General features: G+C 38.5%; 1 protein-coding gene across 1 annotated transcript; it reads right to left on the reverse strand.

The window, feature by feature from the left end:
- Positions 1-23779: 23779 nt before the first annotated feature.
- On the reverse strand, positions 23780-57351 carry LOC149789771 (uncharacterized). The gene is made up of 3 exons (XM_089973118.1): positions 55639-57351; positions 45828-46594; positions 23780-27519 (listed from the first exon to the last, which is right to left on the reverse strand). The coding sequence occupies exons 1-3, from the start codon at positions 56940-56942 to the stop codon at positions 26489-26491; spliced, it is 3102 nt and encodes a 1033-aa protein (XP_089829244.1). The 5' UTR covers positions 56943-57351; the 3' UTR covers positions 23780-26488.
- Positions 57352-72089: the final 14738 nt, after the last annotated feature.

The following is a 72089-nucleotide window of genomic DNA, read 5'->3' on the forward strand; positions in this document are numbered from 1 at the left end:
TTCTTCGTCTTTGTCTTGGGATTCTTCTTCCACGGTCTCCTCACATTTCACGTCCAAAGTTTCTCCACTAGGTAAAGAGGGATAACAGTCTTCCATGGCTTCTAATTATCTAGAATGACTTCTCTTAAACTGTTGATTTCTATGGTATTGTCAAATTCTGCATACAGGAGGACGTTCACTGTGTCAGGTATAGGATCAGTAAACTGAAGTTACACACGAATCTGGCCGGATTTTATAGGGTGGAAATGTCCCTCGTCGCTGCCTTGGTCTGGAGTGAAATCAAACGCCCACAAACCGTAGCCTCCTGTATAATCCTCGTACGATATGCCGTGACTGGTGTTGGTTCCTAACTGTCCGGTGGCTTCGTACAGGGACAAGTACGACCTCAGGTAATTCCTGTCACCAAACTTAGGCTCAAACGGTCGGGTACACAGTGTCTTGCCATCGCGACTGACTTCGATCTTGGCTACGTTGTAATGATGAAACAGGAAAGGATTTTCGTTGTGGACTCCGTTGAAGGCTGAATTCTTGACGATACCAAGGATCAAACGCTTGGGTAACTGACCTTGGAACAGATGATCTTCGATCATGGATTGCTGTGCAGCAGGAATGATGAACGTTTTACTTCCATGCGTCGTATGGGATACTTGGCGGTCGTTCTGCTCAACGTTTGGCTGATGTCGTTTCCCACTTTGGGTAACACTTCCACGCGTCGCACGTAGAGCCTGGCTTCTTGAATAATGGTTTTGTACTCGTTAGCATGGGCCAACAAATGGAAAGCGGTACTGCTACGATTCAGTCTCAGGCGAATATCCACTCCGTTCAGTAAATACTTTTCTTCTAACCACATGTCCAAATGCAAACGATCCATCAGTTCTAAACTACGTCCTTGCAGAATTTTATTTCTACGTGTGTTAAACCCCACATTGTGAGGATCGTCATCTGCTGTGAGGGCTGTATCGTTAAACGTGTTATCACCCGCTGTGTCAGGTTTCCATACCACGCAAGCATCCAGATGAGTATTCTTGGCTTCTTTTCCGTAAGTCAAGAGATTTTCCAGGTAGGCACGATACGGGTAAGTATCCATGCTGCTGCTGACCAGTTTGTTATTCAAGTACAAGTCCACTTCGCTGAACAAGGAATGCATGAAATTGTTGACGGGCGCTACCCTATCATTGGCTCCAGGATTGGTGTTGTCCGTTTTGATCCCTTTGACTTTCAAATACAGGTAACTGCTATTCAGATCGATGTAATCTTCGGGCTGACCTTTGATGTCAAACTCGATGGGAGCAGTATCCGTCAAAGAGGAGACGGGATGAACTTCCACTCACTGGGATTCTTGCATCGTCATCATGGTGGGTGGCATGGCAAACAGATCCAGTTCCGACTTGGAACAAGCGCAAGACTCTCGGTGCATCATTTTTTCTCTGTGTCTCAATATTTTAATAATCGAAAACGTCTAAGTCTCGAACGGTTCTTCTTTTCTTTGTCTTTCTAGCTTTAGAAGTCTGAAGTCTGGTGAAAGGGTGTTTTCTTCGTCGTCTCTTTCTGCCTTGACCTTGCTGAATGCCTGACTCGGTAGCGTGCAGGGCATTTATAGGTGTTTCTCGTCGACCCAAAAGGTCTTTACCCGTTTGCAGCAAGACATTTTTGCCTGCCCTCAAGAAAGCTTCTTTGTGGTTTTGTTTGTCGATGATGACATTTTGGAGAAATTCTTTGCCTTGTGTCAGTGCCGCATCTTTCAAGGCGTGCAATCCTCGTGTCACCATCGGTTTCAACACGAGAGCAACCGAACGAAAGGCCGATTTTAACATATCTCCTAACCCGTGTCCTCGCTGTCGAGCAACCCCTCGGTACTGGATAAATGACTTACTAATCGTGAGAGAACTCTTTTCGAAAATGGAGTTTCACCGTGACTTTCCCTTTGGTGAATGAAATATTTTGTCCCAGATCTCCTTTTATAACAATGTTGACCGTGTCCAAATAAGACTTGCTGACGGGCAAATAGTGAGGATGTACAAATTCGCGGTGGACGTGATAAGTGTTTCCACCTTCCTCGTCAACGGTCGAGGCGGAATCCACTTTGAAAGGAATGACACGCAGTAACGGTACGGAGGTGTGTCCCACCACGTTGTAATCCACCACATCGGAGTACACAAACATCAAATTCAGTCCTTGGTTCAGTGCTACCGGGGAACGAAATAACTTGCTAAAAGACTCGTTGTCGTAAATGATTGGTAATTCGTTTTTCTTGATCATGGTCATTCTCATGTCCATGTCTCCGCCCAACATGTCAAACAATTCAGGACAAAATAAAATGGACACGATTTTACCCCGTCAAATTTCATCAGGAAGCGACGAGCTGCTTTGTGGTACTCCATGGTGACACTTTTTTTGACACTTTCCAAAACTTTCAGAAACACGACATTAAATCTGGAGGTAATGGTGCTGACCAAATGTTGACCACTATAATAATAGCCTGGGGGAATGAACAAGTGGCAGGACCACTTTTGAGTTTTGTCATCATAGGTTTTGTGATCATATTTGACATGGGTATTCAAGTACTTTTGCATTGGCTCGTCATGAACTTCCACCGTAAAAAAGTTTTGATTAGGAAGGACATTGAGGACTTGGGTCGGGTGAATGATTTCCACTAAAGCCACTTTCCAATGGGCTTCGTGATCTAATGGGATGGCCTGAGGTAATTTGGCAGTGTAACAGCACAACGTGTTCTTGGGAAACACCTCCATGTAACTGTCACTGGGTAAGGTTAAGTAAAATTGGTTGTTATTGCTCATAATTCCAGAGTTCTGTGGCTGTCCGAGGGGTTACTGGACGTCAAAGGTGTGTCTCCGCCCAAAATGGGGTTATTGTTGTTATTGGAGTGGTGACTGGCACTGGCACTGGACACAAGGTTCCCGTTGTTCCCGTTTGAGGTGAATTTCAGGGAGGGATTAGGAAGCAGGTAACCGATGCAACTGCTCAATAAAATGGTCCACAATTGTTTGTCTCCTTGTTGCAAACTCAAATTGGCAATGGCTGCCCCGATGACACAATACACCACGAAGATTTGGCAGAAAAAGACGATTTGCGTTTTAGGCACACGTTCTCCACACCACACCCACAAGGGTTGTTTCTGTAAATTTTGCAGAGAAGAACTGGGTGAAAGAGTGGTCGACGTAGCTGCGTCTGTGTGAAAGGGCATGATGGTCACGTCTTTTTATAGTCGATGACTTGCGAAGCGTCGATCCAAGAATCAAAACTGGGCGGATATCCTTTCCAACGTACTTTGACTTCTTTGACACTTCGTTTCCCCACTTTACGGGTTCTGCGTTCGAGAAAGCTTTCGATGTCGTACACGTCGTCTTCTTTTTTGGTGACACGTTGTAACTAGGGCAAATAAAACGTTCCTTTGAGCACTTTTCCCTTCATGTTTTCCAATTTATAGACGGCATGATGACGACCATGCACTCGTCCAGTGACACGAAACAATTCGGTGGTCCAGTTAGGTAAGTAACCTTTGTCGAAAGTGCGTTTGGTTTTGCCAATGCGTACCCAATCTCCTACGTCCAACACTCCACTTTTCTTGGGGACAGTCCTCGTCGGGGACGCACCAAACAGGCGCTCAAGCACCAACACTTCGTTGTCGGAAGTCACCTCTTGCGGGGCACGTCCAATGCTTCGATGGTAAGATTGGTTGTACGCTTGCACCAGGTGTGGTAAGATGTCGATGTACTTCAGAGTGTGGTGATGCGTAAAATATTTCCACATGCGTTCTTTCAAAGTGCGTTGAAAACGTTCCACGATGCTGGCTTTGTTTTCAGGATTCTCGGTGGTAAAAAAATGAATGTCACGTTTCTTTAATTCTTTTTGGAAAGCTTGGTTCAGAAATTCGGTGCCTTTGTCCGTTTGCCATCGAAGAGGGTGACGACCGCTTTGTTTCAACACCCGTTGCAGGGCTCGCACTAACTCGCTGCTCGATTTGGAAGTCAAGGGCACGACCCAGGCATGTTTGGAAAAGACGTCGATGACATAAAACAAACATTTGTACCCGCGATTGTAGCTGGCCAAATGAGAGACATCGGCTTAATCGGTTTGCCATTGATGACCGATGCCTTCCACTCGGGTGCGACTGCTGGGAAACTTGCGTCGAATGGGTTTGTGTAAAGTGTAGGTAGCTTGTTCTTGTAACCATCGTTGCACTTGAGGTAACCGGAGACTTTTCAGTCGAGTTTTGGCAGCACGATACAATTTTTGAACTCCTGAGTAACCTGCAGGATGGGAGGGATCGTAGTAAATGCTAGCTAAGACTTTTTCCATTTGTTGGTTTGTGTGTTAATAAGGCACCCACTCTTGGAAGATGCTATTCTTTTTCTCTTGGGGTACTTTCTTGGATTGTAATGCTTTGCGTGTGCGGCCGGCAATAGGTGTCGAGGAGGAGGAGGAGGATGTCTGAACAGGGGATATTTTTTCTTGTTTCACTTCTGTCTTCACCTTCTTTTTCTCTTCTGATGAAGAAGGGGTGGTCATCATCTTTTTAATCCATCCAATTCTGGAGGTACGTGGTGTTGTTAAATTGCGTACTTTTTCTGGTGGAGGTTGAAACCCTTCTTCTTCTTCTCCTTTTTCTGTCTTGGTCACTGGTAGTGGTGGTAGTGGTACTGGTGATGGTGCTGGACTTTTCATCAAGGTCTTAAAATCTTTCAGAGTGGGTAGAGCTGGTTCGTCTAAAGCTTTCTGGTGAAAGAGTTGCAGTCGTTGCAAGAGTTGACCGTACTTTTGCGATTTTTCTGTTTCGGACAAATCTTGGCGATATATCAAGGACTGCAATTCGTGTTGTAACTGGGACATCTCGTTCAAATGGGGATTGGGAGGTAAATGCGGGATGCGTTGTTCTTGCCAACGATGGTATTCCTTCCATCGTTTGTAAGGCACTAAAGCTAGTTTTCGTCCTTCCATGGGATGTCAGGGGTCGATTCTGAGATCTTGGGACTTCAGAGGGTCTTTTTATCTTGCTCCCGCCAGTCCTTCCAACACGGTTCCCAAGACTCCTTTCAGCAATGGGGTAAAATTCCTCCACGTTGGACCAACATCTTCTTTTTTTGACGAAGGGGAATTTTCTTTTCAACCATTTGGCGAAGAACGTGACGATGTTTGCCTAAGCATTGTTTCTGGTGTTTGGACAAAGGGATCGTGCCTTTCAAGACGTTCAAACAACATTCGCACACGGTATCGATGACCTCTTTGGAGGCTGATTGGATGAGTTTTTTTTCGTAGGGGTGGAGAAGCTTTGGACAGGACAGATAACATGTCCCCATGTTTGACTAAACGAGGAGGCAGTCCTTTCCTTTTCTTTCCTTGGGTTTTAGAAGAGGGGTGTTTTCTGGAGGGTGACATCTTTGAGTCTTCAGCACAAAAACACTGATACCCCTATTTTGTCTTAGGCATTTTTTTACACTGGAACGCGTCGCCACTGATTGTCTTTACGTCGTATCAACTTCAGGACGGGCATGACACGTCGTGCAGGGGTACGCAACGGACTAAATCGAGCCAGTTCTTGCTTGGACAAATCCAGTAAACTTTGTAACATGCCCGATCTCTCTTGGACTTTGATTTTGGGAGAAGGTACTTTGTGAGCAGCGACCACTGCCGCTGAATTGGAGGGTCCTGCCACTGGGGAAGTTCTTGGGGTCATCAACGGAGACGTTCTTGGTGTGATCAACGTCTCCAAGTACTTTTCAGTTCTTGGTGTCATCAACGGAGAAGTGACTGAACCTGAGACTACCGGAGACGCGGTCACCGTCGTGACATGTCGTGGTTTGCGAGTGTAAGGTTGCGTCCTGGTTGAAGTGACTCTCTTGCGACTAGTTTTCTTCTGTGGGCTTTCCTTTTTCTGGGGACTTTTTCTCTGTTTCTTTTTCTGGGGGCTTTTCTTTTTGCGGGGTGGTGTCTGGTAAGAGGAGGGTCCCACCACTGGAGAAGTTCTTGGAGACACGTTTCTCCTTGGGGACGTGGTCTTGCCACCGTGGCTCTTTTTCTTCTTCTTCGAGCTTCGTTTGACTTCTTTTTTCTTGGGGAGAACTATGGGAGCATTAGGATCCCATTTTACGAGGGAGCGAATGATGACACCTCCTAGAGTACCGCTCCCTCCAGGTTTCAAAATGATTTGCTTTTTGGTTTATGTGCCAATGCGGGGATCGGTCAGATGGGTCAAAGCTACTTTGTTCTATCAAAAAAGCGTTTGGTTTGATGAGGAATCTGAATAATGCCTTGCAGTAATTGACGTGCTGTCACCGTAAACCATCGTAAGACTTCTCTGAGACTGGCTTCTAAGACACGAGGACGTACTTGTGGATTTTGTTCGCGACTGATACCATACAAGGCACGATTCAATTTGACGGGAAGATGAGACTAAGGGACGTCATGTTGACACTGTGTGAGACAGACTAAAAGTGTCCGAGGCTTTTATAGATCTTTTGGGGTTAAGTTGAGGACGGAGACGTGTACAGGACAGGCCCTCCGTCTTGACACCAGTGGTGAATAAAATGGGTACGAAATCACAAATAATCGGGGGTAGTAGGTTTCAAATCGACGAGTAAATAGGCGTGTGGAGTTTGAGTGGCATCGTCGTACACCTGAGTGAGCCAAGGCGTTCCTAACTGTTTGGCTAAGACTTGTACTTGTGACTTATCTCAAGGGCTTTTAAACAAGACTTCGTAGTGAGCACTGAGACTGACGGTACGATGAGCTTTACTTTGTTGAAACAAATTTTGAGTAATGTAAATGACACTGGCCTTACGATGATGCCCTTTGCGCGTAAACCACAGTATAATTTCTTCTTCGTCTTTAACTAACATGTCGAAAATGACCAAATGGGTTTGATGGGGGTCAGACACGATTCCGTCGTCTTCGTTAGGAATGCCTTTCACAAACAGGATGGAATCACCTAGACTTTCTCGCTAGATGCTGTACGCCGATTGCCACTCTTTGTAACACCACACGATTTGTTGAGGTGGACAATCGATCAAATGATGTTTATGCTCGATCAAACGTTTGCCAAAATCGGTTTTGCCTGAGCCGCTAGGTCCAGCAATGAGCATGTTAAAGGGACGGGGAAGATACAAAGCCTCCCAACTGGCGCGATCTAAGTGTTCGTCGATGACTTTGAAAGTGGAGGAAGAGGGAGCAGAGATAGTAGAGGTAGCCATACTTTGTATATCTTTTCAGGACACGTTTATTGATATTTTAAAAATTAACACGAAATACATAAATACATAAAAGCCAAAGGCTTAAGTACAACAATAAAATGCACATGAAACCGATCAAAGTGGAATATAAATAAGTTTCTGTACAACATGTTTTGGGTAATGTTCTGACAAGTTCCACAGAGAGTAATGTTACACAAGTGTCCTCCCAAAAGAGCCTTTCAGGAATGTCCATGACAGTCCTGTCCTTGGTGACGGGTTCTTCTGGTTATCTCACCAACATAGGTTGAAAAGTGACTTTTTTCTTTGGACATTGAAAGGAAAATCACAAATCTCGAGCGTACTGGACCACTTCTCGGGTTCAAGCCTCAAAACCCCATTGTTTCCAGGCATGTACATCTGTCCAATGGGGATGTAAGTCACAAGCTACACACACATCGTCATACACGTCTCGGTAGCTAAAATTTGACGAATCTCTTTTTCCAGTAGAGTTCGAGAAGTATCCAGATGAAACCGCAAGGCTTTGAGCAAAATGAGTCTCTCCTGACCATTTAAGACCATTTGGATGGTAAGTACTGTTCGTAAAGAGTCCACAAGGAATCGGCTGGTAAACGAAATCCCAGAAAAAAAGTCACTAAGACACACACCACTTGTCGACCCAAATTCAACGGATGAAGTTGTCGTACTAAGTGTTGGTAATCTTCCACGGTTTGAATAGTGTCATTGAGTTCCTTCCATGGAATCTGTTGAATCATTTTTGATAACAATCGTGGCATGACATCCTGTTTTTATACTCTTTTGTTTTGGAAGCAGTAAATGTACTTTCTACCCAGAGATCTTCGTTGTCCAGTTGGAATCTAAATCTTGCAAACTGTAGCCTACAGTTCAGAGTTCGTTCAGACGTTTCCTCTTCCACTAACCAGAAACTGCGTAAAAGATTTTTGTAATCCTTTAACTCTTCTTTCTCAGTTCGTTGCAGTAGGTGAATCTCGAAGTAACTAAAATCACGAACATATTGATCATTCGCGACCTCGAAGTGTTCAACAAGGTCTGACCACTCGAACATTTTCTCATGAATCAGTCCTCTTATAGCATTCAGGTACCAGTGGTTCAAACACCGGTGACGTAACAGATGCAATGGTTCTTTACGTTTGACTTGTATTTTGACCAACTCTCGGTACATGCGTTCTCTCAATTCCACAGGCAAGCCACGAATGTTCTCTTGTAAAGTATCAATGAATAGGTCATACTAAAACTCTTTTTTTGTTGTCGGTGACAATAAGTGTACTGTCTGGTCAGAGATGGTTTTACTCTAGTAGCGAATCTAAATAGTTCAGTCACATCACAGTTCGTTCAGAAGTTTCCTCTTTCACTAAGGTGACATTCTGTAAAAGATTTTGGTAATCCTTTAACTCTTCATCCTCTGAAAGTTGTTGCAGTAAGTCTACCTGGTAGCACATATAATCATCAATAACAAACCAATCCTTTGAGCCAAGGGGTAGTTGATGAATGTCTGACCAATGAAACACTTTCAACTGAATCAGTCCTTTTATAGGATTCAGGTACCAGTGGCTTGAAGACCGGTAACGAAACGGATGCAATTGTTTTTTACGTTTAAATTGTTAGGTGTCAAAAAACGTGTGGGTGATATCATCGATGCAAGTCCATTTCGCATAAAAGCACCATGAAAATGATTGATTTTATCATCGTCATTAGACTTGGAGTGGTTAATGAACGCGTGGCCTTCCATGTAATCGAAGACCTATGCATGATGGTATTCGACTACTTGTTCCAGGTATTCTGTTCCAGCAGACACTATTGGCGCTACTTTTGAAACCGCTAGAAATACTGCTGCTAAACAAACTCTGGAATAATGGAATAAATTGAAATTACATTACCTCTGATTGTGATAATTTTAATATCACTGAAGAGTAAGTTAGTTTGGCTGCATATAATTGATTCAATTGTGTTTGGGTTAACCACAGTGGATCAATTCCATTTAATTTTGTTGGGTGAAGTTTTTATCTGACCCTACTATTGTGTTTATTGTGCGTTTTTCTTCTCCAATCTGGATTTTAACTGCTTAACGTGAAACAAATTTATAGTGTGAAACATACCACAATCAGAAACAAATTGTCCCCATAAAATGAAATGCCCAGTCTCATACAGTACAGGTGCACACAGAACTGAAGTAGTTGATAGTTGTGTGAATGTATAATCAGTGAGTGTCATAACTACTGTTTAAGGACCAAACACATTGTTCGCTTTTAAGACAGTTTGCTTTTGTTTATTTGTTTATGCTTTATAAACAGAAGCAGCTCATATCAGGACTTTAATTGCCGATACATCAGATGATTCATTTTCAGGCTTAAACAGTAGGATAAATTTACACCGTTCAAGAGAAGGTCGACAAAGTGGGTATCTCATCAAGTCAGCTCACAAGTTTTCTAAATATGCAATATATACAACAAGACTTTTAAAATTAATTTGTATTGTGCATATATATGATCTAGATAAGGACCAATGAATAGTGACATGATATTTGACTGTTAATCGCTCATGATGTCTCAGACTTTCTATTGGTGGTCTTCATTGATTGGCTGTTCAAATGTCAGTAAATAATGCCGATCAGTCGTTCCAGGGTGGAGATACAACTAGTGTGCTGGCCAAGACGCGGTGGTAATTTGATAGCCAAAAAGCCAGTTTTGCAGAAACCCATGCTATAGTACAATGTGTAACGACCAAAGCTGAGAGAATTAAGTGAAACTCACAAAACTAACATTAAATATAAAACACACACCTTTTTCAGGAACAAAAGGTCTATTTCAAACGGGGATTGGGAATCTGCGCCACAAAAGAAGTATTAGGCGCAGATGCCACAGGTAATGTTACATGGGGCTACACGAAGTGAACAGGCCGATGGAGGATCTCGAGTAAATGCGCAGCAAATGAAAACTCTTACAAACGACAAAAGGGTAAAACAAAACAAACACACTATTAAACAAACGGTGAAATTTCTCTTAATAATAACAATGCACAGACAAACAGGTACAAAAATGGAAATGGGTTGTTACCCGAACTTTGTATACTCTTTGTTTCAATTTTCGGCACGTTCGTCCAGATAATGTATTTATTTAGGAAATTATACTGGGGCTCTACACAAATGTATAGGGATGCAAGAAACATACGAAATAAAGAACATTCAGCTCTATATATGGGATAGGCCTTATGCCCTCAATTATATGTCATGAGGAAAGGTATACATTATATGCAAACACACAAGATACAAGCAACAGGTTTTCGTTTGTATTTTATTTTTGATTGATAATATGAATCTCTCATAACCAAGTTTAATTTTATTTTTAAATCACAAAGGAAACAAAAGCAAAAAGAAAGAAGAAGCAAAAATGCAGAAAGTAAAATATATTTACAAAATATACACATTTACAATTATAAAACATGGGGAAGAATTTGGAATAATAGCAATCCTTACAAGAATATATATGGCATGCACACATTATAACATGATACATATAGCAAATACAGGACTGCAGAAGATCTCTGGCTGTCACTGAATTGTATAAATCATTTTATTTATTAAATATGTGTACTCGGGGTACGTTTATATTTTTGTGTACAACTATGCCCGATGGTGATTTATGTATATTGTACAGCATTTCGAAATAGTGAGTTCGGTTCATCATATGCCGCACGTGCGAAGTGCTTTCATTGGTTAAAACCGAATGATTCCAGCGCACAGACGATGTATGGCGACTTCGTCTGTGCATAAATGCCTCACCGTAAGATTAATTATTTACATTACGGAATGTCTTGTCAGTGAGCGTTCTACTTTAAGGACTGAGGTATGTGAATTATCAATTTCTTGTGCATAAGTTATAACTATTGAACTACCACGTTTATTTTTCTATGTTTGCTATGTAGCTTCGGTTTACGTAATATAATGCAAGTATTTTATATTCTTGTTTGTGACTTAGCAATGGATTTATATTATCAATATAAAGCTGCATTTTTAAGAAACGTTTAGTACCGAAGGATCTTTGTTGGGCACGGTTCGGTTTACTTCTGAACCTGTTTGATGTTTTTTAATTATTGTGCCGATAATGTAATTTGTTTAACTTACCGTACATAATGTCATTATGTTTTATTTTATATGCCCGTGGCATGCATAGTACAAGATGTTAGTTGTATTTTCAGCTGACTTGCAGAGTGACTCGAGTGAGAGTTATCGGAGTGATCGGAGTCGATGTGGTACCAGCTGCGGAGCTGACCATAGAGGTCGATCACAGAAGTTGTGAAGCTGAAACATAGCAGACGTAGAGCTGAATAAACAGTGTTACCAGTCGAGTAGCAGGTGATCTGGCGTGACTGACCGAGATTGGTGGGCGCCGATTGCTTGATTGACCAACCTGGACTACTGACGGCTTGATTGACCAGTGTAACTGGTGGCCGAGTATGCTGGTGACGGAGTGTATAACTCCATGCATGTAATCTTTAAGCCGTAGGCTAATTTTTTTTTTTTTTTGGGGGGGGGGAGTTGTAAAACCCAGTGTGGTTTTGGAACTGTAATGATAATTTGTATATATGTCCCTTTTGTTTACATAATTTCACTATTTGAGTTATTACATTTTTTACTATACGAGTAAAATACCACAGTTTTACTATTTTAGTAAAACGCATCATTCTTTTCGTTGTGAAATCATTGTGAATCATTCACCCCTTGTCCTTGAACTGTATGAAGGTCATTTGATTGTATTTTTATTATTAAGTCCGTGCATTTTATGTGGATTGATCCAATATTTGGATCATATACACGCACATATTAATCATAATTTATTGCTCATTCAAGTCGTTCATCATTAAACATTGTATTTGTATCACCAATAAAAGTTGTCAAAGTCCGAAATCCCACCCGGTTATCTTGTTACACTAGCAAAGATCAAAAGGAAAAATAGTTGGACGGAAACCAGCCCAAGCCTCTGGCTGATAGTACAATACCCTGAACACAGAGGAACCAGCCCGGGTAAATCAACAAACACAAGTAGGGAATAAACCCCGACTGCAAAAACACATCTAAATAATGCTTTCTTTCCAAATTCTATTTTTAAATAAGTACACAAAACCAAATACTTTATGGGAAAACACATTTAAGATGGTGCTTTATTGCTCCATCGGAGTGAAAGTTGAGATCGAGTTCCTCACCATGACGCATGAGGTTCCGAAAATAAGCACGACTGTACTTTATACAACTTGAGATTTTTTATCTTTGTTTTCACCATAAAACAATTAACAAATACAAGTTGTTGTTGCTATAGGGGTTACCGCCATGTTTTCAACACAAGATAGGCTATACATGGCAGCCAGTATAAATGTTGGAGGAAGTATTAGGTAAGAACCACGGACCCACGAACAGCTACCGGCAAACTTTCTAAAATACCCACATTGGACGAACCAGAGACTCGACCCTACGCATATAGAAGTGAGATGGCAATGTTCCGTAATGGTGAGCGCTTTAGGCCACTCGAGGCCACTTTATATAAGTAAATACAGTAAAATATGTACCCTGTAGATGAGTGTGTGACACATTGTGTGTGTGTGTGTGTGTGTGTGTGTGTGATTTGGATTTATAACATAGCTTTAACAATTGTTCAGTCATATCGCTACGATGTCTGCAGTGTGGCAGTTTATAGTGATGTCTAGCACTGGAGCATCATGCTGCAGACATGAAGCATGATGTCCCACCCAGTCACATTATCCTAACACCAGGCCAACCATTCCTAACACTAACCTCTTAATGCTTAACACCAAGTGAGGCAGCTGTTAGTACCATTTTTGTAAGTCTTCGGTATGACTTGGCCGGGGATTAAACCCACGACCTCCCGCATCCGAGGTGGACACTTTAACCACTAGGCCAGCGGAGCTGTTTCCCTGTAGATGAAAGAGTTCGAAATGCAGGTATAGTCAGAAGTGTACAAACATTAACGTTATAATGATAGATAAATGGGTTAGTAGAAAAAGGGTTTGGAAAGAGATATGAGAGAGAGAGAGAGAGAGAGAGAGAGAGAGGGAGATTTTTGGAAAAAGTCCTTGAAATGCAAACATGAGCGAACAACAAAAGAACTCTGTTAATTTAATTTTAATCATCGTTTAATACAATCATTTTTCTTTATCAACATTTCCACTTAAAATCAAACGAAAACTTATTTTTATCGATTGTATTTTTTGTCAAGCAGTGTGCATTAATTTTCTGCAATTATCACATCAATATCACAACATAAATACCACTTGAGGGTGGCATCAAGGTGGCAAAGTCCATGAGAGTAAGATTAAAATGTAACTGACAAGATAAAATATAAATATTTATATGTTATTTGTATAACTGCTTTTAATAGAAAGTATCTGAATTATCACATACGCATGGTTAAGTGTGACTGACATTGACTACAAAATGGAAATTACATACTACACATCGTAGACAAAATGTTACGTGTCAGTTCATACTAAGAAGGAATGTAATTAATATAAACACTAAATAAAGGTGATTACATATTGTGATGAGACTTCAAAAAATGCAGAATATAAAGCATTACAAACTACATATGACCCCATTTCGTAAAACAGCTTCCACTGAGCTACAGTAGATTTTTATATATTTTAACCGGTGAGCCCACGTTAAATAAAAAAATAATGTTGAATCTCACTCTTTCACAATTCGTTTTCTTTTACATGCCAATGGACAAGTAACTTGAGCTTACCCAAGCCAAAGCTGATTCAGACAAATTAATTTGTAAATGTCTGAACATGTAAACTCGGATGAGACAGTTTTTCATATAACTTCACAATCTAACAATTGTTTTCCAGTGTGAAACTTCTACATATACCAGACATTTTATCATAAACTTCATGCTTTAATTTCTGGCTGCAGTTTATATCTTCATACGTACCTTATAGTTCCCACTGTGACAAACCAACAGATCGCATATTTAACGCTTACATTTTTTTTTCTACATTGCGTTTCCACTGTGACTAAACGTTTCTGCATATACTTCATACTTAAATACTTACATCACTTCATGTTTAATCATTTTTCTCTAACATAGGTCTCATAATCAACCTAGATATCCACTCTGATTCGATCACATATATCACATTTCTACATATTTCCATAGGCAAACACGTATGCACTTTGAGTGATCCATTACAACTCAGAATGATTTGAACACATACTTCACACTTCAATGATTTCTGCCTGCTTATATTCTTATGTCCTTCCTCAGACATCCACTCCTGAAGACCCTATGATCACATAATACTTAATTGCCTGAGAGTAATTCTTGTATGACATACTTTACAAACAAATGGTTTTTCTCCAGTATGTATCATCATGTGCTCTTTTAGATTTCCCCTGAGAGTAAATCGTCTGACATACGTCACACTCAATGATTGTTCTCCATTAGTTCAACCCTCATTAAACATTTTATCACACACTTTACACTTCAATGACTTATCTCAAGCATGCACCCTTCTGTGCGGTTTAAAATCCCCACTTATACAAAACATTTTACCACACACTTCACTCTTATATGGTCTTTCTCCAGTATTTTTCTCCATGAACAATCTTAAATCTCCACTCTGATTAGGGTTTCCCCGAGTGGTCTAAAGTGCTCTCCGTTACGGATCGAGTCTTGGATTCAGCCAATATGGGTATGTGAGAAAGCTTGCCAGTAGCTTCTCGTGGGTCGATGGTTCTTTCAGGGGTTTTCCCGGGTTCTTCTTCCACCATTAATACTGGCTGCCATGTATGTGCTGAAAAATGGCGTTAAATCCTACAACAACGACTCCAGTATGAATCATCCGTGTGCACTATCAGATTTCCACTGCAAGGAAACCTTTCATCACAAACTTCCAACTTGAATGGTTTCTCTTGGGTCCTACTAAACATAGAGAAGCCTAATGAAGCCACACAAAGCCTGACATTCATGCAAAGTCAAGAATGTAGAGGTATATTTATATTGTAAATGACGACTTATAAATAAATGTCAAACAAATCACATTTAAAATGTTTAATTTGAAAAATGTAGACAGATAATTGAGCTACCAAACAAATGTTTACAAACACTTCACTTATATGGTTCTTCCTCAGTATGAATTCTCATGTACCACTTTAAATTTCCACTCCGATTAAACATTTTATCAGACAATTCACACTTATATGGTTTTTCTCTAGTGCGAATCGTTATGTGCAGTTCTAAATTTCCACCGTTATTAAACATTTTATCACACACTTCACACTGAAACTGTTTTTCTCTAGAATGCATCCTCATGTGTAGTTTGAAATGTTCTCTTTGATTAAGCATTTTATCACATACTTCACACTTATGTTACTTTTTCCAGGATGAATCCTAATGTGCCGTATCAAATTTCCACTATTACTAAATGTTGTATCACACACTTCACACTTAAATGGTTTTACTCCAGTATCTAGCAGTCTGTGCTTCTGTAGCATTCCATGTACATCAAATACATGTTTCACTATTATGTGTCCCCATGCGCACTTTCTGCTTTTACTTTAACTAAAAGCACTTATCTGTGTATAGGCTGAGTGGACTCAAACTTGGAATAGGCCTGAGTAATGATCCTACTAAACACCCCAAAGTCGGAAATAATTTGTTTATTTGTGTTTTATTTTGTACATGTTCACTTAATTTTGATAATATTATAATTAAAAGTTTAAAAGGGATGTCTTGATGTTGATTGAAAGTAAAATTGGTACATATGCAACCTTAGCTGTCTCCCTTTATTACGCATTGTGATAAATACCAACAATTGTTAATAAACATACATTAACTAGTTTTTTATTATTGAGATATGACAGCATTATACTGCATAAATATAATATAATTATGTAATAAAACAATGGTAGATATAGCATGACAATAATGCAACCCAGCATACGACAAAAGCAGACTTAATGTGACAAATCCAGATTTAATAAATTTTATTAAAAAATACCTTAAGAGACAAATAATTATATATATTGAACAAACCGCCATCACGTGATACTCGTCTGTCAACCCGTTTATCCTACGATGGACCCTCATTAATTGCTTTAAATCATCACTCCTTGGCTCTCCACACTACATTGTGCTCTAGACTAAACGAACTGGGACTACATTCATCATTACCTAAATGTAAACAGAAGCGAAAAAGAAACGTTGTTTCAAAACTGGCCGGCGTAGAAGAGGAAGAAGAATTCCAGTTATCTCCCTTATTTCGGCTCAACAATTTAAAAAAATAATTCGACCGTTAATTTAGATAACCTAATTAAAATCCCTATTAATTCGTCAACCTTTGTGGCAACTATCCAGGAGATACCTCTGCATATTGTATTATTCAATGCCCAGTCAGTAGGACCACCAGAAAAACGCACATTAATAGTTAATTTTATCAACGACCAGAATATTGACATATTTTTTTCAGACAGAAACATGGCCAAAAACATCAGGCGATGAGCCCAGGTGTGCGGATCTAACTCCCACTGGTTACTCCATCAAGTCGTTCCCCCATTAATTCTCGCGGAGGTGGAATTGCTGTCATCACAAAGAACTCCAGGATAAAACGTCTTAACCATACGACAACATTCAATTTCGACCACACGTCGTTTGAACTAGTCCAAACCACACTCACACTCAGGTCAGTCCATTTTCTCTGCCTATACTGCCCTCTTCCTAGTAGAAAAAACAAGCCGGCTGACTCTCTTTTTTTTGGGGGGGGGGGACACTAGACAGGTCCTCCCAGTTCCAGAAAAAAAGGAAAAGTTGTTATGTATTCTGTATACCCCAAAGGTGTGTATGTTTGTTTTATTTATAATAGAATTTTGATCAGAAATTTTAATTTTTTTTTTTTTAAATTGACGGGGTATTTAATCCTTAGTGTTATCTAAAGGTTTGTTTATCCGACCCTGGGTTAAAACCCCGGTGTCGAAATCCATTCCCTTGTTTGTTTGGTGATCTTTGCCATATATCTCTAAGTCCCGTGTGTGCTATATGTGGATGCTATATGTATGTGTGCTATATGTTTCTATGTTGGGACGGCTTCTGTAGTCAACTTCCCCAGTTGTCTTCTCGTATACTATTATGCTAATAAAAATTTTCTCCCATTCATTATTTAGATTGAATTTTTGAGATTTGATAGAGAAACGGTGTGCTATTGTGGTTTTTATAAAGGAAACTCATTGTTTTAAGAGAGTGGTCATATGTGTCGTTTTCTCTCTATTTTTGTTTCCGAATGAAAGGGTTTGTCCGGTGAAGGCTCCACATTTTTCTTTAATTTCTTAATATTTCACTTTTAGCGGAGTGTACTCTCTATATTATTTATAGAAAGTGTAATTTGAAAGTCCAAAAAGTTTTTATCTTGTATATTTAGTATAGGTTATGTTAGTATTGTTAATTTTGTTACTTCTCTAAATGGTATTGTTTTCCCATGTTTCTGTTCTGTTTGTCCATTTCCTCTTCATAGGGTTTTCTGTCACTATTTCGCAGGCCTGTTCGCGTAGCGCCTTGTGACTTAGCCCTACGACGTCTATGCAACATACTTCTCCCACGCAGAGGTTCCTTGTATCCCTTACTTAAACTGTTGAAGACAAAAAAAATAGAGGATGAAAAGCAAAGTTTTTTTAAGAATTGGAAATTGAATCCAACTAAAAGACTAAAGGTGAGTGTAATGGGGGGGGGGGGGCATTGTCCCTGGTGGGTGTCCCGCCAAATTTGGTTTTCGTTATCTAGGGGTTGACCGCCCTCGATATTATTGCCCGGTTCAAGTAAATATAAATATAAGTGGTGATACTTATATGTGAAATAGAAAGAGATCTGAGCAGGTATATAGAACAAACCAACACGAGTCCCCGTACATGTAAACAAACAATTTAACCAATTACATAAAAACACTGTGAAAAATTCATTACATCAGGAATATACTCTGCTTTTAGAAATTTAACTTTCACCGAAATACAAAGAAAACGCAAATAGATTTAAATAAAATAGCCGATCTGTTTACTGATAGATTTAGTTCATAGGATTGAGTGAACAATCGAAGTCAACGTCTTGTACGATTGCATAACCTGTTCGTCCTCAGTTGTTCTGCTGCCACTGTAGCTGTTCAGACGCTTGGATCTCAGGACGATACTTTCCACCATCCGTCTCAGGATACTCTCAGAATACGTTTCAGAAATTAATACGTCGCAGGTTTGCGTCAGAGGATTATACGTCTCAGGATAATACGTCTCAGGAGCTATTTTCCCCCTTTTAAATAAATATAAATAGAGACAACCTAAATTTCCCGTGATTTATGAAACAGTTAATTCTTCATTATTCTCCCTCGTTATCAGATTTTACTATCAGTGCTAAACAGACGCTAAGGCTATCAATCGACTCCACATGTTCGATAATGACCCTAGTTAGTCAAATGGCCAATTCGTTACGTCTTGACCTTACACATTAACACATACGCGAGACCTGGGGTTCTGAGCCAGCCTCAATTTACACAGCGAATAAATAAGATACATCACATCAATCAATTACTAAATCATTTCAGTCGATACACACTTATTCTTAATCATACGTGAAATCTTCTAATCTTCGTAATCAAATTAACTAATGTAATGTATTAAATTCTTAGAACATAATTCTTATGTAAACAAGACGACAAATTCAAACAATTCGTCAAACTTATCTATAAAAGATTAATGTACGACTTCCTATGCGTAAACTCAACACAGTTATACTTCATACAGCAAATTATTACACGAATGTAGAAAAAAGATTCATGCAACTACAAGTAAATAACTTCAGCAAAGCATTATATATGGTATCAACAAATTACATGGAATTGTCACTCTACCTTTGCTTTCAACGTTCCTCCCTCTAATCGGCAAATTAGTTCGTCGGTTCTTTTCGACAAAAGTCCCCTTTGGACAACAGTTCTTTTACGAGGAATTTCTTGCAAATCCCAAGGAGTCCTATTTTTGGGTTTTCTCTTACAGGAAAAGCTTAGACTGATTAAAATTTCCGATGTGGCAATTTTAAAAACCTAGAAAAATGTTGTGTGGGAAACACGCCCCTTATTTAACGTAACCAGTCAGAATCAAATATCTCTGCCGCCTTTTTCCAGAGGCGGCCAAGTCAGGGTCAGCTTGACCTGATAGTTTGAGTAACAGAGTTTCTGCGATTTCTCAACTGTGACAGCTTTACCATTAAAAAAATGAAATTTTCTTGTCCCTAATAGTCCGCCTGGCTGCTGTATAAGCAAATGCTTAATTAGGAACAATATTCTCCCTCTAAAGGACATTACCGTACACGGTAGTATGGCGATATAATACGTGCCTGTCTCAATAAATCTAATTAATGATTATCTGGTCTCAGCTAATGTATTCTTGTTAGATCACCAGAAATTTGCCACCTCACAGCGAGTATGGTCAGACGTGTTTCTTTTTTTTTTAATATTAAGCTTGTTAAATGTATGTTAAGCTTCAAGGAAAGATTGGGCATGCGATGGGGGCAGGGTCTCGGCTCGCATATGAGTTACCGCTGATCGGTTTTACCATAGACCCCTCCCCCTACATAATCGCAGAAATAGTGTTAGAAAGCTGTTGATAAGTATATTCAGACATTGCTTTATTTTGGTAGATCTGTATTGTTTATCTTATTTGGAAATCTTTATCACTTGTCCACAAGATATCATTGTTGCTATTATGTAGTCTATTATTTTTAAAACAGTTTTTGGAGCAGTTTCCGAATTTCCTGAGCTATGGAAATTCCATAGGTGGCAACCTGATTATTATTGGAGATTTCAACTTTCACTTTGACTGTCCCGGAAACCCAAATACATCAAAACTCATAGATTCAATTAATGCTTTCAACCTCAAACAGTCAGTTAACCAACCCACCCATAAACATGGTCACATTTTAGACAGGATTCTTCAAAGACCTGATGAAAACATTCTACGGTCCTCCCTGGTATCCCATGAACTTGCATGAGATCACCTATGCATTATATACCATCTTGACGTATCAGTCCCTAACCCTCCACCTTTATCTGCTACTATGACAAATATAACCAAATTAATGCACGACATCCAAGCTAACGTAACAATTTGCTTACCTCCTACCGCAGAACAACTCGATAACTGCCTGCGTTCATTGATTGACTAACATGCACCAGCTACCAAGTGCAGAGTATCAATTTAAAAGCGTTCTCCGTTTTATAGCAGTATTAGGGACCGGCTTCTCACTACTAAAAGAGACTGCCGTAAAGCTGAGAGGCTTTGGATTTCCACCAGACTCACTATTCATAAGCAAATATATGAAGCCGCTAAGAAAAATGTTACAAATATAGTCCATGCAGTGAAATCAGCCACTACACTACTAAGATCATGGAAAGTTTCAGCTGCAAAGAGCTCTTCAAGATTACTGACAAGCTAATGTCAATGAACAAATCTGCACCACTTCCAACTACCTTCTCTCCAGTCAACCTTCCGGACATGTTTGCAAATTTCTTCCGTGACAAAGTACAAACCATTAGAGATAAGCTTGACAACACAATTTCAATTGACTCGTCATCACCATACAGTTGGGATACAGAATTTGAGTGGCAACCATTAGCAGCATTTGAACCTGTCTCTATGGAATTTGTACGTACAGTCGTGATGAAGAGTGCACCAAAGTCATGTGAACTTGATCCAATTCCAACATCACTGATGCTTGAGTGCTTAGATCCAGTATTGCCTTCACTAACTGATGTTATTAATACCTCTCTCTCATCTGGGGAATTCCCATCATTTTTCAAACCTGTCATTGTAAAGCCTATGCTGAAGAAACCAACACTAGACCATAACGATTTAAAGAACTATCGCCCAGTTTCTAATCTCCTATTCATATAAAAATCTTAGAAAAAGTTGTTCTATCCCAACTTGTATCTCATCTAAATTTAAACAGTCATTTTAGCAATGTACAATCTGCATATCACCCTTGCCACAGTACTGAAACTACTCTTCTAAAAGTAGTTAATGACATTCTCTCTGTGTTGGATAGCGGAAAGATTACAGTCCTCACCCTCCTTGATTTATCTGCAGCATTTGACACAATAGACCATGATATATTACTTCACTGTCTCCAGCATGTACTTGGCATTCATCATACAGCCTTACTGTGGTTCAAGACTTACTTGGTCAAGAGGACACAAATTATATCTGCAAATGGAATACACTCCAGCCCAGTTGATCTATGTAGTGGTGTTCCACAGGGGTCTGTTCTTGGACCTGTTCTCTTCATTCTGTACACTCAGCCGCTCTCAAGTGGCATATATCATCAACGAGTGTCTCACCAATTGTACACTGATGACACCCAAATAAACAAATCTAGCCATCCAAGTTGATGCTACCATCCAAGGTGTAGAGAGGTGCATTTCTGATGTGAAATCATGGATGACATGTAACAAGCTGCAGATGAATGATGGTAAAACTGAGGCCATTCGGATCACAACACAAAGATTTTCTCATTCACATCCTTTACCTCAAACAATAAATATCAGCAACACCAATATTAAATTCACACAATCAGTATGAAACCTAGGTGTTACTCTGGACAGTACTCTCACATTGCACCAACATGTCATGAACATATGCAAGGCTGCGTATCTTGAGCTGAGATGCATCAGCTCAATTCACAAATATCTTTCAGCTGATGCCACTAAAACACTTGTGTGTTCATTAGTACTTTCAAGACTGGACTATTATAACTCAATAATGTCTGCTTCATCTCAATATCTGCTCCAGAAACTTCAAAAAGTTCAAAACACAGCTGGTCAGATCATACTTAGAGTATCACGATCAGAGCACACCTCCCCACTTCTCTGTACCCTACACTGGATATCCATTTGATCCAGAATCAAACACAAACATTGTTCTCTGTGCTACATTTCACTGTCAGACTCTAGTCCAACATACCTATCTGACCTCACCCATGTGTACACACCAGCAAGATACTTACGCTCCTCTTCTGGCAAGCGTATACTCATTATTTCCACTATGAAAACAAAGTCATATGGACAGCATTCTTTTGCATACTAGGGCCCAGCAAAGTGGAATGAATTGCCCACTGAACATAGGCACAAAGACACAGTGATCACATTCAAAAGGGCTCTCAAAACTCACTTATTTCGACAGCAAGAACAAACTTAATGACCTAATAATGATTTCTACCTGAAATATTCTCAGCATGTTTTTTAATGTATTCTAATTTCATGGTGTTTGTTTTTGTAATCATTATTTGTTTTTTATCTTATAGGTGTTATCTAATGTTGGAAAGCGCTTAGAGCTTCTAAAGATTAGGCGCTATACAAAGTACTCATTATTATTAATATTATTATATATATATATATATATATATATATATATATATATATATATATATATATATATATCCAATTATTGATTAAGATGAAATAAATTAGTGCATTTACATGTGAAATTACATTCGTTATTTGTAGTGTATGTACATCTTTTCATGGTTGATCGTTTTCGATGAAACAACATCACAAATGTATGATTATAAATGTTTATAAATATTTAATTGGAACATCAGGAGGACACAATGTTCAAAATGAAATTAAATTTGACATAAGATTTTTTATAATCAGCCAGTTGTGATAGTGCTTATTTTGCAATAGTTTAAGCATTAGCACATCTGACTTGGCCACAGTGAATCTGTCTTTAAATCTGTCTTTATCATATGCTATCATTTCAAGTTTATTACATTATTATGTTAAACGTATGTATCAAAGCAGCTGTTGTGTGGCTCTGAGACCCTTCATTTTCTTTGAAAATCTTCACTTGCATTTTTGCCAACAAATTTAGTACTTTCACTTACAATATTGTACATATTTGATAGACGGATAGCTATCAGTCTCATTTTCAATGCTAATTTTTATACCCAAGAGAGCATTGGTCATAGTCTGAACCATTCCATTAAGGAAAACTGACTAATATTTCTCCTAAGAAACAATTTAAATGATCAGAATGTTATTTTTAATGCTATATCTTGCACTTTTGTTGTGGACATTGCGAATATCATGTTCATTCATTTGCTTCTTTCAAAGTGTCATTTGTGACACAGTCATCCACATTGTTCACTTTATCATCTCTACCTTTAAATAGATGAAACCGCTGTTTTAGTTCAACCACAAACACATTTATAATAGACTCAAACCTAAAGTCTACTACATGAGTGTACATAACTTGATAACAAATTAGTTCCTAATTCAATATACTATTTGTATTCCATGTGTCATGTATGTGCCTTTAATATCAAAGTGTTAGCATCGCTGAATACTGAATGATTCTGACGATGTAGAGCTAACGCAGGAAAAAGGAGTATATAATAATATTGTATGTATCTCAATAACGTAATTAGCTTGGTCAATAACTCGTTAATGAAATTTTATTAATAATTATTGGCAAGTGTGAAATAAAGGGACAAAACAAAGTGTGCATTCAAACAACATTAAAACAAACTGATTTTAATCTAATATTGTCAAAATAAAGTTTAATATAGTACAATGCACGCAAATATATACAAGTTAAGCAAAAATAAAGTCTTTATCTGAATTTACATCAACATGTCTAACTTTGTGTAACTTTACATGACTTTGTCCGACTTTGTGGCATTAAGTAGGACTGCATTTCTCGAGGCTGTCTGACATTTCAACCCCAAGACATATCGCCTCCAACACATTTCAACCACAAAGACAATTCAAGACCAAGACAATTCGACCACAGCTTAATTTATTGTGCTTATTGTTTTGTGATGATATAATAATGCAACATGGTCAGTAACCGTTTTTTTTTTCTATATAAACAGGATCAGTCAAAAATACAATGAAGTCCAGTGGGTCAGCCATTCAGATTTTACAAACAAAAGAAGCATACCTCGCTACATGTATTGTGAGGATTTTAAGGGGAGCTTACATCAACAATGTTAATGGTTAAAGAAGCTAAGTTCTTTTCTGATATATAATTAAAAGAAGAAAAATACACTGCAGTTTTAGTACCAAATGGATTATCACTCTTTCTAACCAATTAATATTTAACTCTATAGAAAAAGATATAAATATATAACTCTATAGAAAAGATATACTAGCTATAGAATAAAAGTATTCACACTGATTGTCTCCCTTTACCTTGAGATAAGAAAAATTAAATACTAAATTTTAAAGGCACAGTGGCATACTTTGAATGTTTAAAGGTTTATATTTGATTTATTTTAAAAACAATTTTAAATCTATGTCGAAGTATTTGAAACATTTTTGTATTCTTTCTATTATATACTACTAATCATAAAATATATATTGTCTTTTGGAAAGTTAAATATTATTAAAAATTTATATGTATATGTATTCGTACTATTTGTTTATTGTAAGGAGGATTTGGCTACTAACTACATGCTTAGTTGGTAAGCTTGAGGGAAGATAATCATTTTATACGTATTTTATAACTAAAATGCAAGAGTATAAAAGTCACATCTATGCTACTCAGTAAGTTCAATTCAGAATTTAATAAATAAATAAATAAATAAATGAATAAATATTTCAGACCAGTAGAATGACAGAATAAAAGGATAATGAATCATTACACTTATTTATATTGCATATGAAATGCTGCCATTTCCCACATCTATTACAAGACAAAGCAAGTTGGTTAGGCCATACATGACTATCACATTTTACACAAGGATAAAACAAGATTGCCACAATTAACACAGTTCAGTTAATATTATACCAAAATATATCTGATTGAAATGTCACTATAAAAACTGTATTTACTATAAATTAATATATAATTTGCACCCAAGTAATTGTATACCAAGCATATTTATTAAAGCTTAGGATACAAACTGGCATGTAATGAAAATTATCAGCTCATTTATACAAATTTACAGCATGTGGAACATTATTTTTCATACCTATTTCATACCTATTTCTTTTCATTCAAATTAGCATGAATTTTTAACTTAATAAAAGTCACTTTAATTATAATTAACTAATAATTTAGATTTTTTGGGCAATTTAGCAGTTTGTTTTGGTTCTTGCAGACATCGATTGAATAACTGATTAGTGGGTACGACTACTACTAGTGTGCTAATTATGGTTTAAAAAATAAAGTTTTTTTTATACAAATTTACATTCTGTTGTAAATTCTATTTCTTTCTATTTAAATTAGTGTGCATTTATTAGCTTAGTAAAAGGGGCTTCAATTATAATTAACTGTTGACAACTTTCTGGGTGACTTAGCACTGTGCTGGTATCTTCCTTAATTGCAGACATCAATGAATAATCATGTGATTTGTGGCGATGACTATTAGATATCTGCTAATTATTGTTTTAAAAATGAATGAATTGGAGTCGAATTGTCCTACGGCTAGGGATAAAATGACTTGGGGTCTAAATTTCTTGGGAATATTCTTGGGGCCAAAATGTCTCGCAAACTTTTGCAAGAAATTGTGCTTAATAAAATGGCATTATTTCTCGAGAAATTGCAATGGTCATTGGCTCCAACTTGGAATAGAGTCTGTGTAAGTACTACTCTGCTACATGTATCTAATTATTTCATATATATCCTTTCACCCTGGGGCAACTTCTCCAGATACATTGGGCCAAGTTCTCCATGGGGCAATTTCATGAGAGGCAATTTCTCCATGTGCTTCATCTAAAATTCTACTAAACACTACTAGGCCTAACAAGCCAAACAAAGCCTGATGATGTCAGACAAAGCCTGATGATGTCAGACAAAGTATAACAGAGTCATGTGAAGTCAACAAAGAAAAGACTACTATGTATTAATATTGTAAATGATAATGATGAACAAAAGTCAGACCAATTCAATTAAAAATGATCATTTTCATTTTAAAATAATTTGATAAAACATGTAAAAATAATACCCTATCCTTGTTTTTCTCACTGAAATAACAAACGTATGTTGATAAACATTTTACATAAATCGATCTTTCTTCAGCATGCATCCTCATGTGTCGTTTTAAATGTCAACTCCAATTAAACATTTTATCACACACTTCACACTTGAATGGTTTTTCTCTAGTATGAATCATCGTGTGCAGTTCTAAAAGTTCACTCTGATTAAACATTTTATCACACACTTAACACTGGAGTGGTTTTTCTCCAGTATGAATCCCCATGTGCAATTCTAAACGTCCACTCTAATTAAACAATTTATCACACACTTCACAATTGAATGGCTTTTCTCCAGTATGAATCCTTATGTGCCTTTTTAAGTTTCCACTCTTATTAAACATTTTATCACACACTTCACACTTAAATGGCTTTTCTCCGGTATGAATCCTCATGTGAAGTCTTAAATCTCCACTCTGAATAAACATTTTATTGCATATTTCACACTTATATGGTTTTTCACCAGTATGAATCCTGATGTGCAGCTTTAAATGTCCACTTCGATTAAACATTTGATCACACATTTCACACTTGAATGGTTTTTCTCCAGTATGGATCCTCATGTGCCGTTTTAAAGGTCCACTCTGATTAAACATTTGATCACACATTTTACACCTAAATGGTTTTTCTCCAGTGTGAATCCTCATGTGCTCCTTTAAATGTCCACTCTTATTAAACATTTTATAACACACTTCACACCTGAATGGTTTTTCTCCAGTATGAATCCTCATGTGAAGTCTTAAATCTCCACTTTGAATAAACATTTTATCACACATTTCACACGCATATGGTTTTTCACCAGTGTGAATCCTCATATGCAGCTTTAAATGTTCACTCCGATTAAACAGTTTATCACACATTTCACACCTGAAGGGTTTTTCTCCAGTGTGAATCCTCGTGTGCTCCTTTAAATGTCCACTCTTTTTAAACATTTTATCACATACTTCACACTTAAATGGTTTTTCTCCAGTATGAATCCTCATGTGAAGTTTTAAAGCACCACTCTGAATAAACATTTTCTCACACATTTCACACTTATATGGTTTTTCACCAGTGTGAATCCTCATGTGCTCTTTTAGATGTCCACTCCGCTTAAACATTTTATGACACACTTCACACTTGAATGTTTTTTCTCCAGTATGAATCCTCGTGTGCCTTTTTAAGTTTCCACTCTTATTAAACATTTTATCACACACTTCACATTTGAATGGTTTTTCTCCAGTATACATCTTCATGTTCAGTTTCAAATCTCCATTCTGATTAAACATTCTATTTAACACTTATATGTTGTTGTGTTTTTTACCAGTATTCATCCTCATGTGCCTTTTTCAATGTCCACTATCACTAAATTTTGTATAGCACACTTCACAGTTATATGGTTTTCTCCAGTATGCACCACTTTAAATTTCCATTCTGACTAAACCATTCATCACATACGACACCACACATAACTTTTTTCACGAGTATGTTTTTTTTTCCTTCATCTGCAGTTTCAAATACCACTGTGTGTTCAACGTCACACACTTAAATGTTTTCTTCCTGTATGTATCCTCAGTTTCAAATCTCCATTCTGATTTATCCATGATGTTTCTTCGCGTGCTGTTTTAAACTACCTCTCTGATTAAATGATTTCACACACACTTCACACTTAGGCCATAAACTTTTTTTCTCCAGTATCTAGAATTCTGTGCTTCTGTAGTGTTCAACGTAGATCAAAACACATTTTTTCACTTGCATATAATCCGCGTTCATTCAACTTTTACTGTTACGGACATTAATAGTAGTAATCCACCATGGTCATACAGAGTTATGGATTCAGGAGCACCGATTTTGATCGGAATCGTAGTGTGCCAAGAGGGAAAAAAAATCAAATTAAATTAAATTAAAAAAATGTAAAGACAATGGCCTAAAATTAATGTAATCAGTATTTCAATATAAAGAGATACAGATTAATGTGTTTTGTATAATAATAATAATAATAATAATAATTTAAGCAATTTAAATAATGATAATAATAACACGACTACTACTACTACTACTCCTACTACTACTACTACTACTAATAATAATAATAATAATAATAATGTTTTTTGTCTAATGGGTCCCACAAGATTATATGATAATGACAATTGTTTATTGGGAACATCTGTCATTTTTGTCCTGAGTTCTGGAAGAGTCCATTTTCAAGCACCGGAATCGTAGTGTGCCACTGGTTAACATAGTCTGCATCGTGTTTAATTATCATTCTGTTTACATTTAATATGTCAGTGTCAACAAAGATGAAAAATAATCCAAAGACAAATAACTTAAAATTATTGTAATAAGTATTTATAGGTTACTGCATTTGTATGGGAAAATATGAACGAGTTTTGAGATGTAATACTGCACGAACTTGTGAGTGCAGTATATCCTTCCGACAAAACGAGTTCATATTTTCCTATACAAATGCAGTAACTTTTTTATTATATGCTCATTTTTTTAAAATATTATACCTAAGGTTTAATTATATAAACAAAATACACTACAAGAAACAACGTCAATGAATGAAGGCCGTGTACCAAAGTAAATACACAAGCGCGGATTTGTCGTTACACAATGACATCATTATTAATGCGCACATAACTCCTCCCAGATAAATTTTGAACTTAGTCGCGCGCTTGTCATAACTTTCGAAAGAAAATGGCGTGTCTGGTTAAAATTGAAATTTGCAGTCATATTGTAAATGAATGCGCACTGCAACAACTGTTCATTTGATCTGGAATGAATATATTTTGGTTATTTGATTTGATTCGACGAAAGTTTGTGATTTTGGACTCGATTCATTTGTGCAAATTATACACGAAATACATCGGATTGAAGTGGTGCGGGAGAAGCGTGTTTACGTCTGCAAACGTGTTTCTGTTTCTGTCATTGAATGTTTGAAATCACAATGTGGGGAAAATATGAAGTCTTTCAATTGCAATTATTTAAAAGACGCTATGGAATTTAATGCTTATTTCATTTTGAGTGAAGTAAGGAGGATGTAATTGCACTTATCATCGAAATTATAGCACAATTTCGAAATGTGTAATCCAGATTGAAAACCGATGACATGGCTCATGTAATTCGGATTTGCAGAATTAAAAAAAAAAAAAAAACATTTTTAGGAAATTCAGGATGTAAAACTGTAAGTATATTTTATTTTGCCATTCTTATCACCAGCTAAAGAAAACAGTATATACCTTGTCACTTGTATGTTATTTGTAAGGACATACTCTTCCGTCATTTATATAATGTACCTAGCCTAAATCCGTAACATTATATCAACGCGGAATGTGCCAAAACAGCTGGGGTTCTTTTTTGCAGTCCACAAAACATGTTTTAGTTCATTATGAAACAAATTTAAACAACCACAACGTAAACAGCCTCTTACGCGAGTGTACATGGTTTGTTTACAAATCAAAAGTGCTGGCGTCTGAGTCAAATGTTTGTTTACAAAAGGAAGTAGTTCCTTTATTCACGAGAATGCTGTATGTGTATTGTCGCGCGCGTTCAGTATCGGGGAATATTGAACGATTCTGACAATGTAAAGTTAACGGAGAAAAAAATTTGGCTCCATGGATGTATCGGGCCAGGACATTTCGCTCCACTTGAATGGAAATTTCGCCGCACATGGTACATGGACGTTTGGCCCCATGGACGTTTCGGCCCAGGACAATTCGCCCCACATCAATGGAAATATCTGATAATTATAGAAATGCATCAGCATTACACTACTGTCCTCATTTTACTGTACTTAACCAGTTATATTTAATTTCATACCCCATAATCTCATCTCTCTCTCTCTCTCTCTCTCTCTCTCTCTCTCTCTCTCTCTCTCTCTCTCTCTCGTTCCGATGGCCTAGTGGTTAGAGCGTGCGCCTCGGATGCGGAAGGTCGTGGGTTCCATCCCCGGCCGAGTCATACAAAAGACTTACAAAAATGGTACTAACAGCTACTTCGCTTAGCGCTCAGCATTAAAAGGTTAGTGTTAGCACTGGTCGGCCTGGTGGCAGGATAATGTGACTGGGTGCATGATGCCCCAGTGCTAGACATCACTATAAACTGCCACATTGCAGACATCGTAGTGATTTGACTGAAATATTGTTAAAGTTACGTTAAAAATCCAAATCTCTCTCTCTCTCTCTCTCTCTCTCTCTCTCTCTCTCTCTCTCTGGGGGCCACGAGTGGCCGAGTGGTCTAAAGCGCTCTCCGTTACGGATCATTGCCATCTCACCTCTGTCTGCGTAGGTTCGAGTCTCGGATTCTGCCAATGTGGGTATGTGAGAAAGCTTGCCAGTAGCTTCTCGAGAGTCGGTGGTTCTTTCCGGGGATTTCCCGGGTTCTTCCTCCACCATTAATACTGGCCGCCATGTATAGCCTATCGAGTGCTGAAAAATGGCGTTAAACCCGACAGACAAATCTCTCTCTCTCTCTCATTTACATTCAGCATGCCGGTATATCAAACAATATTTTCCACTTTTTCTTTATTATATAATAAAAGACTGATCAGAAAATTCATATATCGTTTACAGTGATCTTTGTTTTCTGTACCGCAGTACTTTAATTTTCGCTGTTACGCAAACTGACGAAGACACCTTTTTACCGTTTATAGGAAATCTACCGATCGCCACTTATCAATAACAATGTTCGTTTACCCAGTCAATTAGCGTAAATTAGACACACCTCCGTCAACCATTTACGTCCGCATTTTTCTTCCTGTCCGAAATTAGATGTAAAGCCATGCATTTGCGGGGTTTCAAAAGTTGTTGTGTACCCTTGCCAAAGAAAGACCTTTTTCGAAGTCAGCAACAAAAGACTTGACTTTCTTTTCAGGCAATAGGTCTTTTATTGAACGAAAAACCTAAAACTGGCGGGGAAAAAGTAAAACTATATATGGACACAATGCTTATTTAGTTTTGTTTATTGCCTTTTATTTGCTTGTGTGTTTTCAAAGTTTTCCAATATATTGCACGAATAATGCAAGAATACCTGCCGATAGAGGATCGAATGTTATAGGCAACATAATGAAGCGAATTGCTGATTCTTTCATATGGAATTTAGATATGGACGTGTATATTTAGACTAAATATGTTGCAAATTTATTTCCTGTGCCAAAATACTGTTCATTCTTTTTTTACACATTATTTTACAAAAGTAATTTTCAAAATCTTCTTTCAGCCTCAGTACACACACACACACCCACATACACACGCGCGTTTTTATAATGTCTCTTCTTCTTCCCTAACATGATGCAAAAACACAGCGGTATCTGTTTCAAGTCAACACTGGATCTGACAAATCCATGTATTTATAGCAGTTGACAAAAAGGCTTATTTACTACTTTGAATGTGCCATCAATATACCAGGCTTTGGCTATTCCAAATAACTCTAGCTTCTTGTTAGTGGCAAAGTTCAGGTGACGCTTTCTGCCAACGACGACATCACAATCTTAAAAACATTTCACTAATGGTCGAGTATTGTGTACTGTAATGGTGATCAATTTATATAAGAACAAAGGTTTGAGAAGGGGGGAGGGGGGGGGGAAATTATAGGGTATGAAATGAAATGTTCATTGATGTCGGTCGAAATATCCAGGGCCGAAACGTTCATGTATCAGGTGGAGAGTAATGTCAATTGAAGTAGGCGAAAGGTCCGTTCAAATGGGGCGAAATGTCCTGGTGCCTTTTACTATATAACTTTTTTTATTGGCGTTTGAAGACTACAATAAATCCTCTATTTATCTCATTATGATTTTTTGTTATCTATATGCTTAGATAAATAGTTTCTCGCATATAAGTAGCTAGTGTAATAAGTCATTATTTATATAGGGATTTCGTCTGTTATCAGACGACTTTCTATATACTACCAGTATATTATAATATTGCACCCAATTCAAGGCCTCAATTTAAGTATTGCAGAAGAAGGAGAAGAAGACGGTGAAGATGGTGATGAAGATGAAGAAGAATGTTGGCAGGAAACGAGTAGAGAAAATAGAGTGTTCGTTTTTAGAATGTTCTTATAAACAAGGAACACAAAGAGATAAATATGAGAAAGATAGCAGCAGATGATAGACATAGCACGAGTCATGGTAGCTCTGGGAATAACAAATAAAGACTTTATCGATCACACTGAGAAGTTGACCAGGAAAGGAGAAGATAGATATATCCCAAGACCGAGAGGAAATATTACGGCCCTCACGACAGATAACATCATCATTACCTTTTATTGCAAGTGCAATTGAGTGTTTGGCCAAAAATTTCAAAGCTATGGGATAGTGGAATCACCTAAAAAAAAATCTTCTGCGATTTCCCTTTAACATTGCCTGATGCGTTAAATATCCTAGGTTGTAATCTGGATTAAGATTAATAATAATGTTTTTTATAGCAACATCAACAGGAGGATCAGCACGGTCTTTTGCTCCCTTATATCATACTGTGTGCCATCAGGATGATCGGAAAGGTCCTTCGCAAACATCATTGATGGACCAGATGATACTGTATAATCATCAGAGTATGTTGCTAGATCTAATATTCTAGTGGCAGTGTCAACGTTATCCTGGACTGTGTAAATTTCCTTCCCATCAATCATTTACACAGAACTTTTAAATAGCACCACGATGCAATTATTAACAAAATCAACTCTGGCATCAGCTCCGTATTATGTTTTAGCACGACGTCTGTTACAAGTTCTTCTTCTACTTCCATAAATGCCTCAGCGTGTAAGAAATATCTGCTTGTATCCTGAACCTGTAATTCAATTCGTCCAGTCTCATTTGTTTGTCGTGCTTCATAAGAATAAAACTGATAATCGCGTGCAGATTCATCTCTGAGAACTGGCGCATCCATATCAAACTCTGGATCGGATATATTCTTAAACATCTGTATTATAATTATTTTTGTCTTAACACGAACACTATTTCCCACTATTAAATTTGATGCTATATTTGTTCTGCTTCTTCCGCCAGTTCCTCTAGCTTTTGATTTGCGGCTTGATTTATTATTTTACTGACATTTGCAGGCATAATTTCAGTGCTTGGTAATTTTACTAATTTTTGAGATTTTCGTCGTATTAATCGTGCTAATCTATCGTTGATTGCTGATAATGCTTTACCGGCAACATTACCAAAATCACCAATATCTTTATCACAAACAACGTCAATAGCTTTTATTCCTAGTTGTTTTGCAATCGGCATTGCTTTTGGGGCTATCCTTCCAAGTAAACCCTGAACAACATCGCCGAGCACATCACCGTAAATCGCTTCATAAGTAGGTAATCGATAATTCCTCACCCTGATCATTAGAAGTCCACGTTGAGCATTGTGTACAATCATCTTATTTATTATTTATTTATCTAATCGCTGTGGTAATCATCGATATCCATGAAACCACCTGTAAATAATCTTCCACAAATATCAGCTGCTTTATTAAAAATGTTTGGGGATTAATGACCGGCTCATTTTCACTCAAATCAGAATTTATAGTCGATCTATATCATAAAGATTGTTTTAGAACAAGAAATAAGACCACTTCCACTTGACATAATCCAGGTAGTAAAATCAATTCCGGTTGCTCCTTTTCCTCACTTGCTGCTTCCACATTTTTCTCAAACGGTCTTAAAGATGATCTTTCTACCTTTGCTTTTTTAAGTAGGCTCTCTAGACCCTTCAAGCTTCAGCATCAACATTTGCTGAGGCGAAGAAGGTTGTTGTTGTTCTATTTGGTGCAGAGGTGGAGGAAGTTGTTATGAAGGTTCTTGCGGGGAGATTGTGGCTGTTGTTGTTGAAGTTGTGACTCCAAATACAATCTATTTATGTTGTTAATATATTTATCGTATACTTCATCATACTTTCTAGCCAGGGGTTTGTTATAATACACGCGATATAACCATTTAAAATAACTATCAGTATTTACGTTAGCATGCTCAGGTTTTAAAAGTTCAGACTTTCGAGAAAAACTATTATATGAATTTTTTTCCTTAAACTTTTTTTAGTAACATCTTCTATAAATTTACTAATCAGTTTAAGATTTTCTTTTCTTACTTCAGATCTAGGTGCAAATTCTTTTTCTACATCGGCTATTTCACTACGAACTTTGCCAATACCTTCAAGTATTTCTTCATCTACGGGGGTGGGGTGGGGTGGGGTGGGGTGTTGGAGCTATTTCAGTTGGATGTCCTCGTAAAATCCTTTTCGTTTGCTTTGTTCTTGCCGCTATTATTTCAGTTTGTTCAGCAGTTTGTCTTACTGGTAGAAGAAGACCTTCAGTAGCCGTCGCAACTCTTTCAGCTATTTTCGAAACAGGCTTAAGCAATTGTTCCGCACATTTTGCAAATTCAATTTGAATTTCTAGTCGATCTTTTAGTTTTCGCCTGACAGAATCAAGAACAGGAAGAAATTCCTTTATTGCTTCTAGGCGCTTTCGAGCTAATCTAGCTGTGTAAGATTCCGTCGCTGGTGCCATTATTGTATCAGTGTTGATTTAATTACCCGCACGGATTTATAACAATAAATTTACACGATCCCCGAATACAATATCGCATAGGCCTTGATAATATTTTTGGAAGGAGACTGAAAATTATAGCCGCACAGAGGGGGCGACTGCAAATAAATGTCACGGTGGGTAAACGCGCGTGCATACTTAAAAAAAAAACGAAGACGACAAAAATACAGTAACAAAAATATAAACTGACCCAATTAGCGAAATTCTCGGTTGGTTAGAGGCTTTGGTTTGACGTTATTGAACCTTTATTCTTCTTTCGTTTTCGTAGGAGGCTTTAGTTTTTAAAAAATGCGTTCTAAAAATTGGTGGGTTCGCCCTCTCTACTGCTCCATTAGTAGATGACACGTTTACTCGCTGTCAGCAAAAATGATTTGAATGGCAATTATTATTTATATTTTAAAACAATTCTAGTATATACAAGGACACGGTTAGCACTGGGGTCAAAACTCTAATATATTCAAGGACATTTAAAGGGATTTCAAAATCCAAGAACATTCAAGAGTGATACCAATGATGACATTGCATTACAAACTTCACGTAAAAAGATGTTTTGTTCCACAGTATGCATCTCCATGTGAATTTCTAAATATCATCGCATACTTTACATTTTAATGGCTTTTTCCAGTATGCATCCTCATAAGATTTTTCAAGGTTTCACTGTGACTAACATGTTTATAATTTACTTCACCTTTATGTTTTTTCCCCAATATGTATCCACATGTGATTCTTCAAGGTTTTACGGTGACTAAATGGTTTGTCACATGCTTCACACTTAAATGGTTTTCAAAGTATGCATCAGCTTATGTATTCCAGACCCGGAAGCCTCACAAGAATTTTTGAAGCCATACTTTCCACATTGCACAATGTATGTCCTTTGATTGCCTCTGGATTTCCCTTTTGTATTAAGTAAGTTTATTGCAGTCAACTATCAATCATTGTTTCAATATTGTAATGAGATAACTTTCATCACTATTTATTTATCGGTGACACAGATCAACATAGAGCTGAAGCTCTAAGCGCTCGAATTTCATGATGGTAATTAATGGCATGGTGGTAAGTGATAGTATATAATCATGTCACTTTATGTCACAGTGGTAAAGGGTATATATGACGACGGCAATTTATATCGCGATTGTAATATATGGTAATGTGGTAAGTAATGGTATATCCTCATGGCAATTTATATCACGAGGGTAAGTGATAATACATCGCGATTGTAATATATGGTAATGTGGTAAGTAATGGTATATCCTCATGGCAATTTATATCACCGTGGTAAGCGATAATACATCGCGATTGTAATATATGGTAATGTGGTAAGTAATGGTATATCCTCATGGTAATTTATATCACGAGGGTAAGTGATGGATATCACAATATTCATTTATGTTTGAATTTGTCGTCTTGTTTGTACAGGAGTCAGGTATCCTAAGATTTCATGTATTACTTTAGTTGATGTGAGTTACGAAACTCGGTTTGAATTCTCCGATCATAGATGATTTCATGCATGCTAAAGACTTGAATGTGTGTATTCGTTGAAAATAGCGTAGTTAAGCCATATAATGAATTTCAATAGTTCATCTGTGTAATTGAGACAAGATGGGAAATGTTTTGTCTCGTGTGGTGTTAATGTGAATGATGAAATAGTCTTTAGGAATTACATTAATCTTATGAAAATAGGGTTGTTTGTGGTCTGCCATGTTTAGCTTGATCAGATAGCCTCTGTCATCTGTTTGTATGGCAAAAAAAAACACACCAAAAAAAAAACAACGATATCTGACATAACGAGTGGGAAGTAATGATCTATTATCAGTAAAATATCTGATGGAAGATTTAGGTTGCTTCTCTGTTTATTTGGAAAGGCGAAATAGCTCCACTGACGTATCCACTGAAGTATCTACGCACTGACGTATCCACGTACCTACGTATTCAAGTATATACGTGCTTACGTATCCACCCACCAACACAAAGTCTGAGGGCCCGAAAAGGCGAGACAGTATAGGTTGGATAAGGAACAAAGCGAAAGGACCGACAGGAACAACTACAGTGAAGTTGGAGTGAACTGGAACTAAGCAGGTTATGAAGTTGTACAAAGCGAAGATTTCGACCGTTCACTCGATTCAATGATGAATTATCTCAGTTAAAATAGATCGGCTATTCATATAAATATATTTGTGTTTGAAATTCGGTGAATGATTTATTTCAAAAGGAAGTGTATCTTCCTAACGTAATGTATTAACACAGTTGTTAATGTAATTGATTAAATTGTTGTTTTACATGTACGGGGGCTCATGTCATTCTGTTTGATATATCTGCTCAGATCTCCATTTATTCCACCTATAAGTTTCACACTTGTATTTATATTTACTCTGTCCGGGCAATAACACCGAGGACGATCATCCCGTAGATAACGAAAACCGAATGAAGCGGACACCTTGTAACAAGATACAATCTGCCAATCAACCCACCCCCACAACCTGTCCCTACAAGTGTGCGTTAGTCCGAGGGATCAGAACATTTTTGTAAACAGTCTGATCAAATAGAGAGTAGAATATAATAAGCATCTAAGTATTGATGATTTCAATAAGTACTTGTCAAGAAACAGTTATTAGAGTGAATCGAACCATTGTCTGCTTATTTTCTTTTATAGTCTGTGCATGCAATTGTTTTGCCATTTCTTTTCAGATTGTGATGGAAATATTGTAAGCTTCACGCAGAATTTGGGGAGACATTCCAGCTGTGTACTGCCCGTTTATTTATCGTTGGCGGAAGGATAGTCTGGTTTATTTGAATAGGGCCATACTGAAAGTAGGATAAACACGTTTTCGAGTAGGTCAGTAAAACTTAAGTGTAGGTAAAGGAATTAATTCTTGTGTCACCGTACAAGTAGACCAGGATGGCGACGGACATACAGTTAGTTGGAGAATTTAAGTCTATTAGTAAGGACGAATTGGTCGAAGGGGCCAAGTTAGGTAAATTTGTTGAGTGGAGTGTGAGAGAACACAATGAGCAACTAGCAGCTTAGCGCGAACGAGCAGCTGAACGTTAGAAAGAAAGACAAGCAGCTGAGCTAGCGGATGAGCGAAAGCACGAAATAGCCAGATTGCAAGCCGAAGAAAATCTAGAGAACAAGAAAATTTGTAAGCCATGGAGAGGCTGATGATCGAAGCAGAGTTCAGAAGGGGTGAAAACCTTAATGAGCGTGCAGGACACATGGGTGGGCGACTTGAAGACAGACGACCGATACAGATCATATTGTCCATGTTTAACGAAAAGGATGAAATCATTGAAAACGTTTGGACGCATTTGGAAAAGTTGGCACTGGTACATCAGCTACCCAATGACCAGTTGCCTTCAATGTTTCGGCATTACTACATGGAGCCGCGAAAGATGTCTATCATGATATGACACCGAACGAGGTAGAGGACCACTAGACTCTAAAGAAAACGCTTCCTCTACACTATGAGCTGTTGCGAAACGTTTCGAAAACACTCCAGAGAATCGTCGAAGAGAGCTACCGAAACGCGCGCACAATTCCATAGCCGCGTACGCGTACGTTTTGATAAATGGGTGTAAACGTCTGTTACCACGCTAACGTATGAAGGCATACGTGAGAAATTTTGAAAGAGCACGTCTTAAGTATATATATATATATATATATATATATATATATATATATATATATATATATATATATATATATAAGACTTAATAGTGTTATTAGTAGAGCGTGAGTGTTCAAACTTGGATGATATAAGCGTGATGGCCGTGCGCTGTGAGAGCGCGCACTCGCGTCCAAACACCTGGGGTGACAGGAATCGACCTGGCATCGGCAGGCATAGGAAGACCACTGAGGTGAGACCCCAAAGACGGAATGGTCAGAATAGTGGGAGACCAGGAGCTGGAACGACCAGGTGAGAACATTTCCGTGGATCGAGGAAGAATCAGAAAGCAAAGAAGGAATCCACGGGGAGGAAAGGTGACTTGGTGTGCTACGGCTGTGGAGTTGACTAATACAGTGGTAGCAACGGTTAATGGTGAGATGGCAACCGTGCTGTATGATACCGGGTGTAGTTATCCGGCCTTGGTAGATAGTAGATATGTAAAACCTGGGGATTACATGGGCGAGACGGCTGAAGTCCAGTTTGCTAATCGGACGAAAGAATCGTTCTCAGTCCTTAACATTGGTCTTGATTCGCCGTATGTAAAAGGACGAATTACAGCAGCGTGTTTGTCGGGACTGTCTCATGACGTAATATTAGGGTGTAGATATTTGCTGCCACAACCTAACCCTATGACGTGTACACCTGTACACGTGGGCTCCGTTGAGACGGGGGCTTGGTGATTGTCTTCTTGATGATGTAAAGATAGCCACGTCAATGAAATATGGACTGGTGATTGTTTTCTTGATGATGTAAAGATAGCCATGTCAGTGAAATAGGGATTGGTGATTGTCTTGCTGATGGTGTAAAGATAGCCATGTCAATGAAAATTGGTGATTGTTTTCTTGATGGTGTAAAGATAGCCATGTCAGTGAAATAAGGATTTGTGAGTGTCTTCTTGATGGTGTAAATATAGCAATGTCAGTGAAATCGGGATTGATGATTGTGTCCTTGATGGTGTAAAGTTAACCATTTCAGTGAAATGGGATTTGGTGATTGTCTTCTTAATGGTGTAAATATAGTCATGTCAGTGAAATAGAGATTGGTGATTGTCTTCTTGATGATGTAAAGATAGCCACGTCAGTGAAATATGAATTGGTGATTGTCTTGTTGATGGTTTAAAAATAACCATGTCAGTTAAATAGTAATTTCATTACTATTTGATGGACAAAATTTCTGCTTACAATTCAACTCAGAGGAATTAGCAGTATTTACCTCCCAGTTCTCTTACAAAAAAAAGATTTTACTTAATCATTGCCAATCTATGCGTTTATCTTTGTGTCGAGTCGATGATAAAATAGCATACTATTTTAAGGTATTTGTTTTGGTGTTTTTTCTGTCTTTTTTGTTTCACTCTCATTGATTACTTATGTGATAAACAAATTCTCTTTTAATATCAACAGTTGCATAAATGCCTCAGTTACAACACATCCTCTTTACATATTTTATGTTCCATTTTTGGAGATGTTTTGTTTACTTCTTCACCTGTTGTTTGTTTAATGTTCTTTAAGTTTTACTTAATACACAATGAGGTGATCTTAGCTTAAATACAGTAATAAATCCATACAAATATCAGTTTCCATTTGTTAGTATGCAATCTTTAGGCTTAGTCCATAATTTATTCAAAAATTATAAAATCAGTATGACCAAATCGTATTCTGCAAAGATTGATACATTCATCACAAAACCCCTGGACTTTTGGTGACAGAAAATTTAAATTGTATGAGTAATTCATGCAGAACATTTTGAAAACTTCCAGACAAAGGATGCATTCGAGAGGACTGTTCTTCACACCGGTTTACGTTCTGGCGCCGTTCTCGACACTCGAACGACCAGGACATTATCTCGTTCTTGTGGCGAGAACCCACACCTGTTTTTTTTTTTGTAGGTGTGATCTTGGGACAAAATGACAGAGAAGACAGAGATGTGGGTAGCACTAAAATGGTTGTTTGATTTAAACTGTTTATGTTTGCTATAGTTTAGGATGATATGAGAATATCCAGGAATGGCCAAGTATCGGTCGACTATTTCCAAAAAGAGATTTCCTTCACTTTAGTAGCTTTTTTATTTTTGAATAACTTCTAAGCTAATTTATTGTAAATGCATTGAGTTTTTGATCTTACAATCTTAAAAAAATTACATATTTTTTCAGTGTTATTCTCTTTGCAGATAGTAATTTAAATACTTTTTGACACATCTTATAAAAGATGTTATTTATTTTGTTGTAATAAAATGTGAAAAAGCAACTATTTCTCTGTCTTGTATTCATTTAGACAGTAGCCGAGTATATTGACTTATATATGACATTTCATCCATTGTTGTTGTTTCATTAATATATACCAAATGTGGGTCTTAACATCATAAACTGACTTTGTTGACCGTATTAGTATCAAGAAAAAGGCTATGTTTATTTGGACCTTCATATCACAAGAAAAGACCAATTATATTATGAGAATTGGCATGCAAAGGTTTAAATATTTGAAAAGATGCTGACAGGTATAACAAGCATGATATGTATTCCCACCATCATAGTCTATAGTATGATCATAAAAATGTACGCATTTATATCAACCATTTAAATAGCCCCAATACCATATTTTAGTACGGCCCAATTGTTTTACCAGTGTGAATCCATTTTGTCATTATATTGTGAATTTTGTTCTGCTCAATAACTATTGCAGACACAAACAAACACCTTATTTATTTGTGGGGTGCCCAGACTTTAGTTGGTGGGTTGGGGGCACCTATAATTTCTTGCAATTTCACTAAAAAAGAAACATACGAGGTTACAAGACCACGTTATATTGTAACGTGCCAAGGGTCAAGGTCACATAAAATGGAGTAGATGGACAGCTCACGCCTTTTTCAGTTACTATACCTCTCCAGTGTATTGTAGTGTCAAGAAATGTGTGTTCACTACAAAAGTTCTTATATAGATCATAAAAGGACAAAACAAAATAAATATAAATAGTCAACACAGTTTATTATATGTCTTCCAGGGTTGAATGTGTTTTTTCACAAAATCTAGTGCTCTGAATAGTGAATTATAATATCTGCCAATTTCAGAATAGATGTTTCATAAAGCATGTTGAAATGAAAACAATAATTTCAGTGTTAAATGCATGTAAAAATCAGCATAAATGTTCCATTTGTCCTAATTCACTTGATCTCTAACTCAGATAAACCCATTTCCCAAAACTAATCTTATACAGAAAGAGAAGCTCATAGTTCTCAAAATTTGTTAGGGGCCCCGAGTGGCCGAGTGGTCTAAAGCGCTCTTCGTCACGGATCACTGAGAAAGCTTGCCGGTAACTTCTCGTGGGTCGGTGGTTCTTTCCGGGGTTTTCCCGGGTTCTTCCTCCACCATTAATACTGGCCGCCATGTATAGCCTATCCTTTGCTGAAAAATGGCGTTAAACCCTACAACAACAACAACAAGAACAACAACAAAATTTGTTCATATAAGGTACCGAAGTGGTAATGATTTTGTGCACCTAATCAAGTTTCGGAACCAGGCCCGCGTTTGTGTTTTAGAGTCCAATGGTAAATATATTAGAGGCACAGTCTGGAACCGGATGTTAACAGTATCGCGTTTGTTCGCTGTAACACAGTGTGTCGTTTTGAGCAACACAGTCTGAAACCTGATGTCGATAGTGTGTCACTTGAGTTGAATGCGACAATGTGTGTCATTTTGTAGCGACAAAGTGTGTCGGGTATATTATTTCGACAGATAATTGACACAACCACTACAAAATGGATGGAAATTTGTGATTTCAAAATGATACATGAAATTGAGTAGGAAAATCGATAATGCAAATCGGAATAGTAAATTTCCAATGGATAGCAGACGGCTGTGTTGATGAGACAGTGACAGTGTCGTCAGCTAAATCCCTCTATGGGAGAATTTTAATCTGATATAACGAGGAAATAAACGTTGAAACAATTTCAGAGAAACATTATAGTAGTCATTATGATTACTAAATATAATGTGTCGGTAGTAACTAGTCTGCCTTGTTATTAAGGCTTGAGACTTTTTGCTTGGTCTTGAGACCTTTACTGGAATCCAGTAGAAACACAACTGCCAAAACGGCGGATCTCACCCCTATTTATAGGTTTTGGGAACACACAGGAAATTCATGACAACGTTTTCACGAATATGATTAAATATAGAAGAATTCGGAAATATTAACCTGAGCGCCTCCTAGTGGAAATCCGAGTGCAAAATACACACTGTAGTAAAAATGGCGTCCGATTTCAAACGACAAAAATAGTAATTATTTTACAATAAATTATACAAAGATTCAGATTTGATGATGAACAGTTTCATCACACTGGTGACGAAAGATTATGAACTTAATGAGTCTTACCTTAATACAATTGCCTATTTCTCTCTCAAAATAGAAGGTAAGTGATAACAGTTTGCAATCCTATCATGTACACACTGGGCTTCAAAAATCTTTACCCAGATGATAAATATTTAACCAAATCATTTTTATATGATTTACGTATTGTATCAAATTACTTTTCCTTTGTGCAAGCGTCATGTAAAAAAGACTTACTACAGTTATTATTATTTGCATTGGAAACAGAGGTACGACTTTCCAACATGAAGGGAATGTAAACAATAAATGGAGATTATAAATTATCTCCAACATTAATGATATGTGCGAATGCACTTTATAAAAAAACAAGTTGACGGGTAGTCAGGATTGTTTCACTGTCACCTCATGACAATTACAACTCAATTGTGCTTTATTCAGAACAGAAATAATCAACAGTCTGTTACTCTAAATATAATGATGAGCCACTTAGTACTTTTTGTTGTCAGACAGGCATAATTGTTCACAGTGCATATGGGTCAGCTATACCTTATATTTTTTATATGTGTGGACTAGACTTAAGCCTCGATCCCAGTTCAGAATTAGTTAAGGAGCTGATTTCTCCTTTGTTATCTTATTACTGCATCTCGAAAAATGTTATGGTAGAGATTGGCATTCTCTGCCTCTTCCATTTTAATAAAAATGAGGATATCATCAGATAAAATACACAAGTTATGCAGTACACATGCTGCCATAACAAGATGACATTTTTTCCCCTTCAAAATCAGTACAAGGAAGTGCAGTCAAACACATAAACCTACCCTTTATGTGACAAATGGCCCTTTCAACAGTTTGTCTGACTCCTGATATTGCTCTGTTGTATCTCCTTTGCTGTGCAGTCAAGTGGTCATTGTCCTGGAAAGGTGTTTGTAGCCATATCTTTAGAGGATAAGCACTATCTCCGACTAGAAAATCTTGCCTCAAGATTTGATTGTTTTCTGTGTTCTCATACAAAGGGAGACTAATCTAATATGTGTGTCATCAATCACCCCTACAACATCGTGAACAACACTGATAGCCTGAGCAGAAACCACAATGTCTTGGCGGCAGTCATGATCAGGCCATTTCATAAATTTGTTAGCACTGTTTGCCTTAACCTTGGTGACGAAATGAACACAGCCTTGGACACTACTAGGGAAATACTAGTCCTACAACGTACGACACGTCACCCGATATTTTTGTTCTGAGGGGTGATAGGTCTTATCACCTCACTAACGGAACTGTGTAGCGTGTTTCGATGTCGACTAACAGTGTAACGAAAGTCAAATTTTCAGGAATATCACACACAACTGGCAACCAATAATGACACTTTTCTACAAAGTAAAGTTATAATGTTTTTGCCACACTTAACTTACCCTGATGACTTTTCTCTAATAAATACAAATTCTCACAAACGAAATGGACCTGTTTTCAAGTTTCGTTGACCTACATTTTCAGTTTGCTGGAAAGCGATGAAAGCCGATTATGCCGAAATCGGGTTAAGTTGAAACATTATTCTTTGATGAAACGAATAAAAATATATTATGTATATTGGAACTGTAAGAAAAGTTTCGTTTCGTTCAAGAAATATATCCACCACATGAACCTACCTGAACATACTTCGGCATACCTCGACTACCATCACATTACAACAAATTCATATGTATGTCAACGGAACATGAAAATGTATCCATTTGCAAGCGTCATATTTTCATTCCGCCAGGATAAAGAAAGCACAGTAATTATATTAATTACACATAAATTAGTGGAAGAATGTCGATATATGCTGCCAAATGTGTGAGATATTCCTGAAATTTTGACTACTGGTTCTGATGTCAACGAACAGGCTATGCAAGTCCGTTATTTGGATATATCTATATCTATATATATTAATACGTTGACGCAGTCACACTTGACTATTAAGCAACGGGTGGTACGTGGTCAAAGATAAAGTAAAGATGGAAGTGATAGGACAGTCAGAAGAGTAATGATAGGAAAGGCAGAAAAAAGTAAAAGTGTGTCAGTGTATGTTTTCGTCCCATCATACTCAGACCAATCCGGCTACCGCAGCGGCAATGAGATATGAAACCTCAACCGGCATATCTCTGCGAATCACTAGGTTTTACTTGTAGCTGACTAGTTCATTAGAATGTGATTTTGGAAAGCTCCTGCTTATGAGATACCAAGTCAGGAGCTTCTGCAATTATCGATGGTAATTTGTTCCAAGTCCCTATTGTACATGGGAAGAAGCTGAACTTGAAACAATTTGTCGATGCTGACTTTAATTGGAACTATTTCCTTTGGTTTGCCCTAGTTTGGCTATATGCCAGGGTCAGGTATTTGTCTGCTGGTATGTCCACTAGGCTGTTCGCAATCTTGTACATCATGGTTAGCTGGGCCTTGGTTCGCCTGGATTCGAGTGATTCCCACTGGAGATGGTTGAGCATTGAACTGAGACTGCTAGTGTTACGATATTTATTTGTGGTAAACCTAACCGTTCTCCTCTGAACCATATCTATCTTATTTGTTAGATCTTTACTATGTGGGTTCCACACAGTCGAGCAATACTCATGACCTGGTCAAACCAGAGTGAAATATGCCGCACTTTTTACTTCTTCATTGATGATTTGGAGGTTGCGGCACAGGAAACCAAGGATGCTGTTCCCTTTTTTCACTATCTTGTCTATGTGCCTTTTCCAAGAGAGGTCTCTAGGTAATTCCACCCCGAGATATTTTGTTGCCTGCTCATTGGCTAACTTGTTCCCCTTAAGAGTATATTCGGACAGGATTGGTGATTTGTTCCTGTATACTCTTAGGATGCTGCATTTTTTTTTGAATGAACGACATACCCCAAGTTCTTTCCCAGAGGGCCAGTTGGTTCAGGTCTTCTTGAAGGATCTCACAGTCCTTGGAGACGTTTATTTCCCGGTAGACTATACAGTCATCTGCAAAAAGTAATGTGTTGCATTTGACGCTTGCAGGTAGATCATTGATGAACACCAGGAAGAGTATGGGACCCAAAATACTCCCCTGAGGTACCTCACTAACCACTGGTGCTGGGTCTGATGTTGGTCCATCTACTGTAACTCTCTGCGATCTGTATGATAGGAAATCTCTGATCCATTTCTGTGTTACCCCTGATGCCATAGTGGTCCAACTTACTAGGGAGTCTTTCATGGGGGACACGATCGAAAGCCTTACTGAAGTCAAGGATTGCAAGGTCATACTGCTTCCCTCTGTCAAAGGATTTGGCGAGCTCATTCACTAGGGTTATGAGATGTGTTTCACAGCTTCGTCTGGCACGGAAACCATGCTGGCAGTCTGTTAGAATGTTGTAGCGATCTAGATGTTGCATCATGTTGCTGACTATGATGTGTTCAAGCATTTTGCAGCAGATACATGTAAGGGAGACCAGTCTATAATTGCTGGCCTTGAATCTTTCACCATTTTTGAAGATAGCTGTAACGTTTGCTGTTTTCCAGATATCAGGGACATAACCTGTTGAGAGGCACTTCTGGTAAATATAACTCAGGTATGGTGCACACTCTTCTGCTAGATCTTTCAGGATCCTTGCTGGAATCATGTCTGGTCCTGTAGCTTTCTGTGGGTTAATTTTCCGCAACAAGCTGTATACACCTTCTACAGAAACTTGGATGTCAGGCATTGGTGGATAACGATCTCCGTGTAGGCTTGGTAGATCACTCTTATCCTCTTGTGTGAAGCCTGACTGGCATTGACGATTCAGTATGTTAGCCTTGTCAGATGCCTCTGAATGTAGTTTCCGTGTTCCTTGAGTGGTGCCACACCGCAGCTGTCTCTACGTAAGGACTTAATATAGTTCCAAAATCTCTTCTGCTTGTTTGGTTGTTGTTCTTGATGTGGGTTACCGACTTCTATCAAGTTTTCAATATATCTCCAGTAAGCCTGCCGTTCTAAGCGTTGTGATCTTGCTTTTGCTTCTTTCTATAGTTTCCGATCTCTTGTTTTTCCTGTTGTTTTCTGTCTTGCAAACAATTTGTTTCGTCTTCTGTGTTGGGCTCTGATGGATTTGTCTATCCAAGGTTTGTTTGTTTTGTTTCCAGATATGGTCTTAGATGGTATAAATTTATCCATTAACCGTTTGATGTTCTCCTCAAACATTTTCCATGTGTCATTTGCAGAAATGTTATCTGTTTCACGTATGAATGATTCTTGTAATGATTTAAATTCTTCACGTAACTGGCCATAGTCTGCATTCCTGTATTGGAAGACTTTACGAGCTGCTTTTTTCACTTTCATTTGTCGTAGGCTGGACTCTGTGTAAACTGCTTCATGTTCAGCAATTCCTGGTATGACATCACACTTGTTGATTAGTGTTTTGTTGTTTTGTGAAGAACAGGTCAAGCAGATTTGAAGTAAATTCAGTTACACGTGTTGCTGCATCTACAACCTGTTCCATGAATGAGTCCTTTATGATATTTAGTAGATGTTGGCATTGGGCATTGTTTGCGGCTTGTGGTAGTGGACACTCATTCTTCCAGTCAATATCTGCCAGGTTGAAGTCTCCTTCTAGCCATACATGCGCACCTCGTGGGATTCTCGTAAGACATGAGTGAAGCTGATCTAAGTAGTTTGGTTCGGTTAAAGGAGACTAGAAATCCAAATTTTCCTTTTACGTATGTAATTCTCTACAGATTTTAATTCGACTGCAATCTTTATAAATTAAATATCGTAAGCGGGTAGTGATTATATTGCGTGGAACATACCACGATTCCGTAAATTGCCGAGTTTTTCCGAGTTTTGATGAGACGTCAGATCACGTGGTACCGTGACGCTATACTAGCCAGTCCTCGAATACGAACATAAACATTGGCAAGCGAGGCAAACAGGAGACCACATTTGGGTTGCACATTCAAAAGTTGAATCTGCAATCTGATATAATAGTTTATGTAATGTACTGGTAAGTGCTAAAAGAAATTTGTTAGGCACAGGCCCCGGGCTGGTGACTTAAATAAACTAAAGTCCTGAATGAAATTCCACAAGCCCGGACTGTTCATACCTGTCAACTCTCAAGCCGGGAGAAAAACCTCCCGATTTTGGGGGTATTTCCTCATCTACCTCCCGATCTCGTAATATATCTCAGTTTTACGCAGCGAAGTCACGAATATTACATTATGTCTGTCAATTTTCATTTGTCAGAAGTAAAAAATTTAACCCCAAACCATTTTTAAATATAACGTATACAATCCACAGTCTAAACTGCCACACTGCAGACATCGTAGCGATATGACTGAAAAATTGTTAAAGCTACGTTAAAACTTCAAATCACACGCACACACGCCTAAACCGGCACTGGACGAAATAATTAATGTCATACAACCATTTTTTTTCTTCTTTAGTAAATAGAACGTGAAGATAAAACAATATTCAAGTAAATTTCAGATTTTTTAAACAACTGCAACAGTACTAAAGTATTAAAAAAAAATAGAAGAATAAAATTGTCACCAATTAGCTTAAATGAATGATCACTTTGAAGTTTTCTCTGCAAACAAAATCGCATCTCCATTTCCGCCAAAGAAACTCGGCCAGTTAACACCTGACATTACTCTACCGTATATGAAAAGTTTAATTATCATGATTAAATTACAAGGAATAAAACAAAATATACCATGCAGTATATGTGGTCCTAAAGAACTAATTCTGAATAAATATTTTATTCAGCAAACAGTGTTACATGCATTAAGACTTAAACCTAAGGAAATAAGGTGGGGCATAAAACGTGAGAAACACAGTTGCCACAAGTACGGTAACTTGTGACAGCAGATTTGAGCTGTTAAAATTAAGTCCATGGCATTGTAAGTAACAACAAAATAGGCATCGTTTATTTGGTAATCAATTGCTGGTGCTTACGCATACACACACTGTCGAACATGGTTTCTTTGAAGTATGTCCAAAGGGCAGTCCTTTTCACAAGATCAATGCAAGGGTAAGGATTATGTTCATTAGTCACACCGGCTTTATCGTTTGCGTACTTAAATCAAAACTTTAGCTATTTTGCAATTTAGCCAGAACTGACCAGAATGTGCAAAAGGGGCTTGTCATGGGGGAATAATAAGTCGTATCACAGGGAGAAAAGGCACGTCAAATGGGCGGTCGCACATTGGGGCAAGGGAGTGGGCACTAGTTCCCCCTCCCCCCCCCCCGTTCTATTGTCAGACAGTTAATTTGAAACTTTGACCTCTTTTTTTTAATCGCTGCTTTTTAAACTGTCCAAGGAATAGTTTTATATCAGTTCCAATTATTACAGATTACCGTTTATGCATGTTACATGTATACAATGCATATTTTTTTTAAATTTTTAATTTTTTTAAGATTACTGAAAATTGTGTTTTCTCGAAACACGACAGGTTTAGAATCTTATTTTTAACAAAGTTTCCATTTGATTAAAATCAAATCTAAATTTCACCTAGGACAGTGGTGATTTGATTTAGATTGTGCCGTGTTACGGCATGTATGTCAACATCTTGAAAATACATTTACTCATTTCACCAGCGCAAAGTTTCCTCAGGCAAACAATTTTTGTTTCGACAAGCCTGACGGGCACCTCACTTTGAATACAGGATGGGCCGGAACTAAAACCAGAAGGGGCCCAGGGTGTCGGGCTATCAGATTTGTTTTTAGCACTGCTGTTTTTAGATAAAAGATGTGGATTGATTGTTGCATTTTGTGGTCACTTACTCGTCCTTCTGCCCGTTTTCGTAACTCACACATTTAACACTTTTCCCAGGATTTAAAATGTCCAAAGGTATGTCTGGAACAGCGCCAACTTTTAGTCTAGGCCTAGTATTTGCATATCCTTTAGCTGCTATTTTTGCATGATCCCTCTCGTAACATTCCTTTGAGAAATGTAACGAGCACATAGTGCTGTATGGTGTTGCTTTGAAATCGACTCGTTTGTAATAATGTACCCATTCTTTCATTATGCCTTTATCTTTCGGAAAAGATTTGTTTATGTCAACAGGCTTTTCTTAATATTCTAATTACACCCGTAAGCAACGCAAAACGGTATTGTCTTTTACTCTGGCAACTCCCACTTGGGCTGCTGGAGTCGCTACTATGACATCACATCCCGAAAGTAACCGAATAGGCGCGGAAATTTTGCATACGAGGTCACGGAAATTCAGCTCCTAGAATATAGGCCAATATTTAAATATTGGCATTACGGTCACAGATGATACTTCAGAATAAGGTTTTCTGCTATAGTACTTTTATTATTATTCTATATTTGCATTGGTTTCTGGTCTCCTTTAAGGATGGAGGTTTGTAGAAGGCACCAACGTATAGGTCTGATTCCCCTTTAACCTTGATTTTGGCCTAAACTAACTCAGTTATTATCTGCCTTAAGTTCTTCTGGCTCGCAGCTGAAATACTGGTCTGATACTAGACAAATACACACACACACACACACACACACACCCATGTGATCCCTCTGGACGATCTTTGCGATAGGACCTGAAATTTGCTGGGAATACTTGAGATGAATTTATGCTGCTGTCTAGCCACGATTCCGTACCAATAACAATGGTGGCTTTGGTAGAGGAGATCATATTGCTTAGTAGTCCCTTCTTTCCAGGCCCCTTTATAGATTGACAATTAATTACTAGGATTCTCATGGGTAAGTCAGTTCTAATTCCAGTGGGACCATGTGTTGTAGAGGTGCTTCTCTGCTTGTGTGGAGATGAAGTAGCAGTTGGGTTGTTAAAACTTATCTCACTGTCTGCTTGGGTACTGTCACTAAGGCATTGGTAACTATTACTGGTATCGAAGATAAAAGTGTGAAATATTCCAGTGGAGAAGTTTGGCAAACCACACTGAATTCAATCCCAGCTTACATTGTGGAGGGTTTTGAAAACGGCATCTGGCATACCCATACACTCTTGATGATACCATACTTTGCACAAGTCACAGCACACACAAGGTGTCGTCCATTTACAGGCTTTGTTGCAGACCCTGCAAGGAAACTTGATGGTTCTTTGACCCGGGTTTGGTTCTGGTGCATATGATTCAGCTAACAAAAGGCTACATAGATAGAGGAGAACGAGTTTGTTCCTACTTATTGGTCCTTTTGCCTTCGTTATTGTTATTTATAGAGTGGTAATGCGGTGGGTGAAGAGCGATAATTTCTGACGATCCCGAATCAGTACTGGTTGTGAATTAATATTGTCCTCTGCCTGGAACGTCAGGGTTAATGTTTTGCGCATGATGAGGGTAAGGGTGATGAAAGATATGCTAATGGGGTGTAACATATTATAACTTATATCTATCAAGTCAAAAAAAAACGAAAAGAAAAGAAAACGGATGTTTACCATTTAGGGTTGCATTGTGGGATTTGCTGGTGAGTGACCAGCGTAGATTAAAAGGGAATACCTTAAATTTTAAATAGAAAAAGTATGAGCGAGGATACTATCATATTGATTAAGGATATGTTCCCAAACATCAGAGAAAGGATGTTGGTTTATAGAACCTGGCCTGATTTTGTGGAAAAGATTCGTGAGCTAGAACAGGAAGTGACCGACGCCCGCCATTTGTCCTACGGATAGTAAGACATAGCACTAAAACAAAAACATCTGCTATGTCTTACATTGTTGGACATGTGAAAATACCAAACAGGTTCGCAGTCTCTCTAACACTTTCTAAGTTACTAATATCCACAAAACACTAGTAGCTGTTTAGCGGGATATACTTCGTCCCGCCCTCCATGTTTTCTGACCAAAGCATCCACAAATTCTGCCAATAACAGTAATAAACAGTTTTCCCAATCCTGAATTATCGACAGAATTCGTTGTTGTCCATATTAGGTATAATTTCCTCAGCAGAGCATTTCACTTTGGCCGCATCATCTCGCTAATATGCCTAGCAAAATAATATCGTCAAAAGTTATACACTAAGTCAGTTTCTTCTCTTTGTATCGTGACATCCCTTCATACATTGGCAGGGGTATCTCAGCGTCGTTCAGAGCCGCCATATTGTAGTGCGTTCTACTAATTCGAAAGCTGTGTTCGTGCGTGCAACGTTCACATTGTTGGACTAACTCAGCAATGTGATCCTCTTGGTCAGGAACGGGTCTATCAATTGCATCAAAAAACTCCGAGTCTTGATCAGATGGGACAGATCTGAGATGTCCATAAAATGTATTAAAAAATGTTATCAAAGCTTTTACAATGCATTACTTTTAATAATCATCTAAATAATTGCCTTTGGAAATCTCTTAGATGGTTAACAAGTACTGGTTGCCTGATTTGGCTGTGTATAAAGAGGAATGAAGCAGTGTAACATTACTCTGTATAATCATTTGTCATATACAATGTATGGTACAGATGAGCCAAGTTATCTTCTAACTGAGCTCTACTACCAATTGACAAGTGTAACAAGATCTACGGTATTTAGAAATGTCACTAATACATTTTTGCCAATAAAAATGATTCAAGATCTTGTACGAAATTTAACCAACTCTGACATGACCAGCCAAGAGCATTTCATGGGCTTGACTAATAACTTTCTGTCATCTTCAGTACCTGGAGGAAAACGTTGCTCTGGGTCAAAGATTTTGCGATCTGAATAAACACACAAGTCAATTTAATATGATCTTTGTGTTCTCTTTTCATATTTAAATCATGATGCCACAAATAATAGCACATAAAGGGCAATTTTGGGCAAATGGAAATTGGAGTCAAAGATTGCGGAATCTGAGTCACGGGTTGTGATTTATAAAGTCACCAGATCTGGGCCTGTGTTTAATTGAAGATTTTAATACCGCAGAAAAACAATCACTTTTTATCTCCATAATGGTCATCTGTTTTTGTATCATCGATTAATACTGGTTTTTAACTACAGGTGGAGTTCGCATCTTCGTAGGTCTTGTGGAGTGCCGACTTAAAAGCTTCTACTGGCTAAGATCTCACAGTATTTTCATCCAGGTCATCGAACCATCGCCTACAGAGGTGAGATGGCAGTGATCTGGAACAATGAGCGCTTTAAACCACTTGGGGCCCCAATAATGAAAGAGTTTCTAAACTGTTCAGCCATCACTGATGTTTCAAAAAAACAGGTAAGATTGTTAGTGACTGGATTTTCTACAGAATAAGATTGTTAGTGACTGGATTTTCTACAGAAATGTTTGGTTTCAAAGCCAGTGTAATGACGTTTTTTGTTTTCTAAGTCTGACTAAGTAATTGGCAATGTCTATTAATGGTACCATACCCATTCACTATTTGGAATAGGTGCATGAACCTAATGAACTCACATTGCTGTTGAAGGCTAGGGAGAATAGGGGTCCAGCTAGACTTGAATTTTAGAGAGAAGAGACATACATACATACATACATACATACATACATACATATACTGCATATTTTGCAGTGTTTTCATTCTCTTATTTGAATTATGCCATCTATTTCTTAGTTTACTTTATTGCATTTAATATTGGTTTTAAGCAATATTTTATTTTCAAGCAGAAAATTTTCTGATTTGCATGTACAATATAAACGTGTTCTGTACTTGTATAAAATATATCATGTTCACATGCAGTGTATTTTGACCACGTGACTTTAAAGAACACTGTAGAAGTTATAATAAATTTGAAATGACTAGAGTAACTAGACTAAGGTATTGTAATTGCAATTTAGTAAAAATGCATAACCAACTGCTGTTAAATAAGGATTATTCCTTTTCTACTTTATGAAATTTCATTATAAAGCAGCAGTTGAAAAAAATGATAAACTGAAAATTATAAACTTGATAATACCTCCAGGTTCTGATGTCATTATTAGTCAAGCCCATGAAATGCTCCTGGCTAGTCATAACTTCCAGCTTCATAAAAACAATACATTGATAGGTTTATGGTCTTAATTTTGGTCTATACATTTGCAATAACATAAGGCATTGGTCAAATAGTATATACTTCACTGCATGTTTTTCCGTAATTCCACAAAAAAAAGAGAAAACAACTCCGACCTTACATTGCTTTTCAAGTTCTACAACATAGCATTGTTCCATGTGTGTTATAATGTAAATCTTCAACAAAATAATATTTAGACTTTTCTTTCTAGGAATTTAATTTTTCATTAATATATTTGCCCAAACTTTCATAAAAGCAGGAATCTGGTACTTCCTAGACACAGTGATGTCTGCCATTATTTCCCCCTGACACAGTGGCAGGTTCATTTATGGTTTGAAACTAATTTTATGAAGAAAATAATGCAAATGGGGCAGTTCAAATCTTCAGATCACCAATTCAATTCTCATAACACAAATTGCAATTTACATACTATTGTTTAAGTTTCAAAAAAAAAATTTGTATGTTTTTTTCAACAAATGATGTTAGTCACACAAATCAGTCAGTGAGAGATATATACATCTCTGCCATAACCAGAGAAGTATTAAGTTTTATCAAAGTATCATGAAATCTCTGACAACATGAAATCACCTCATCGGTACTAATTAATTAACACAAATTATATTGCGAATAGGTGATTTCGTGTTGTCAGAGATTTCATCATACTTTATTGATAAAAAGTCAGTCGTCTGTGCTATAGCCTACTTGGGAAAAGGGTTAATGGTCAATCAGCTATCAAAACATATCCCTGTGAATGAGCAAGTGTTTGTTTATTGGTACAATGGAAATCAACATCAGTTATTTGATGGCTTAATGCCTATATTTTGCCATCAGCTAAAACACAACACTAAAAAATAATTGGCTACATTGAGGGAGCATCTCAAATGCAATCCTCATTCAAAATATACATATAAAAAGGTCAAAGTGACAAATTGTTTTCACTTTCCTAACAGAATAGGTGAAACTTTCATTTATATGTGACTTAGTTACCCACTTTACCTGATAGCGTGACCCCTGTAGTTCCAGAACTTGTAGCATCTGGTATCTGATACATAACTTTCTTCACGAGATCTATAAACCTTTTCAATAAATTGTGCTGCTTGGCGCAAAATTTATTTTGGTGGATTCTATATCTTCAGCATGGCAGGGTTCTCTTATTGGCAAAAATAATTAATGTGTGCCATTTGTATAAAGATGCAGAATATATCTAAATATGTGTGCCTCATATCATCACTGTATAAGTCCATAGGTTTACACATAGACAATACAAACATGTATAACTATTTTGTATCTATTTTAACAGATTTTATATCAACATTCAATGTTTCCAGTATTGTCAGTTGAAACTCTTTGCACATCTTTGCATGTATTTGTACCTATCTGCCCTGTCCTTGCATTTCTTTGACAATCTTTGCTCTTTTTTTATTACATGACCACCATACATTCCAAGTCTCCCAAATTGTACAGGAGTCTTTTGATTTTCGACCCGATCATTTGATCGAATCATTTGCTGACAAGATCTCCCACATATTAAAATAAAACTGTGAAGCATAGATATTTCTAGCTAAAACAACATTGAAGACACTATTAACAACTACCCATATCCATCAACAGAGTTAATGCAATCGCAATGTTCTCTGCCTTATACGTCTATTCGAGAAATAAACCTCTGATGTAATTTTTCCCCATTGAGAATTATATTCTGAACTAGTTTTGTTCACATGGAGCAATATGGCAGTAGAAGGAGACACATCACAATTGGAATATCATCTGTCTTTGCTGCTGTAGAGTACATAGTGCACTCCGCCAGAGGCGAAACACCAAAACAAATAAAAATTGATGTATATTCCTACAACTACTTCAAGGGTTAAGAGAAAAATAGTTGCTATGCTAATCTCCCTGCTTTAGACCCAAACTCCCTGCTTTTGAACACAAATCTCCCTGATTTGGTTCCAGAAAACTTGGTATGTATGCCTTAAACGGTTACTCTCCAGTATGTCTCCTCATGTGTAACTTCAGATGTCCTAGGTAACGAAACCTTACATGACATTCTTCACACTCAAATGGTTTTTCTCCAGTATGCGTCCCCATGTGATTCTTTAGATTTCCATTGTGACTAAACACCGCACTGCAAACTTCACATTTAAATGTTTTTTCCCCAGTATGTATCCCCATGTGATTTGTCAAGGTTTTACTCTGACCAAATCTTGCATCACATACCTCACATTTAAATGGCTTTTCTCCAGTGTGTATCCTTATGTGTTTTGTCAGAATACCACTCTGACTAAATCTTTCATCACATACTTCACACTTGAATGGTTTTTCTCCAGTGTGTATCCTCATGTGGATCTTCAGACTGCCAATGCGACTAAACCTTTTATCACATACTTCACACTTGAATGGTTTTTCTCCAGTATGAATATTCATGTGCATCTTCAGATTTGCACTGCGACTAAACCTTACATTACATAATTCACATTTAAATGGCTTTTCTCCAGTATGTACCCTCATGTGATTCTTAAGACATCCACTCTGAATAAACCTTTTCTCACATACTTCACATTTAAATGGTTTATCTCCAGTATGTATCCTGATGTGGTTTTTCAGATTTACACTGCGACTAAACTGTCCATCACATAATTCACACTTAAAAGGTTTTTCTCCAGTATGCATCCTAATGTGTTTCTTCAGGCTTCCACTTTCACTAAACCTTTCATCACATACGTCACACTTAAATGGTTTTTCTCCAGTGTGTATCCTAATGTGGTTCATCAGACCCCCACTTTGACTAAATCTTTTACTGCATATTTCACACCTGAATGTTCTTTCTCCAGTATGCATCCTCATATGCATCTTCAAAGTTTCTCTGCGATTAAATCTCACACAACATACTTCACACTTAAATGGTTTTTCTCCTGTATGTATTGTCATGTGTTTCGTAAGACTTCCACTCTGTCGAAATCTGTTTTCACATACTTCACATTTAAACGGTTTTTCTCCAGTATGTATCCTCATATGTTCCTTCAAACCTGCACTGCGACTAAACCTTCCATCACATACTTCACACTTATATGGTTTTTCTCCAGTATGTATCCTCATGTGCTTCTTGAGGCTTCCCTTCTGACTAAACCTTCCATCACATACTTCACATTTAAATGGCTTTTCTCCAGTATGTATCCTAACGTGGACATTCAGGTTTTCAATGCGATTAAACACTTTATCACATACTTCACATTTAAATATTCCTTCTCCAGTATGCATTCTCGTGTGTATCTCCATTATATCTTGCATTGGTTACTGCAGAAGGTGCACGACCAACTGGACGGCCACATCTGCGCTACAAAGGGCTACGGCTATTGGACAATTCGGCCCAAGACAATTCGGCCCAACTTGGACCGAAAATAAGACAATTCGGCCCAACTTAAAAGACAATTCAGCCCTACAAAGATGTTTGCAAGAAGGATATGAAGGCGGCAAACATCAATGTCAACGACTGGGAGAGATGTGCAAACAACCGTTCCAGCTGGCGTCTAGCTGTCAGGCAGGGAGTTCAATACGCAGATGAAGAGAGAAGAATAAAACAAGTTGAAATGAGAGCTAGAAAGAATGCTAAACAAAAGCTTACTTTGGAGCTACGCCATCGTCTCCCGTAGATAGACGGATGCCAAGAGAATGGTTACTGCAAACACCGAAATACACTTTAAAAGAAAAGAAAAAGAAAAAATAGTACACCATAATACACACATCTTAGCATGTTCTCTGTGTACATAAAGTGTACACACATGAATTATGGTTTGTTTTTGTTTTAATAGTATTTTATGATTCAAATGATTTTGATATGAATTATTTACTTTAACTTAAAGTATTAAATACTTTGCTCCAAGTTAAAGTACTCGTCAATCACTTCCCATTCAGATAATCAATGTAAGACTTTCTGTCAGTTTTACATCAAGAACATGCTGCCACAAGTTTTGTTATATCCATAATTGGCCAATGATAACATTTTTTACTTCAATCGACAACGTGATCATGAAAAACAACAACAATAACAATAATACTAAAAATAATAACAATAATAAAGTATGATCCGGAATAATGGTCATACGTACCGGACTCAATATTCCTTGGATGCGAATTTTTAGGTTTATTCTTTGGTTCCCAGATTATATGGTGAGTGACTCCGAGCAAAAATAGTTTAGTTTGTATCAGAAATGAGAGCTACAGAACCCTACTGAATACGTCGTACTCTACTGGACAGGTATCATATATTGATGAACGTTACGTTCCAGAACGAGGTAGTATGATACAGATTGATTATCCAGAACTGAGGTGATGTCCTTAACGGACGGTGCATATTATATTATTCAAAAGTTAAAGTAAATATAAAATATAATGAATACTTTTATTATTTTCACTTCCCTTCTGTACATGTAATTGCTATGAGTCCATTCATATTTTATCTGTCGAATCAAGTACGACCAAGTGATGTCATTACATAAATTTAGCTATAAAATAGGAAAATAGTAAATACCTAATATAAAAATCACATACATTATATTTTATTTTGCTTTATTTATTATTCAAACAAAAGCAAATTATAGATGTTGTGTGTACACAGATATTTACACCGAGAATATATAAATACATGTGTATTTCGGTATTTATTTCGATTTTTCAGTGTATTTCGGTGTTGATAGTAACCGATCTTTCATCACATGTAGTACTTCATGCTAAGGGGGCAGCATAGTCTGTTTCTAAATTGTTTAGCATTTGTTGTACACACATTAGATCCTATTCATTGTTGTGTCTCTTCAACATGATAGTATATATTTTTGTTAATAAAATGTTGACACTTACTACAAAATTTATACAAGATCTATTTAGTTTGCTAGCAGCAGAGAGGGTGAACAGAGCTTCTTATGAAAATAAAAAATATAAGGTCAATAACACCAAAACCAAAGCCTCTAATAAAAACCGAGAGTTTCCCTAATTTGGTTAGTTTATTTTGTTCTTTTATTTTTGTCATTCGTATTTGTAAACATTTGTATGATGTTTTGATTACCTTTCGGACACTCACTGTTGGTCGCACCCTCCCTGCTGTTGTGTGGGTGTGTGAGTAATTATATAATTATTATACCAACGATGGAATCGTACACAGTCTAGAACGACTAGAGGCAATTAAGAAATATCTCACCACCCGTGATTATGTCAGAAAAAAATTGCAAGCGTGTCGGTGTTTCAGTTAGAATTTGCAGAGGGTTCAGAACAGTTATTTAAACCGGTTATGACGGCTACCGAAAAAGTTGCAGAGGCTACCAAAGGTCTTCTTCCCACGTTAGAACAGGCCGCTAGAGAAACTGGAAAAATAGCAGAAAGAACTATAAAAAACAAAACAGATTCTACGAGAACTTGCAGGTGAAATAGCTGCTGTTCAACAAAAATTACAAAAAGAAATAAAACAAGGACTTGAGAGTGTTGACAAAGTCCATGAGGAGGTCGGTGATGTAATGGATCTTGTTACGCCAAAACCAAAACCACCAGCCCCATTTACCGAAGAAGGTCGTAAGATACTTCGAGAAAAAGCTGTAGCGGTTTCCGCAACAGGATATCCAGATCGTGATAAATTATTAGAGCCAGTCACCGCCAGTGTTCCCGAAAGATAAAAAAAAAAATGGGTTTCTTTTGCATTTCGAAAGTTTCGTGGTATTTTCAGATTCACTGATAAATATATGAATGAATTTGCAAATTTTGAGAGGCAGGTCGAAGAATTTAGAAGAGCGCCATTACCCGGAGATGTATTATCGCCAGGAAAATCGCCATTCAGAACACCTTGTATTGAGGAAGAAGAAACAACTGGAAGTGGTATTAGTACAGGTACCAGGGGAGTGGTCTCCCTGTCCCAATAGTGTCCTTGCTGATGTTGAACGATTCGAAATTCTGATTGGCGGAAAACGAGCTGGTAATAATAAAGTCTTGGCTTGTGGAGTTATCAAACTTTATATATAATATCATTTGTTTGAATAATAATTTGTCTAAATCATTACTTTGCAAATCTTATTAGATAATCTTCTACACTTTTTATAACCCTGTCACTGTCATTATTTTTTTGATATAATTTTTTTTCAGTTCTCTGTATTTTTTACCACGATATTACATACACAACTGCATTTTCCCTCTAACTCCATTACCGCATTTCAAACACGGTTTTGGTCCTAGATTTCTATTACGAACGCTTTGAAAAGTATGTCAGCAGAATTCGTTTACGCAAGCTTTGTTACAAGGAGTCGTAGAACCTATCATTAACCATCTCCATTTGTCCTTTTGTTTGAACCATTAAATATATATATATATATATATATATATATATATATATATATATATATATATATATATATATATATATATAAATTATAATATGGATGAATTCGAGAGATTATCTAAGACCCAGCCTTCTAAAAATAAACGTAATCTTGATAGAATATCCCTTGACTTGCCAATAAAAGCTCTGCTTGATGCAAACAAAAGTTTGATTAATAAAATTCACGACGCCAAGAAAGAATTTCGCAAAGATGGCGCATCTCATTTGTGGTCAACATTAAAATCATCGATGTTGTAGATGGTACGATGAACGACAAACGAGCGGCAACGATCATTAACTATCTCGACAATCGAAAATATATTTTTAAAGTAAAGTTTGTTGTATTAGCATTAACAGACAATTGGATCATCTGTGACAAATATGATCCTGTCCTTCTTAATGAAAAAACGGCCATATTGAGTAAAAAATCAAAACCAGGAATGCTGACTGGTACTATGAGGTAAATGATAAACCCAGCGCTGATAATCTGAAACCAATGAAATTTTCAAAATAGATTGTGTAGCTGAACGAGTAACGGAATATTTAACCGTTTCGACTCGTGGAAACGGTCTAACGGATAAGAAACGTAAAATAATAAACGTGTGTAGAGAAATAGTTAAAGATACCGGAGCGTCTGTCAAAGATGTCGCTAAGCCAGGAAAGAAACAAAAGTAACCCAAAGTAGTAGAAACGATTACTGGAGAGATTTTGTACGAATCAAAATATTAATCAAAAGGAGCTTCGATTGAAACTATTGATCATGATGCGCATGCGTGGACTAATGCAGTAACAATCTTTTCACGAAATCAAATTGTTAGCAGAACAAAGGAACTCTCAAACAAAGGAACGATAGGAACACGTAACAGAAAACAAAGGAACAAAAGAGAGACTTCTAGCGGAGGAACAGACTGGCTTAAGACAAAAACAAAAGATAAATCATCATTCAATGTTATACTCAATTTAAGTAGAAGAATGCAAACTTGGTCCAAACAAATGGCTCTATTCAATCCAAACACGCAAACACACAAACCACCAAACAACCCTATCAATAAATGAATAAAAATATTGGATGTATTACAACTCCAAACAGCACCAATAAAGCATGCAAAACCAGCAAGATTAACGCAAGTCGTACCAACCACAGCATGTTCTATCGTAATTCTGGTATATTTAAATTTGTTGATAGGATAATAAATGTTTTCATTTCATTGTAATAAAGTCTCGAACAATGTTTTAAGGAATGGAAAATAGGTGTAATTAATACCTTTAACCAGCGACAACGTAATGTTATTATTTCCTGATTCATAGTATCTACGACATTCTTCGTTATCAAGAATGGTTTCTAGTTGACCTTATTTATACACATGATTTTAATGTCATCATGAACACTTGCTACGCTCATTAATCAAAGAGCACCTAGCTCGATAAAAATTTTTGTTCATGTTTTGTAATGTCCATGCACTAGTTTATCATTAAATGGTGATACGCCTTTGTTTGTGTTTCTATTTTATGTTTCTCACTGCATAGTACTGTCAATGAAATAAGATTGTGTTCGCCATTCAACGATGTGATATAATCATCAAAATTTAACTTACCGCTTATTATCTTTTTCTTGATCCTTTTTACTCTTTTCTTTGGCTTACCATCTCTCGCTTGAATAGACTACATTTTATTTTTTAATCCTATAAATCCTGTTATGAGAACACTATAATTGTTTGCTTCATCAAAGTATGGATAATCTGACAACAATTTTTTCCTTGTTATCATGCATATACTTTTACATATCATCTGTACTGATATCTTAACATAACGAGTTGGTATCTGTGAATAATAATTTTGCTTTATTATCAAAATCGTATTTATTGTTCCGGGGGGTGCGTGGCCTGGGCCTGACGTTCCGCTTGCCAAAGGAAAGTGAAGCGTCTCTCATAGCCTCTCCTTCCCAGGTGTAGTGATCGCCGCAGGACCATTGTCTCGCTCTGCGGGGCAGGAGGTTACTTGCATATGGACTCTCCTACACTATTGTGTCCACAGCAGCACCTTCACGCGGTGCCCCCTGTTTTAACAGAGCCTGCTGTGTGGCGCGACCGAGTATCCGGCGGTATAACTGGGTGGGCAGACTGGGCTCATTAGCCTTGGCAGGCAACCAGTCTAAGAGAAGGGAAACTCTGACCCCAAACCCGGGCAGATGAAGCTCGTTAGCCTTGTCAGGCAGTTCATCTAGGAGAAGGAAACTCTGATTCAAAACCAACCAAGTCCCATCCATTGGATTATGGCTCCACTGCCTTGTGGATATCTTCGGGAGAAGGAAAGGCTACGGGAGTAAACCCAGACAGAAAATCAGGAGTGGAGCCCCTAAGGCGGCTGGGGGTCGACTACGACCTCCTTCCGGCAGCTCCTGCATCCAAACTGGTGCCAAATGTCATGCTCAGCATTCCTTTGGACCCCACCAGCAAGGACGAGAGGGGGATCCTGACGTCTGGGCAGCCCAGGATCTCCATATTCCACGCCCAGGCTTGCGCCCTGGAGAGGACACTCCAGTCTCGCTACTGAGTGAGGAAACAACACGGAAGCTGACAGTTTACGGGTTATAAGTCCCACCCGATTGGCGTAGGGAAGGGGCGCCACGGGTCAGCTTTGACGGTGGGAGGGATCATCGTGTCCCACTGGCCAACTATCGCCCGCCTCAAGCCGGGCAGCCCCCGGTCAATAAGGTGTTGACCCGCCATCGTCTGCCTGCTCCAGTGGGTGTCTGGAGCTCAGTGTGTTGTTCAGCATGACAAGCATACGGTAATTCCACACCAGACAAAAGAAACAAGAAACCAATAAAGAAGACTCCAGCTCTTCGATTTGCAAGCTGGAATGTGCGCACCATGTGTACAGGCATCTCCGACGACCTCAGAGAAGTGGACGACACCAGAAAGACGGCCATCATCGATAGAGAACTCACCAGACTAAATATCAGCATAACTGCCCTCCAGGAAACCAGGCTCGCCTCTAGTGGCTCCCTCAGAGAGGAAAACTACACCTTCTTCTGGAAGGGTCGAGAACCTGAGGAGCCCCGTCAGCACGGAGTGGGCTTTGCCATCAAAAACAATCTCCTGGCCTCGGTTGAACCTCCAACAGGGGGCACTGAGCGTCTCTTGTCCATCCGCCTCACCACTACTTCAGGTCCTGTCAACATCATCAGTGTCTACGCCCCAACCCTCATGTCATCAGAAGACGTGAAGGATCAGTTCTATGGGCAGCTGGACGAACAGATCAAAGGATGCCCCAAAAATGAACCACTATTCCTCCTCGGCGACTTTAATGCCAGAGTAGGTGCGGACCACGAGTCCTGGCCTACCTGCCTCGGATATCACGGCACTGGAAAGACCAACGAAAACGGCCAGAGACTGCTGGAGCTATGCACCTACCATGGCCTGTGCATCACAAACACCTTCTTCAAGTGTAAGCCACAACACAAAGTGTCATGGAAACACCCCAGATCTCATCACTGGCACCAACTCGACTTGGTCATCACCAGGCGCTCTGCCCTTAACAGCGTCCTCTCCACCAGAACCTACCACAGTGCAGACTGTGACTCCGACCATGCCCTTGTGAGCAGCAGAGTGCGACTACAGCCACATGTGCTACACCGCACAAAACCAAAAGGATGTCTTCGCATAAACACTGCACAGATGTCAGTCCCTGCCAAGGTGGAGGAGTATGTGTCTGCCCTGAACAAGGCTCTCCAGGACCTGCCTGAGTATGACGCTACAGCCAAGTGGAACGCCATGAAGGGTGCCATCTACAGTACAGCTATGTCAACGTTTGGCAAGAAGGAACGACCCAGCCAGGACTGGTTCAATGCACACCTATCAAGGATGGAACCACAAATCGAGGAGAAACGAAAAGCCTTCATAGCTTACAAAAAATGCCCTAATGAACGGACGCTTGCTGCTCTCAGAAGTGCCCGAAGTAACACCCAACGCATTGCTAGACAGTGTGCAAACGAGTACTGGCAACAACTGTGTGAAGGGATCCAGCGAAGTGCCGAGTCCGGACACATCCAAGGCATGTACAGTGGCATCAAGAAGGCTCTAGGCCCTACAGTGAAAGGGGTCGCTCCCCTGAAATCCCTGACGGGAGAGAAGATCACAGACCGTGGGCAACAGATGACCAGATGGGTGGAGCACTACTCAGAACTATACTCCCGAGAAACGTCAGTCACTGATGCAGCCCTCAGCAGCATAAAGAATCTGCCCACCATGGAAGAGCTCGACAAAGTGCCAACCTTAGAGGAGCTCAGCAAAGCAATCGACTGCCTTCCAAACAACAAAGCACCAGGTAGTGACAGCATCCCACCCGAAGCTATCAAACGTGGAAAACCAGCATTGATTAAACCACTGCACGAGCTACTTTGCCGCTGCTGGGAGGAAGGAGTAGTCCCCCAAGACATGCGTGATGCCACAATTGTGACCCTTTACAAAAACAAGGGCGACCGCAGTGACTAATAATTACAGAGGAATCTCGCTCTTGAGTATTGTTGGTAAAGTGTACGCCCGCATCATACTCAACAGGCTGCTGTTGCTGGCAGACCGTGTGTACCCGGAATCACAGTGCGGCTTCAGAGCAGGCAGGTCGACGACAGACATGATCTTCTCCCTACGACAACTCCAAGAGAAGAGCAGAGAGCAAGGTCAACCACTCTACATGATGTTCATCGACCTCACCAAGGCCTTTGACTTGGTCAGCAGGAAGGGCCTTTTTGAACTTCTGAGTAAGATCGGTTGCCCCCCAAAACTCCTCAGCATGATAATCTCTTTCCATGCAGATATGAAGGGAACAGTCATGTACGATGGATCATCCTCAACTTCCTTCCCAATTAACAGTGGTGTGAAGCAGGGCTGCGTGCTGGCAACATACACTTTTTGGGATCTTCTTCTCCCTGCTCCTGTCCTACGCCTTCGACACGTCCACGGATGGCATATATCTACACACCAGGTCTGATGGGAGCCTGTTCAACCTGGCACGACTGCGCTCAAAGACCAAAGTGAGAGCTGTGCTCATCAGGGAGATGCTTTTTGCAGATGACGCAGCTCTTGTGGCCCACACCGAGGAAGCCCTCCAGAGACTGGGAGACCGTTTTGCTGTTGCCTGCACGCACTTTGGTCTCACAATCAGCTTGGAAAAAACAAATGTCAGCGTGCAAGATACCACCATTGCCCCTTCAATCAAAATCAACGGTGTCACCCTGGAAGCAGTCAACAACTTTACCTACCTAGGGTCAGCCATCAGCAACACTCTCTCGATTGATATGGAGCTGGACAGAAGGCTTGGAAAGGCAAACACCATCATGGCTCGATTAACAAAGAGGGTTTGGGAAAACAACGCGCTGACAGAGCACACCAAGGTCCGAGTCTACCAGGCCTGCGTTCTCAGCACCCTTCTATATGGAAGTGAGACGTGGAGTACCTACATGAGGCAAGAACGCCGGCTCAACTCCTTCCATATACGGTGCCTAAAACGCATCCTGAAAATCAGCTGGCAAGACCGTGTTCCACACAGCGAGATCCTGCAGCGTGCAAGAACCCCCAGCATGTACTCCCTGCTAATTAAACGCCGCCTTCGATGGCTGGGTCACGTCCGACGCATGGAGGATGGAAGGCTGCCAAAGGACATCTTATATGGACAGCTGGCCACTGGCATGAGAAGAGTCGGACGCCCCTCACTCCGTTTCAAAGATGTGTGCAAGAGGGACATGAAGGCATGCAACATTTCACCCGATGGCTGGGAAGAGCTGGCTGAGGACCGAGGCACCTGGAGACTGATGGTAAACAATGGCATATCAGTCGCTGATGCGAGGAGAGGCCAGTTGGTGGCAGAGAAACGTAGGAGAAAGAAGAACGCAACAGCAACCACAGTAATGCAGACTTCCCAGTATGTCTGCACCAACTGCAGTAGGGACTGTCACTCACGTATAGGCCTGCACAGCCACAGCAGACGTTGCCAACAGAGACAGGCAACACCCCAAGGGCGCTATTCGCATGGTCTTTCGAGACCGAGTCGCCAATGATGATGATGATTTATTGTTCCGTAATGAAAGTTATACATTAGGTATTTGCTTTGTTCCAGAACACTAAACCCAACATATATCAGTTTATTTAACATCAAAGTAACTTTTTTCGGTGAACCGCTGCAAGGTTTCTGTTGAAAATTTTCATACTTATAAAATCATTATTTGCTACCAGCCTGTTTCGTCGTTCAGCATTATTAACTATTACTACATTGGTCCGATTTCATATATTTTCCATTTTCTTAACAAATACACTATTATTCGTGAGCTTACAAAAAGTCTTTTCCAAATCTGTTGTGGCTATCTTTCCTTGCTCTGTATTATTATAAATATAACTTCTTAGTCATCACCCTTGTTTAAATTGTATTGCCAGATAAATATTGCATACGATTAGTCTTTCCTTCAGACATTGTTCAAGATTTTTTATGCGCATGATATAACGTCTATTAATAAATTTGGTATCAATTTTTCTACTGAGCATTTGCTGACACCAAAGTTTCCTTTTGTAATTGCTGCTCGTCTGTCAACCAACTAATATCTACCAAAGTCTTTGTTTGCCTCAAATGGGTAATCATTATGTAAGTCATGTAATTCATCAGGGTAATCAAGAACAACCTCAATAAAGTAATCGCCATCAACAGGTATTTTATATCAGAATATCAACATCATCAACCCATCTAAAATTGCTAAAAGGGATCGGCTTGCTTATTGCCCATCCATACATCTTGCACGTGTCAAGATATACGATGTAATTAATTTATTTGTTAGCATACAATTGTTTAGATATTTTTTGTTTGCAACTGCATGTTTCTTTGTAATTACACATATCTTGCTTCTTATATCAGACTCAGTAAAGTTAAGCATTGGTGCATCTAGTTGTAGCATCATTGTTTTACCTGTTATGGATAACATAGCATCCCAAAATAATCAATGTGTAGTAATAAGGAGGATCTAATGTATAATGTTATATGTATACTAGTCTGAATTCCTAAAAATAAATAAATATCAGAGATGCCGCCATAAATTGAGGTGAATCAATAAAAAGTAAATTGCTTAAAGTAAATGACAGATATTTTTCACTATTGTTCGGATTACACTTACTCTTATGTTTCGGTATATTTGGATAACCGAAAGCTTCTACTATAAAATGTGCATCATAACCTCTCAAATTTCGAAATATTTCCGGAATATAATCAGGAAATTTAAAATTATAATGCATTTGCTATGTGCCGCGCCTCTGAATTTAAATGTCAAATGACAATGATCTCTTACACGTGTTACGTATCTAGGCTTGAATAAACAGTAACACAGAAAGAGTGAAAACAACAAGCTTTTATAAATTTAATAAATAATTTTACTGGAAAATTCTGGAAAAATGGAAAACGGAGAAGAACTTTAGGTTTCAAGAATCAAATCCGAAAATAATCTAAGAATAATCCAGAATGATTTTGCAAAAGTTATAGTAACAAATGTTCTAATAATTTCAAGCTCGAATCCTGGTGGAAAATCCAAGATGGATGACGATGACGTATGCAGTAGTCAGTTATGTGCTTATCGACAGTCCCTTGTAGAAATACAAATAATGGCACTCCAGTGTTGGAAATCCAAATTAAATTTGTAAGCAATGTCTTTCCAAAATTTCTGTCAGTAGTGAAGGGGGGCACTATACCGACAATGGGAATTAGCATTACAAGACCCCTTGGGCAAATATACCGACAATGGAAAATTAACATGGAGAAAAATCGTGGGCAAATATACCGACAAGGGGAATTAACATGGCGATAAATTGTGGGCCACTTTACCGACAAGGAGAATTTAACATGGAACTAAAGTGTAGGTCTGTTTAACGACAAGGGGAATTTAACATGGGATTTTTTAAAAATAAAATAAAATAAAATAAAATAAAATAAAATAAAATAAAAAAGGGGTAGGCAATGGAAAGGCTATCTCTTTTCGAGAAATATGGCTGGCCCTGAAAAGGGCCTTTGGGTTTATGTTAATGTATTCATTAACATAAAGGGCACCGTATTGGTCTTCTTCTTGTCCTTAGGCTGCGTCTCACTGTTGGTCCGTAAACCAGCACTCTTTTCAGGCATCCTTGTCTTTCGACGTAGATCCTACGTATCCACAGGCTGGTGTTTGTCCTGTGGACAACGGTCCACTTGGATCGGACATACATGAGCAAGTCTGTCCGAAACATCATGGAAGACACAAGGGTGGATGACTCAACTGTGGTCCACATCTTGAAGCGACGAGAACAGGTGAATCAATGCACTGAACTGCGCTTATTTATAGGTACAGGTAGGATTGAAACGATTGAGTTCATTCACCAATCCGAACACGCGTTACAAAATTCAGTCAGCCCGCATCCAATCCGAAGAGAGCAGTCTGTGACGTTTGTTGGTTTTTATAGATTCGCTAGCGTTTGTATGCAGTCAATCTATGCGACAGTGATTCAAAATGACGGAAACTCAGAAAACGATCCATTGGGCTGCATCAGCAAGGGAGACTGCCCAAGGGAACCCGGACTTACTTTCAGAAGAGGTGAATTGGGATTTTGTGGATTTTCTCTCCTCGCAAGAATTTGTTCCGGAACCTGCGTTACCTTCTTCATTACCGCAAGTGGAGAATTTTAGACAGAGACAGAAAGAAGAATTGGAGAAATTTATACAACGACAAAAGGAAGCGGAACAAGCTTTTCTCCTACAGCAACATCAAGAAGAAGAGGTAAGAAAAACACAACAGCAGCAACAGCAAGAAGAAGAAGTAGCAGCAAAGAAACAAGAGGGTGAAAATCAAACGGTCACGGTACTGTTGGACATTTTAGCGGAGTTAAGAAGTCTGAAACAAATGTATCAGACTTCTTTATTACGACCGAAGAGAATACGACCTTCCCGAGCTAAACACGTCAACCCTGTGACTAAGCCTACCGTACCACCCTTAGTGATTTCAACCCAATCATTATCATCATCATCATCAACATTACGCAGTCCAGAAGTAGTCCTTGGCCGTGGCAAAGGCTTAAGGCAGTTAAAGTTGATTGCATAAACTCACCCCTTCACCATGAAGAAAAAGGCCCTTTTCAGGGCCACCCACATTTCTCGAAAAGAAATACAATTTCAATTTGCCAATCAATCAAAAAACCCCCATTTTACCCTTATAGTACGTGTCTGTGTATGAGTGCGTGAGTGTACGTTCTTATTTTAAAATCAAAACTCAAAGACACTTACCTTATATCATTAATTTATTCTTTAATCCATTTTTTACAATCCAATTCACAATTCACAACACAACACTTTAATAAAAAGTTCATTGACTTCTTCTTTCTCCTTGTTTAGTCTCTCTGTTTTTTAAATTTCTTCACCGTCTTTTCCTCATTTTCTTCCCTTCTTCTTTTCTTCTTCTCCTGTTTCTTTGCCTCTTGTAAATAGAATTGTCTTCTTTCTTCCTCTTCTTCCTCTGAAGAATCCCTCTCTTCTTCCGAAGAATCCCTCTCTTCTTCTGAAGAATCCCTCTTTTCTTCTGACTCCTCTTGTTTCTTTTTTGGGCAATCTGGAGATCAATGTCCTTTTTCTTTACAATAATAACAGGTATCTTGACTTTTGTCTTTTTTAGTCCCTGTTTTTGTTCTTTTTTGACGGTCTGGACACTCTGAAGACCAATGCCCTTTCTTCTGACAGATATAGCAAGTATCTTGACTTTTATCTCGAAAGGAAGGAGAGTAGTCCGTGGGCTGGTCTGAAGAGAATTTTCTAATGACCCCTCGCAAAGCTCTGACGAAACGTTCCATCTGGTTAGTCTCTTCCATCGTTGTGCTCGGCTTGAGAGTGAAATGAATAGTGAAAGAACAAGACACACACCCTTTTATATACGCTGGTCTGCCATGACTATAAATTAGTCTATGGTGTTTAAACTTGAGTCATTTGACGTTTTGCATTCAAGATGAAACGATCTAATTCATTCGAGAAGAAAGAAGAAGAAAGTAAGAGGCAGAAACGTGATCTATCGCCTCGTACCAGGGCTGAAATCTTGGCACAAATTCATGCCAGTGATTTTGAAGAGGACATGAGTGAACCAGAATTTGAAACCTCTAAACCAAGTTCACCACCCTTAGTCAACCCTGAAAAATACTATTCCATTCGAGAGACGGAAAAGCGCTCCTCTAGAAAATTTAGAACCACGGCTTACAAATACACGGTGAAGTTTAAAGATTTCAAGGCTGAAGTGCCGTTAGAGAAAGCAGAAGTGTTCATCACTGAGGTGTGGGATTCTTTGCTCACTGCACTCAAGCGACAATGTCAACCCAAAGAAGACGATCGCTTGAGACTTCCATACAACACGACGGTTTGAAATCCCCTGTTTGGATCGAGTTTAGCACCCCTGCAGAATTGACTGCTTCCAAAGTCATGGACAAGATTCAACACGTACAACAATCTAATGACCAGTTTGACATCACCGATGGAAAAGACACACTGGACATGACCCACGTCTCTCCTCCTCAAGGGACTGGATGCAAAAAGATGTTATTGGTGGACGACCTTCGCAGCACCAAAAGGAGTCTCGTCCGAATTCACAACCCTCATGACCAGATGTGTTTAGCCCGTGCCATCGTGGTGGGACGAACCTATGCCGACAAGAACGACACGGTAGAATGGAAAAGAACCTGGAAAACTATCCAACGATCTGATCGAGCCAAACAACGAAACGAAGCAGAACTCCTGTTGCAACAAGCTGGCCTGTCTAAAGACACACACTGTGGCATTCCTGAGATGCAAAAATTGCAAGATGTCCTAGCTCCACGCTACACCTTGAAAGTGCACCCTCAAGAAGTGCGCGGACCTCTGTTGTTTCGAGGGCAAGACTTTAAGGACGGAAAATACATTCATGTCTATTATCACGATGAACATTTCGATACCATTACCAGTATCACTGGATTCCTGGCATACAGTTATTACTGTGAGAGATGTGACCATGGTTATAACAATCGAGAGCAACACAAGCATTGTGGATCGAAATGCACAGGATGTTTGGCCTCTTCACCCTGTCTGAGTGAAGAACCAGTGCCTTGTTCGACTTGTCTGCGCACGTTTGTCAGCCCTACCTGTTACCAACAACATTTGAAGACGCAAGGTTCACAGAAGAAATGCGCTTGTCAACTGCTGAGATTGTGCTCTACGTGTGAACAAGTCATACGTACCAATAATACCAAGGCACACGTATGTTCAGGAAAGAAAAAATGTCACATTTGTCACCACATTGTGGACTTGGAACACCAATGTTACGTGCAAAAATACCAACCCCCACCAGAGAAAGAGGACGGTCACAAGAAGAAAGGCAATTTCATCTTTTTCGATTTCGAATGCATGCAAGAGACTGGCATTCACATTCCTAATTTCTGAGTGGCTCATCGAGCGTGCGAGAAGTGCATTCAAGAACCTATCTTCAGTCATTGCCCTCACTGCAGCAAAATTCCTGGAGGGCGTGAAAAAATCTTTCGAGGACCGAACACGTTAGCCGATTTTGCCCAATCGGTCTTAGACCCCGTCGACAAGACGTGGAGCCAAGAGGACATCGAACGTTACGGAGATTGTCATCGTCATGCCACGGTGATGGCTCACAATTTCTCCGGATACGATGGACAGTTTCTTCTCAGATACTATACGGAACAAGGCACCGAGCGTCCTAAAGTGACTTTGAACGGAGCCAAAATCATTTTCATGCAAGTGGGACAAGTACAGTTTAAAGATTCGATGAGCTATTTGGCCATGCCTTTGAGTCGAATGCCTAAAACGTTTGGAATGACAGAAATGGCTAAAGGGTACTTTCCACACTTTTTCAATACGGAAGCCAATCAACATGCCGTTCTACCCCATCTACCTGAGTCTCACTATTACGACCCCGACAACATGCGTACCGAACAACGAGAAACTTTCTACGCTTGGTACCAGGCTCACGCCTCGGACCCTTTCGACTTTCAGGAAGAAATGTTAAAGTATTGTCGTTCCGACGTGGACATTTTACG

The sequence above is a fragment of the Sinohyriopsis cumingii genome, chromosome 10 (assembly GCF_028554795.1).
Source record: "Sinohyriopsis cumingii isolate HCF-2022 chromosome 10, ASM2855479v2, whole genome shotgun sequence".
In the NCBI taxonomy this organism is placed as follows: domain Eukaryota; kingdom Metazoa; phylum Mollusca; class Bivalvia; order Unionida; family Unionidae; genus Sinohyriopsis; species Sinohyriopsis cumingii.

Coding starts and splice junctions, on each gene's coding strand:
- LOC149789771 (XM_089973118.1), bottom strand. CDS start 56,942: ATGCAAGATATAATGGAGATACACACGAGAATGCATACTGGAGAAGGA. Junction 46,595..55,638: donor ATGAGGAGACATACTGGAGA/GTAACCGTTTAA, acceptor CCTTACGTAGAG/ACAGCTGCGGTGTGGCACCA. Junction 27,520..45,827: donor CATCAGACCCAGCACCAGTG/GTTAGTGAGGTA, acceptor ACAACATATAAG/TGTTAAATAGAATGTTTAAT.